Here is a 72,089-nt window from a genome sequence, read left to right as displayed (position 1 = left end):
CACATTGCTGGCTGGTTTTATAATTGGATTTAAGTAGCTTGCAGAACTGAGAAAAAAAATCCAGAAAATCAAAAAATTTTTGTAGTAATTCCAACCAAGAATTGCCAAACTGAGAGCAGAAAGATCTCGTGAAAAAATATTTCATGTCTGTGTGAAATCTGTGAGAATTCTCTGAAAGACTAGGAAACAAAAGCTGCCCTGGGATGGGAATGAAGTTTTACGCTGAACCCAACAAGTGGAGACACGCGTGTGCCTAGCCGCCAGCCAAACCTGAATGCTGCTGTACATCAAATGTTATTAGTTTGCACTTAGTGACATAGTACACCACACTATAGATTTTGAAAAAAATCCTTCCAGTTGAATTTCCAGCACAGGCTTGTGCATATTAGAACCATTGCAGTATGTATTTGTTGTAGTCACTCGTATTACAACATTTAAAGAACCGTAGATTAATTATGTTGTCTTTCAATTATGACTGAGAAGCCCATATTCTCTTTTAATATTGAGGCTCTTCTATGATGGAGGAGTGAGGCACTATTACTATAATTGGATGCTCTAAGATTTTAAGCATCTATTTTCACACCAATTTTAGAGGAGGAGAAAATCTATAATATTTCTGCTGCTGACGCAGGATTTCCAGTACTAGCAGGGACTGATGCTCTGTGAGCTGAGCTTGTGCTCAACAAAACAGCTCCACTCCCCAAGGTTCTCAAAATTCCTGTTATTCCTTTGCGAGATGCATGATGGCCTCCCATTTGTTCTTTTGCTGAAAAGAAATAGAAGGGAAAAGCACGTGCACAGATGAAAGGCTTCCTGTGGATCTCCACCAAATATCAGCATGCTGAGGAGCAGGGAGTATCATTCGCCACTTAGCCACGCTTAGTGCTTGAGCAAAGGACGAGGGACCACCATCACAAAGCTAAAATATCTCAGGACGAATGTGTCCTCCTCTCTCTAACCTCGACCTAACTAACTAACCTCTAACCTAACTTGGCTTGCTACAATTCAGTGTACCAGTTTACAAAATGGATATAATAAAACTTGCCCTTTTCACATAGGCTGTCAGCATACATTTCTGAAGTGCCTCTGGAGTCCTGTTTGGAAAGCACTGTGCAGTACAGTATAGTGTGTTGGGAAAGGAAACAGATGTATGTGGTATTGAGGAATGATTTGTCTATTAAATGAGATCATAATTGGTTAAATTATCTGGTAATTAAAGAATTTTTGCTCTTCATATTAGATAAACAGGCTTTTTATTGCAAGCAGTTCTCATGGTTCTAAATCAGTTCCAGGAAACCCTATAATGTCAGTCACTATTAGCAGTTGGAATAGCATTAAGAGATTTATATGAGCTCATATTAATCTGTCTAGGTTAACCTTTGTATCCAGATTGCCTCCGTTGCTGTATTTCAAAACTGCAGAATGTCAGGTCTTCTCGGTGGGCAGGAAAACGTCTAGCTCAGATTTAGCCCTGCTTTCTTCGGCATATGAAGTCATTTTGAACTAATTTGTGACCAAAAATTTTCTCTGGAGCAGTTTTATTCAATCTTATGAACTCAATTTCTTAACCAGTTGGAGCAAACTTTTAGCCTCTATCACTCCTAGAATTGGCTACGAAGAGCAGAAGATTGCAATGTAGATAATAGCATCAGGAATATTGCGTTTCATTTGGGCACTGACTCTCAGACTTTAGAAATCCCATGTAGTCATAGAAACCGTGTGGGAAGGGGCCTCAATTCCATCGGCAAGGGAAGCGCGTCCACCGCGTCCCTGGGTGCTTGTGCGACCCACACACCAGGACCTCCGGAGAAGGCAGATTCCCTATGTCCCTTAGGTAGCCTGGTCCAATGCTTAATTATGCTCATAATTGGAAATTTTTCTTAATATCTAACCTAAATCTTCTTTGTTGCAAATTAGGTTCAGCTGTCCTCAGCCTTCCCTCAGCGGACGTGGAGAATAATTGATTGTCATTGTTTTTATATCATCGTTCAAAATACTGTAAGACTGTTATCATCACGTCCTTCCCTTGGTCTTCTGTTTTCTGGATCAGAACCCAGTTCTTTCAAGGCTATCCTAGGAGGCATGTTTTCTAACATTTTCATTTTTCTATAATTATGTCTGCATTCTGTGTTCTAACCTCTTTCCGATTTGCACATGTATTTTTAAACAGGCAGTTCCCCTACTCATGTTACTTACTGAGGAAACCTTCCTGAGGAAAATAATCTAATGACTTCCTATACCATAGCTATAATATTCTTATTAATGTACTGCTGAATATGTTTTTTCGGTAAGAGCATACTATCATTTATTCATACAGAGTATATAGGGTTTCAGGCAAATTCTACATTTTTAAGCAGTACTGCTGTCCAGACAATTATTCCATTTGTGTGTGTGTGTGTTTGATTTTCCTCTATTTTACTCATCTTTCTTAAATTCCATACTTTTGACTTAGGGCTCTTCTAATTTATCAACAGCATTTTGAATTATCCTGGCCCCAAAGCATTGCTGTATCTCACAACTTGGTTTCAAAAGGGTATTTTATAAGCGAACCCTGCAGTCCCTGTGTCACTGAGGATGGCATGACATAGAGCTGGGTCCCAAAAGACCCCCTTGAAATGCCTTCAAGGTTGCCACTGAACCATTGATACCCAAAGCCATGTGGAGCACAGTTAAAGGACCAACGTGCCACTCGGGCAGGGATAAACACAGCTGTGTGGTCATAGCAGAAAGGCAGAAGTCAGAGAGTTTGATTTCTTCATTGATTTGGCACAGACTTCTAATGCATATGATGGAAAGTTATTTTATCTTCTCTTTTCATCTATATCCTCATCTGTGAAAGGGAGATGAAGACGCTATTGAAGTGCACGGCTCCTCGGGGGAAGATGCTATTGAAGTGCAAAATATTGTGTATTGGGTCCTATCATCGCTCATGCTGGTTTGAACAGGGAGTTCAGAAAGTGCCACTGAATTCAGCGGAGTCACCCTCAGATTTGAACCTGAGAGATCAGCCTCTGGAGCGCTGCCTGCTGCTTCCTCAGGACCCCTTGTTTCAATTTCCTTTCCAGCTTTCTGTACCAGGGAACATGGTGACTGTTTGAATGGCACCAGCACTGTGAGACACAGCTGGAAACAAAGTCTAATTGCAGCACTCTATGCGTATCTGACACAAGCTATTGCACCATTAAAACACAACATAGCCACAAGTGGAAATGGGATGAATCTTTGGTGATGGCTGTTGTGATGTTTTTGTAGATCAGACTAAAAAAAGTTGACTTTTTTCCTTTTGAACTTTGCACTTATAGAACAGTTATTTAAAGTGTGTGTGGGGGAGAAGAGCATAATAGAACAACAGCTTCAAAGTATGGCAAGATTTGGAATCACAAAAGTAATCAAAATTTGTTCCAAAAACAATAAGTGCTGCGGTGTCTGCTTGGTAGCGTGAACAGACCGTGGTAACAGTCTGCGATGCTGCTCAAGTCCAGCCCGGCAGCACGATGAGGGGAAATGTGCTTCTCTCCCAGGGGTTTATTCACGTTTTGGCCCTGATGGGCATCCCCGGCTCCGCTGCGGCCTTCCTGACCAGCAGCACCTGGGCTTCTCCCATCACAGCCACCTCTGCTGAGCAGCCCTCCAGACCCTGCCCGTCATCTCCCGCTTCGCCCCAGCGAGGGGCTGGTGCTGCTGGGCCTTGAGGAGAAGGGAAGAAGCACAGATTATCCTGGAAGGATGCTAAAAAATGTGGATGTTTAGGGCTGACTGCCTGCTTGCTGCTTAAACATGCAAGGAGACATCTGATAAATATTTTAAGTTGCACCAATTTATTTAGTGCTATACATGTTTAACAAGCTGAATACTAAAGAGGCTAAATAGATTAAGCCTCTGGGTAGCAAGCATATTTCCACCAGTGTAACTATATATTAATAAACTAATAAACCTCGTGCTGCGAACCCTTAATGAACATATCCTGCACTGAGGCAGCCACACCGAAGTAGGCAATGTTTTACACCTCCTCAATGCATCCATGGTGTTATCTGCACTGACCAAACATTTTCAGATCAGCCTGGGTGATCACCTAGAACACCTTCGTTCTCACCTTGAAAGACTGAATTTGCCTGAATGTTACTTGATATTGCCCTTGCACACGTGCACACTAGTCCCACCAAGCTCACGAGTACGTGGGTACGTGAGGAACGGGAGGACATAAGGAATTTGTCCTCTGTGTGTTTTGCATTGGTCACATGTGGTGGAAAGTAAGTCTGACTGCAGAAGATTAGCTGGAAGTACTTTGTATGACAGATAAAGCCTGGCTGATTCTCACTTGATTAGTTCTCCTGTCCTGACCCTAATACAGAGGTAAAAATATTTAATGGCCTATACTAAATTAAGTAACACCAGCCTGTGAATCAAGTATGCATGACTAAATCTAGTTTAGTGATTCTTAGGCTCAAAGTGTGTCACCAAGCTACCCCCAATAGAGAACAATAAATGCAGCACGAGATCACTCTGCAAGGAAAGCATCACTCTCGAATACTTGTTTGTGTTACTCACAAGGTATACTAAGCATGCAGGAGCCTGTGGTAGTGCTGAGCTTTTGTTTCAGATGGCAGAATTCACATTAGATATGAAATACAGCTTTGGTGTCACTGAGAGCTGTTTTTCTTTTGTCATATTTGCGAGGCGGCCTGTTTTTGCACGACGCTGTGCAGCTATCGTCGTCACATTAGGACAGAAGAATGCAAATATCAGTGTAGCTTCTCAGAATATTTCGCAGATGAAGTTGGTTGGACCTGGTGACACAGCCTCCCACTTCGACTGAAGGACAAGGGCAGAGATTATTGCTGCTGCTGGGAGAAACTCCCTCCTGCTCCTCCTCAACATGTCTTCACCACATGCGACCAAATCCCTCAGCAGTGGCAGCAATTCCAGTTCTTGTCAGCAAAGGCTGCCTCTTGCAAGGTTTTTTTGCTGTCCCTGTCAGGCTTCTGCCTTTAGCAACTGCCTGTTTTGCATCAAGCCACTAACAGCGTAGGAAGGAAATTTCAACATAGTCCAGTGAATCTTTTTTTGAGCAGAATTGGAGCTCTAAAAACCTTTAAAATGCTTTAGAATTTCTGCTATTATGTATGAGAAATGCAGCCTATGCATCCATATATAACAAGATTAAATACATATTAAATGCATTTATCCTCATTCTGTCACCCACACAAAGTTATTTTCACCATTAGAGTTATGTTTGACAACTTGCTTATCTGTTCTAAGCGTGCTGGACAAGAGCTACATTTCCATACCCAGAGCAAAACACACATCACCTCCAGACATGCATATAGCAGCATCTGAGAGGCGTGCTGGAGGATTTCATTAATTCCTTTATCAATTGTGTTAGACACCTTTCAAGAGAAAGTGTTCTGTGCTGTGGAAAGACGTTGCATAGATCTTATTCACCTTTTGTAAGAGTTCTTCCAACAAGAGCTTTGCAGGTGGAGATGGGTGCTATATACTTTTTACTGGCAGGAGAACAAAAAGCCTAACAGAACCATGGAGTCACAGTGCTGTTTTGATGATTTTCCTTTGGGAATGACTCGCTGTTTGGGAGAGCCTTAACAGGATGGCAGGACTTTGGCTGTCTTGAAAGCTGGAAACAGAAATAAGACCAGAACATTGTTTTCACCCAAAGAAAACTCAGATGTTCAGCTAAGTCCCCCGAGGTCATCTGTGGAAATCAAGGACAGGGCAGAGAGTAACCGAGTATTCTGTTACTGAAATAGCATGTAATTTCTCTAGTTTTGACAAGACTTGTTTACCTTCACTTAGCAAAATGTTGGGTCCGAAGAATGAGTCCCAAATATACCTGTCCTTTGCACAAATCGTGCACACTCCTGTATGGCATCAATCTTCTGTGCTGCTGCTGGGCAGGGTTAGATGGGGTTTCCTCTGTCTGCAAGACTGCTGGATTTACCAGAGTGGAAGGATGTCAGACAGGATACTGGCATAGGGAAAAAGTAGTTGCCTACTGCCTTCCTCAACTTAGAGTCATTTAGGCCCCCAGACAAATACTGTGTTCTATTGCAAAGAGCCATTTAGGAATATAGAAGTGGAGGAGGAGATTAGAGTACATTTGTGGTGGTTTTGGTTGTAGGTTTCAGTAGTGTACAAAAATACTTGCAGTTGCCTTGCTGTGAGCATCTCTCTTTCCTAGAACTGGAGTGAATCGCAATATGAGATATAGCCTTTAGAAAAACATTAATTAGCACTTTCAATCTACAGGGTCTTGCTTGAGCCAGATGTTCTTTTAGATTCATGCACAACACATGTCTGTCTCTCTGAGATTCTATAAACAAATTAGACTGTGTATGTGCTAGTTTTCATTAGCACACAAAGAGGGCACACACTTTATGGGAATTTACCCTTTGGCAAGTGAAGTTCAATATTTAAACAAGTCATACATCGGAAGCCCCCATCCATTTAGTCACACACACAAAAAGCACAATGACTGAGGACAGAAGTGGAGAAAGAATCATCAAAATTAAATTCCCAAGTTGGTCTGCCTTTTTAATGGGTTCTGGGAGATGTATATACCTTTGTGGCTTAGAGACATATTTTGAGCACTGTTGTCAGGCTCTTTCTGGTATAGTCTCCTCTCTTTTAGAAGCAATGGGTCAGTTATAAATATATGTGCATTATTTTCACCTCGGTTCTATGCAATTTCCATCATCTGCCTACAGAAAATACCCAAATTAATTGCAGACATCCCTATTCATTATGCGTAACTTCCCAAGTCTCATATACACACTTCAGGCCATGCATTCCTATAAAAAATTCTCTTTTTTCGTGCACTAATTTGTTTCTCCTTTGCCCTCCAAATATATATAATTAATTTTGAATTTTTTATCCAAAACAATACTTATGAGATTTGAATCTTGCTGATAGGGATTCAGGTTCCACCACTGATATTCACAAAAAACTTAGTCTCCATGTTTCAAAATAGATGCAATTCAGAGTGTGGTACGCCTTAAAGGCACAGAAATAACAGCTCTTAAAAGGGAAGAAAAAAAAAAAGAACAAGTGTCTTCCATGCAATTCACCAGGAATTCTCCCTCAGGAAGGCAAATTGCTTCCTACCTAGGAAGATGAAAACTGAACACTCTCCCATTACCTATTTGCAAGAGTGGGAGGAAAGGAAATGTGGTCCATCCTCAAGCTGCCTGCAGGACTGTGCTGCAACAGAGTGACTCCTGTCTTCAGTGCACATGGTGCTCATAGTTTGGTCTGTGGCCAACCTAAACAGGAAAGACGTATGTCCTCCTTCTTGTGTTTTGGAGCAGCATTCACTCTGAAGCCAGAAGTTTTCATTCCTTTTTGCACAAAAATAGAGATATTTTTGATGGGCCTGGAATGTGTTCTTAGTATTTCCTAGGAATACACAGATAAATTTTGCCATGAGAAAAACAAAACAAACAAACAAACAAAAGTGTTAGGGAAGCTTTAAACAATGTTGTTGTCTTTTTCCGTCTATCTGCACTTTGGTTAACTAGAAAAAGAATGATTTTATTTGCTCTTGTACCATGTTTCCGTTCTGCATGATGCCTACACCATGTTGCACACTTTATTGTCTATAGATGGTGGCTGATGCCCTTGTCATGCTCTTCCCTGTTCAGCAAGCATCCTCCTGCTTGCTGGCGCCTTTCTGGAGGTGAAAGACCAACCATGGTCTTGTGGTGTAACCCGGCCCCCTGTCCTCCTTCCCCAGAGATACCTGGCACCAAGCATCAGACTCACAGGAGCTACTAATAACACCACCAGGAATGGCAAGACTTTGCCTTGGGAAAAGATGCCTTGTCACTGACAGCAACTGATCTTCTCTGACACATTAGGTCTGTAACTAATAAATTCTCAGGAACTTGCGACTTGGAGGCAGCGTGGATTTGGCCTAGTTTACAGCTCTGCTCATTGACTCCTCAAAGGACTTCTTGGTGTCCCTTAGGATTGCTAACTAGAACTTTCTTTTAGGCTATATGCCATATTCGCCCTTCTCAGGTTGTTATTATTCATGGATCTCCTTTCTAGTGAGCATCATCTTGCTAAAGGAGAGGCAATCTCCAGATAATTTTTTTCCCATGGCTTGTTCAGATTTAGTTCAGGCTGGTGCAGTTTTACATACCTGTCTGGACAGCATAGCCAGGTTCTCTTAGGCAATCCATAACCACTTGCTTGTTCTGCCTCTGTTCCCTTCAGAAAAGCAAGCTCCATCTGCACCGTTTTGAGAGTTATGTCTCAGACACTACACCCAGACCATGCGCAGCCTTTCAGAGAACAAAATCAGAGTCCCCTCTACCTGAGGAAATCCAGGACTCCAGAACCTGAAGATTTCTACCTGAAGAAATCCAGGAATTGTGGCTGTGCAGAATCATGTTGCCTGGAGGGGAACGACTGCTTGAAAACAGAAAACAGCTGGTAGATAATCACACTTCCCAGATAAACAGTTTGGGGGAAGATTATATGTACCAAAAACATAGCCTTTGGGAATTAAGTGGTCTTCTTGTCAAAATAGCATGCATTCACTTTATTTTCTGGATCCTTTTCTTTTTTTCTTTTTTAATTAATACAAACTTCAGAGAAAACTAAAGATCAGCTAGCAACAAATCCCAGAGACTCCAAGTAATTTCTGGTCACAATAGCATTTACATTTTTGAGTTGCACATCAAAAAAACAACTGGATAAAGCAACACATTATCCCAGAAGTTTCCCCCCTGGATTTCTTCACAGGTCTCAGCTCAGCCTCTCGTTTCTTGCAAATCTGTGGGGATTACACGGGCTACCTCTTGCTTGCGCACACGAACATGTCCCCAGATGTTCCCAGGAGCTGGGGGCAATATGGTAGTGCGCAGGAGACAAGGATGGATGCGGAAGGACGCAGGGACACAGCCGCCCCTGGCAGACAGACCTGCAGGAGCGTCACGCTGTGACAGCTTGGGCCGCGCTGGCGCCTTCTCCCTGCAGAGTTCAAGTCTCCAGCACATGGTAGTCGTGAAAGGACTTGAGCAGCTCACACTAATTGCGTGAGGAAGAGAAAGCAATTAAAAAAATGAGCAGATCAAAGAGTGAGGCATTATTTGCATCAACACTAGGTGCTCTGGAAAAAAAAAAAGTGACTGGATATGGAAATTCTTAACAGTCCTGTGTGTACATGAGTTCACACCTGTGTGCATCTTCACTGTGGTCAGTGGAACAGGGTTTTCTCTGGAAATGCAGCTGCTATTTGCTCAGGCCCCCCACTTTTCTCTGATGATCACTATTCTCTGCGGTGGTTGGTGCTCACATAATCATAGACTGGGAACCACTGAGTTGAATGAGACATTGTTGGGTTAAACAGAACTATTCAGGTGTTAGTCAAAGAGCCTTGTAACAGGAAACTGAAATGAAAGGCTGGGTGCTAAGTGGAGGATTGCAGTTCAGGAAGGAAAGGGTGTGCTGAAAACCCAAGTGAAAGCCCTGAGCAAGCCTTGGAAATCTAATCTGAATTCTTTTCTTTCCATCAGCTACCAGAATTTACCCTGTTTGAATAATATTCAATAAAAGAGGATTGCACTGGTAAAGTTAGTGTGCTTTGAGAAGTGGCTTCTATTTGAAAAGGAAACTGTCTATGAATCTTAAAAAGGACAAGGTTAAGCCAGAAAGCTCACTTAAGTAGATGTGCTTATGAGCACGAGGGAAGTAAACAGCGCCCAGAGAGCACCAGGGGGAACGTCCCCTGCCCAGCTACAGAAGTCTGGGTAGCAGGACCCCAGAGGAAAGCAGCAAAGACAACACTTGGCACGAAGGGGCCAACCGTGAGGCTTCGGGGTGCTCGAAGGGAGACTGTCTTGCTGGTGAGCTGAGCAAGCCCCTAAGCTCACTTCAGGGTCTCTGGCAGCAGCAGGATCACACAAAATACGCATCCTACTTCACTTCCTTCCTGTTAAACTGTTTGAAAGACCTTTTCAAAATTTTTCTCTGTCTGTCTTTGTTCAGGCAGGTAACAATCCGCAACTGCAAACGTCAAATAACTCACATACAAAACTTGCAGACTGACCTTTCCTGTGCAAATACTCTAGGGCCTGTCATTGCATTAGCACCAACATGACAACGTGAAGATGAGTAGCACTGCACTCTCACCTCTCTGAACAGCGTTCTCCTGGTAGAAAGAAGTTATGGCAACATTTAGTGCATTTGATTTGAAGACTATTGTAGAAACAGCTTTTATTCCAAACAACATTGCCAAGCCTTTGATCAGTTCTCTATACTGCAACTATACAATAGTGTTATGTTTGGAGTTTGAAATAGAAGTGCCTTCTTTATATTTGTTGTTTTTTTCTTGAAAACAAATCATAACTACAGCTTATCCAGAGTTGATCGAAGAAAACTTGCCTATTAACGCCAACCTAAAACTGAGTTATATAGATTTAATTTAATAAGCAGATAAGAAGTGCTTCGTTCAGCATAAAATACATTTTTTTGGTGCTTTACTTTCATGTCTCCAGTCAATCCCTCCAGGTGAGCTCTGCTGGAAGCAGATGGATTCACCCATCCTTGCTAGTTTCCAGATCATCAAATATTATTCTCAACTGTTAAAGGCAATGATCGCCATTTCTGACGTGCATTTATAGCTCCCTCAGTACGATGTGACCTGCACTGTACCACAATAGTTGGCCTAAAGTCAGTATAGCTACGGTTATCAAATAATAAATACTCCTGCTAGCGAGGAAATGCATTCAGAGCACATCCTCAACACACGTGACCAGTGATGAATTTCATTACATTTTTAAGAAACATTTCTAGATTAGGACTGGACGAGAGACATAAGGATTGTTGCAATTTGGAGGACTTTGCTGTAATGAAATGATGGAGAAAGGCTGGTTTTGTGGTATTTTCCACTGGGGACAGAAGTGTCACCAGCCGGTGACATTTCTGCAAGATTAACTAGGGAGCTCCAGTAGAGAACTGCTGCCCCAGTCAGAGCTTAATTGCAGACAGGTTTAATGCACAGCTACTTTAGATCACCGAAGCAGTACCATCTTTTTTACTGTGCTGTGGTACATGAGATCTGGAGCAGACCTGCCTTTTCGTCTCTAACTGTGCCATTGGAGGAGACTGTAGAAATTATGAGATCTGGAGAGTAGCACATGAATTCCTTAATTAAATAAAGACTTAGATTTAAAACTTCCTGATATACACATTAAAGAAGGGAAGAGAATATTGTAACAAAAATATAAAGCAGAATAAAATATGACACTATTTAGAAGTGCTAAACCAAAGAAACTCCTGGAAGAATGGAATTTTAAAAAATACAAGGCATTCTGTCATTTTGGGGAAAGCTGCTATATCGAAATCCTAAATATCAGTAAAGCTCAGGCATGCAGGGACTTGGAAATGAAAAGCAACAGAAAAGCCATCTAAAAATGCGCCATTCATTAACAGTTATAAAGAGCAGCATATTGCTAAAAATTCAACAACTTGTGATAACTTTCCAATCGACATTGGTTCTCTAAGCCAAATATTAGAGGCAGAAAAGTTACCTTTACATAAAAGGGCCTATTTAAATTGCTGCCTTAAAACGCAGCTCAGTGCACAGCTGAGGCTACAATCTTCACTAGTGCGCGCCCAGCAGAGGTGGGAATTAAGAGCTGTTCAGCTCTTACCATGATTGCTCTTAATAAGACAATATAATTACATGGAAATGCTATGTGTAACTTCTTGTGTGGGTTCTCTGCAATAGAGGAGGATTTCACCCCAGGAAAAATATTGTGTTAAGGTGGCAAATCTTATTTTTCCGCTGCAGTCCTGTCAGTCTCATAATACTTGCGCTTGTTGTATTTCCTAAGGCTTGAGCTCCTGGGGTCTTCTGATTGTACGGCAAGCCGCAATTTATGCATTTATTTTAAAGAATAGGCCTCCAGCCCTCAGATTTCAGAGAAAAGCCTCAACCCCTCCCCACGCCTGCCAAAAAAAAAAAAAAGGGGGGGGGGTCACATCGTGCAAAAAACACAGTGCACCCCACACTGTTTTGTTTCTGAACTCGCAAGCCTTACACCAAGCAAGGGGGTTCAGAGAAGGGGAAAACCTGCTCAGGGACTCTGACCAGCGGAGACAGTTTGTGCTACCAACGCTATTCATGCCCAGGCATGAAATATCTTTCCATTTCCCCGTGATTCACTGAATAGCCCACAAAAAACATCAAGGTTTGACTGCAACACAGTGACACAAAAACCAGACCCTTGAAATTGCTGCACTGTATGAAGGACCAGCTCTGTGGTCCTTCCTGGCCTTGTTCCCTGCTATGAGATGATCCAAGAGTGATTTAGGGTCAGTGAGTTAAATTCCCTGCACTTTGTTTAGAGAATTTCTTACAGGCAGAGTCTTTTATGCCCCACTGTGGGATAAAGCAGTGCTGTGGAGCTTAATTGAGATTTTTTTTGAGATTACTAGCTGAAATGTGAAAGCATGGTATTCTATTTGCACAGGGATTTATTGCACATTTCAAAAAGCAGAAAGGATTGTGGCTTAAGTGAAAGCTATTATAGATTTTGGGGTATACTTTTTAAATGTGTATCACTTTCAAGCAGACACAAGCTTTTAAGTACTGCCAGTTACTTGCTAGAGGAATTGCTTAGGGGGAACTATAGTATATTTCCTAACTTATTGCTTTAGAATAGAGGTATTTTTGTATTTTACTGCATTGAAGGGCAAACTATATCAGTGCTTTCAGCTTGTAATGCAAGAATTACTAATTGAATTTGTTTTAATTAGGAAGAGCCAGCTAGAACCAAGGAGCTGTCCTACATCATTTTACAGATTCTTCTAAATTGCAATGCCCTGGAAATTGCTACAATTTGTCTTAAAAAGAAGAGTATTTTTTAGAAAATGCTCGTCTTTTTTCTTTTTTGAAAAGAATTTGGCGATGTAAAAAGCTACATTAGCGCTACATTAAGTACACAGGAAATCTGTCAGAGCAAAGTATGTTGCTTTGTGGTTTGCTGGTATTCTTGTAAGGCGACAGGTTCAGAGACTTAACTTCTTGCCTTAAGTATTTTATTTCAATATTCATCCAAAAATAAAACATCCAAATCTTTGACACCTCACTGGAAGTGTTAAGTGTAAAGATCGCTGAAGTGAGAAGCAGATAGAGCAAAGTTTGCACCTCTCATCTCTCCTTCACAGCGCTACCATGTAGGATTTCATGTCAAGACAGTGACAGTGTAAGTGGAGCTGGTATGGAATCATAATTGCCCGCTCCACGTTGCCAAAAGGATGAATTCTGAGTTATCTATAATCAAGGTCACAGGGTCTCGGGGCCACTAAGTGATATTTATGGCTCCTATGACCTTAATAAAGAAAACACAGAATGTGCAAAGACCGTTTTTCTAAGAATATTCAGGTGCCTAAATAAAATTCATTAGAGTGCCCCAACATGGAAAGGGTCCAAAGTTTATGTCTGCAGAGAGAACTTCATGGAAGATTTGCTCTGTCAACTCTGAGGTTGCTTTACAAGGAGCGCCGTCCGGAAGGGAAATTCCGCTGCAGCGAAGCCTCAGCGGGAGCGCGGCGCCTACTTTGTGCACGCGCTGACACTTCAAAGACACGGACTATTGGAGGAGAGAACATTAAGCTTCCTTAGTCTAGGAAAAAGATGACCAAGAAGAGCTGTGATAACAGCGCTCTGTTGAAAACATTGCTATAAGGAAAATGCTTCATTGGATGTTGCCTCTTGGGACTAGGAAACGGGAAATAGGCACATTGGGAGCTTCCTTTAGTTCTGCTCTTAACAGGTAGCCATCAGATTCGAGAGTGTAAACTGCTAGTCCAATATCCTGCTGGCAAGTGAGGATTTGGTCCAAGTTGCAGAAAAGGCCGTGTCACTCACTGAAAAACAGTTTCACAGTTGCCAGCCCTATAGCCTCTCCCATGGCAAACAGTGACCTTCAGCTGAGTGTGACAGAGATGTAGTCACCATCAGCACTCACAGCTGAAAGTTTCTGGACAGGTAGAAAGCCTAACTAGCCAAGTGACTCCAGGTGTTCAACTAGAAACTTTTAGGAAAGGCTTGAAGTGGATAGAAAGTGGTAATGAAGTTGCTCTAGAAGAATGCATTAAAGGTTTAGGGAATCCTAATCCTACTGCTCAAGGATCAGGTGGAGCCAAATGCATCCTGGAGACAAGCAGGTGAATGGTGGATCCAAGATCACTTCACCATCCTCAGCCATAGTGCAATGTTGTATGATCTATAGGGAAAAGTTTAGGTATTTGATAGGAAAGTTAAGAAGATATCGTTTTTCTGATCCTAAGCAACTAGGAAGGATGAGGTGAGAGTACAAGTTGACAAGCTATGCAAAGGCCCATATAAAATGATAGTGTTGGATATGAGGGAGGTATAACAGGAAAATAAATGCAAGGGATTGCAAGAAGGCAAGTATAACTGAATAGAGGTGCAGCAAAAGGAAGATCCCCAAAACGCTGGTGCAAGTGGGAAAAAACATGTTAGTCCTGAAACAGTAGTAAGGCACCATTGCATTTTAAAAGTAAAAAAAGGTACAGGAAGGACATCAAAGTGATCAAAGGAATCAAGTAGCTCCTGTAAGAAGGTGCCATCAGGACACTGAAGAAGAGTGAGGAATATGACTGAGAAAGTGAACCAGAAGCAACTGGTCGGTGCTTAAACTGATCAAGAACTGGGGACAGTCACATGCCATGATCAAACAGCATCCAGAACAAAGGAGTTTGCTTCTTTTCTTTTTTAAATACAGTATCCACAGCAACAGCCTAGAAATCGTTTGGCATTCTGTGAGGTTTCTCAGTGCATTCCTGCCCCTGCTCAAGATCCTTTGGTATTATTGTGACGGGATAGCACTTCCCTCCCCACTCTTATCCCTACAGCTGCTTGAAGGCACTCTAGTAAGACTTTGCAACATATTACGAGAGCTTTTTTCCTGATTTGTAACCACATTCTTTTTTTCAAGTGAACAGTACATGGGTGAGTGCGATGTCTTCACCCTGCTAACGTCTGATGAACTTCACCCTGGACACTAAAACAAAACCCCCTGAAAGGGGCTAATAGAGTCATTAGCAAGTTTTATTTTCTTTATTTTTTTTTTCTTCTGAGCTTCTGGCAAATTAGATTTACCAAAAAATTCAAAGGCAGTCCTTTAAAATAGGGGGAAGGAAAACAATAGATCTAATTAGAGAGTTCCAGAATTACTCCGGTTCTCCAGGCAGGCAGTCAATTCTATTTATTTTTTTTCAAGCATCAAAAGGTAACAGAAGGGCGGGAAAATGCCAACATAAATTTGTCAAGTTTCAAACTAATGCATTACCTATCAACACTGTAATATACCACAGGGTAAGAAACACCACATTGTCATGTATGTTGATTTTCAGGAAGCTTTTGATACTGTCTCACAGGATATTCTCAAACTAGGGAAACAGTCCAGATTAAAAATTGCTTAAAGCAGCCATGAAGCTTGTTGGGAAGCCATGGGATTATTTATCAATAGCTCATTCTCAAAACAGTAGAAATAAAATTCTGCAAAAAATTCTGTTTGTGGCCTGTTGCCATAGAGTATTTTTAACCAGTGATCCAAATGGTATGGTGTGCTGTTAAATTTGAGTGAAATTATGCCAGTAGCAGGGAAAGGTAAGAAAAACCTGTGAATACACTAGGGGACAAGAGTTCAAGACAAACTTGACAAGGCACAGAGACAGTAAAAAATTTAGCTGAATTTTACTTTCGATAGCACTAAACTACAGCACCAATCCAGGTATGGAGACAACTAAGCAGTTCTGTTGAAAGCATATAGATGCTGCAGTGCATTCAAACTCATATGGGTCAGAAGTGACACGGTGTTTAGGTCCCATATTGGGATACACGAACTAAAAGCTGAATAATGGAACCCTTTGGTTCAACCCAGCTCTGTAAGAAGAACTCAGTTTTGGAGTTTCGTGGCCAGTTTCCACCTCGGGAAGAACATGGACAGATAGAGCAGGTAAAGAGAAACTCATTTAGGCTGTTCAGAAAAGGAGTTTGAAGGGACACCTGAACCAGTCTCAGGTGCCAAGGATGTAAAGAAAAAGAAAGGAGGAAACAAAAAGAAATTTATTCTCCATGCTCACAGTGGACAAAAAGTAGAGGGATTAAGTTTCAGCAGGGAAGATCTGAATCAGATAGTCAGAAGGTTTCTGCATGTAATAAATAGCCTTTACAGAATATGGATTTTCTGTTTAGGAGATAGTGGAACCTCTGTTTAAAGATTTAGGAGGATATTCAGCAAACGTCTCCCAGAAACTACATGAATTTGATTCTACACTGGGCAGAACCTGAGCTGGAACAAGCAGTTCTGTCCAGCTTTGGATGCTGTGGAACAGGTTTGATTTACAGGGATTAAAGAGAAGGGGGGCGGAGGGGGAAGGTTCTGCAGAAAAACAAGTGAGTGCAGTGGTAAAGTCCTGGAATGAAACCTGCAGGAACAAGCCAGACAGCTCTGAAGGGACAAGTCTCAGCCTTTGATGGAGCCGCTCTCCACGGTTCTGCTGGCAGGGAATCCAGCCACCAGAGCTGGGCCGTGTAATGAACACAACACAAAAGAGCAAGGGGAAAAGACAGGATACGAAAATCAGAAAAAAGAACCAACTTATGGCACTAAATTCCCAAAATACAGGCAGCTGTTGTAGCATGTTACACAATATTCCCTGATTCCTTAAAAGCAGGGCCAAGCGTAGGAGCAGCTGCCCTCACCCCCAGGCCGGGCCCGCGGCCTTGGGACATGAAGAGAACTTCCTCTGAACTGATTCTCCGGAGGTAACCGTACCGCTTATTTACCACAACACCAGGTCAAGCAAACAGAAAACTTTTGTACCGTGATACAAAGGTGCGTTGTTTATGGTTTCAAAGGGCACTCGGACAAAGGCCTCCATTTTCTGCTCTGCTCTCCATACGCAGCCCACATCTAGGAGAGCTTGCCCCAGTTTACTTGGGCAGCAGGATGGCCCCAACAGCTGAGGGAAATCACACATGGCCTGTTTTTTCAGGGAAAATGCTGCTCCAAGGAGCCCTTTCCCCAAGTCCTGAGCATGGATCTTAAGAGGGCAGCTCTATACTTTGAAGACCACATGCCTAGCCCCATGAAGAGGAGCATTCAGAACTAATGTTAGAGCGAAATTTTGTTCAAGCACCGTTCTGTTGGTTTTAATGGCCTGGCTTACTTTCTCTCACATAGAGAGATAACAAAATATCTGCTCTATAAATGCGAGATCACAACGAAAATGTCTTGTCCCACTTCATCCCTACCACAAACACATATAAATGCATCTCTGGAAATGCGCATTGAAATGTTATTCATCCTCTTACATTTCACATTTACGGAGGTCATTTTTGAACACCTTTTTTTTTTTTTTTTCCTCCTCCAAATGGTCAGAGTTTTTTTTTTTTTTTTTTTTTTTTAAATCAGCCCTTTATTTGTTGTTTCCCTTCTTCATATACCTGCAAAAACACATTTTGATCATTAACAACTATAAAGCTGACACAGACTTTAGACATCTGCTTAGCATGATCCCAAGGAGGGATCCAAATCACTTGCCTATGATTTTATCTATGAAAAAACTCAGAGCAGTTTCTTTCAAGACAGTAGGAAAGACTTTCAAATCCTCTACAACATCCTAAACAAAATTACTAGGTTGCTTTCAGGCTCCAGCTTCTCATTAATTACGGAGTTGTGTTTAGAGTCTTTGACAAATTATATTTTGAATGTTCCCAGGTGTCCTCAAATTGTCCGGGAACAACATCTTAATGCTGATAACTGAGCACCCATCTAACTAATTCACTGCAGGCTACTGAAAGCTATTTGGGATTTCACGGCAAACCTAAAGACATCAATTACATTTGGAGGAAGAAAAGACAACTGATACAGAAATAAGAAAACTAGCAGTTTTCTTTTTGTAGATCAGGAGTCCTTCCCTTCTCCAGTTTGATTCCAGTGAGAGCACTTTCCACTGCAGAGTAGAGCCGCTACCACACAGCTCAAGCAAAATCATCTGTCCCTCACAAGACTGCAGCCAAAGCAGACGGCAGTTTTTGATCAATATAGTAGGAGGGTTCTTTCCCCTATCATACTGGTGACACTGTGCCAAATCAGTAGCAGGTACCAAGTCTCAATGCAGGATTCATCCTCAACACAGCTACGCCTTGCAGAAATCCAAAGTGTGCAGAGCATTGACTGAACCCCAAACAAGGTCCCTACCCTTAAGGTTAGGCACACACACGATGCTTCAAGAACTGCTTTCAACAGAGACGAGTTTAGCACAGCTCCGGATGCCTTAGCCACAGTAAAAAGTTGGCTGATGACTATATTGCTATGGTGCCTTTCACACCTTTACTAGTGCAACCAAGACCTTTTTAAGTCACAAAGCATCATCTCCTCTCCCTCTTGGATGCACAAGTTTCCAGATTTTAGGCTGTAAGATGGAAAGTGCCGTAAATAAAAGGTGAGACCTCTTCTTGATGGCATAATGATGGCATATAATGCTCCTACAAGGTAGCAGCGAATGGAAGAAATGACAGTGTGCACAGTCTAATACGGGCAAGCAGAGAGTAGGGCAATCCTTAGAATTGAGTTTATTCCATCACAAGCATGATAACAAATAGGATTTTGGGGAAAACTGAGCTAACAGTATTCAAAAAGTTGTCACTAGAATTGCAAACCCATTGCAAACATTCTGAAATGATAGATCAGGTCTTTCTGAGAACTTTCACAGTCTAAATATGTTCTACCACTGTAAGCAGAAAAACTTCCTTGAAAAATACAGTTCTGTTGTACAGCTTTCAGCAGTGTTTGTCACAGCTCTCTTTGGTGTGTAGTACTCGCATACGACCTTTTGCTTTTTTGGAGTCAGCAAAATAAACACAGCCAAATTGAAAGATAGAGCAATTATTCAGAAAAAAAAAAGTTTTTGAAATACATTGTTCAATAGCTGTGAAGAACACTTCCAAAGCCTGGGTTACACAAGGATAAGATAGGTGATAACTCTCAATTTCCTCACAGAGTAGTGGTCTAGTTTGCAAGACAAAAAAAAAATTGCAATGTTTCATCTGTTTCACAGTTTAACTCTTGTGCCACAGGTAAGAAGTGTCAATTGTTCTCTTGACTATTACCACCAAAAAGACTCAGAATTGGACCCCTACAGATCAGCATTTGAACACAGTTTTTACAACCACTGACCTTAAGATGTTGACTTATAAAAACAGGCTCCTAAATAAGCATTTAAAATTTCTCATAACAATAAAGTTAAAAAGCTCCAAACTCTAAATTGTGATCCATCCACCAGTGTCCTTGTGATTGAGAAACTACTTTGCTTAAGGGGAAATTCTGCTTTGCTAATGAACACCTGAAAGGCTTCAAAACCTTTCAAAGAACAATTAATAATCCTATGAAAAACATGCTTGTTGCTAATGCTCTCATAATCCACCTCATTAGGAATATATACTGAATTCAGTATGTACTTTTAGAATTAATGTGGGAACTGTGATTTCGCTGGAATATCATTTGCTTCCATCAGGATTGTCCAGATTTTATTTCTGAAGAGATTTATAAATTGAAGACATTTATTCACTATTTAACCTCTGATATTCTCCATAGTTATCTCACTGTGGAGACCAAAACCTTCAAGAAAATCTACAAAAAGCAAGACCTGTCTACAGACTGTAAGTTTGGTCTGGCTACCTGGCTTTTTTGTCCAAAAAACACCTCTGGAGTTCCCGGAGGCCGGCCCAGGGCTAGAGCTGTGACCTTTCATTAGCAATGCAGAGCTGCATGTCCAAGGAGTCCCTATCAAGTCATGAGCGACAACATGAGGACAATTTAAGAGCTTGGAGCAAGTGAAAAATGGTGAATTTCCAAGCCCACTAGAGCCTTTACCAAACTTCCAAAAAGCTTAAGGGATCTTGTTGTATGCAAGGCCATGCCTCAAACACAACCTGAAATTATTTTATCTATGAGTGAACAAAAATAAGGTTATGCCCACATAGCCAACAGCCATGCCCCAAAGCACAGGCAGACTATTTCGCATCTAGTTAGCACAACAAAACCAATAAAAGCAGCACATGAGCTAGGACACGAAGCGCCACGGCTAACCACCCTAACTACTGCAGCACCGTGCTGGATAGAGCTTTGGCTCATGCACTCGAGAGCCACATGGGGCTTTGCTGTCAAAGAGTAACTGCAGGAACCAATTACACACATTAGGCTATCCCAACAAATTTCATTCGCATTGGTTTTTGCCTTTAACCAATAAATCATTAGTAAGTTAGCATCAACAGTTTTTCGTTTTTTTGGCAATAGCCAATTGCCATAAAAACCAGAAACAAATCCAGTTCTAATGCACCTTCTTGTCCCACTTGCAAGTGCCTTAGCATATGGAAACTATAACTTTATAGAATAAATACATTGCATATTGGCCAACTACGAACAAAGAAATGCCAACACTCCACTTCTACTTTTTTTTTTAAACAAATATTACAAAATTGATTTATTAAGTTTCACACAGATGCACTTATAAAATTGATACAGACTGTCATTCAACAGAAAAAAAAAAAGAAAGCAATTTCAAGCTTCCTTTAGCAACTGCTAAATAATTCAAAAATAAGATACAGCAAATCGACAGATAATTTGAATTTCAATGTGTGGACTTCTCCAATTAGTATAAAATACATCAAAAATTAACGAATTTCATGATTTTTCCCCAGTGCAAGTCCTATTCCTTCTACTTTCATCCCAGCAGTACATCCATGGATTTTGGCCATTACACCAATATCTCTTTATGGGAGAGGAAAGGCTGAAAGATTGCAGCAAGAAAGTCCCACCAAAGCAGCCCCTGTTAACTTGTATGGCAAAGCAATCTCATTACTAAATCTGCTCACATACATTTATCCCCATTTGCTATATTAACCTAGTCCTGCAAATTTCAGGGATTACACTGAACTTTCACATTTTTATATTCATAAACTAAACCTCTGCCTTCCCACTCTGATAGATTATGAAATTAATGAAAAGTAACTTTTGCCATCATTCATTCTGCACTGAAGCACCTGAAAAATAAGTTTTCCTTGGAAAGTGAAACTGATGCATACTTCAATATCTGAAAGGCATCTGAAGATGCTGGCGCTGTGTTTTAATAGTATATGCAGAATTTATCATTACCTATAGAGTATCTTCTGATGCCAATCTCCAGCCTGGAGTTTTGAGCTGAAGTTTATTTCAGTTTTGGTTTAAGGTTTCCAGAACATCTTTCATGAATTCTCCCATTATTTATTGTGTGAGGAGAGCTTATGATGCAATGTAATGCTTTAAATGCACTTTATAAGTCTAGTCCATGTACTTAAGTTTCACTAAAACTCACCTATTAAAATGGATGATTCCAATGTAATTGTCCATTTGAGCTATCATATACATTCTCAGGCAAGTTAATAGAGATGTCATTCTTAAAGAGTTAAATCCAGAAGTGTAATGAATCATTTCTGTTGCATTAATGCCATACAGTTCCGATGCAACACTACTTTTGCTTGCTGCAATTAATACTGCCTTCCCTTAGTATATAAAAGTGCCCTTTTATTATTTTTTTTCCAGAGCAACAAGAAGTCTCCAGCTTTAAAAATTAATTTTAGAAATAGTGTACTTGGCAGGACATAACTGAACACAGGAAATGATTATGCTTCATATTTGCACAGTTAAGCAGAACCTTCACTATATTTTGTATTTATGATCTTTTCCCTTGATGTTTAGTATTTAGATAAAATACTATGCAGTATATCTTTCATTTAAAGACAATTTTATTCTCAGCAGTTCAGATACATCTTGAAAAGACTTTTCTGATGACAAGAATAACTGTCTTGACTTACTGCTTAATGAACGAGTGCTTTTTTTTTTAATGTATTCATTGATAACTACAAGTTTTGAACTCTGTCTGAAGATATTTAATAAAACAACGTAACTGGGAAGGCAAGCTTCCTGTAAAGTTGTCATACATTTCCAGGAATATCCTTACAGTGGAGGAACCTTCATGAAAAGTAGTATGTTCTGGAAGCATGGTCTCATAACGCAAAATGGGACTATTTTTTCCCAGTCTCTTTTCCAGAAAGGTGATACTGCAGCTCTGCCACCTGGCTAGAGACTCACGATCCACCACCTTTTCCGAGGAAAGTTAGAGACTGCTTATTGACCTGACACGAAGTCAAGTTACTTGTAGAAAGAAATTAATATTTTTCTGCCATTAATAATTTAAGTTTTTAAATAAATATTTATGTGCCTTTTTTGGCAACTGTCCATTCTGGTAGCATGTGCTGTCCCAACAGCTCAGTATCCTTAGCACATTGATTAAAAAAAAAAAATTAGTCAATCCTGTTTCCACAGATAGTAAACCTGTCTATCTCCAACAAATCTTTCTTTGAAGACCTGTGTTTTACTTCTGAACTGTCTTGGCTTATATCTTTTTCTTCTCCGTCAGGAGTTGTCAGAAATTGATCTGAATTGCTCGTTACAAGTAGAGATGGCAAATTCTCCTTCTGATGGACAGGCTGATTGGTAACTGATGTAGATCCATTCTCATCTGTGGAGATTCCTGTTGGGAAAGGAGACAGATAATTATAAAGATGACCATAAAATGACACAGGCAAAATGATGCATCACCCAATTTAAACTGATGGAACATCCATATTCATCCCAAGTTGTCCTGAAAGTGAAATGCAAGAAAGCAACAGAGGCAAGAGAAGGATCCTTTGTGGTAGCCAGGTCACTCTAACAACTTCCAAATCACTAGTCAATTTTTAACCACAAGGCAGATTTCTGGGTTAACCACTCTACTTGTCTAAACTGGTAGAAGGATAAAAATGAGTTATACAGAAGTTCAGAGAAGGAGCAAGAGCCTAAGATATATGAAAGGACACAGTAAAACAAGCAGGCAGAAGGTGCATTCTACCTTCTTCTGGCTTATGTACTTCTTTTTGGGTGGATGGTGGGGGTGGAAGTTTATGTGGAAAGATTTTCTATAGCCTTTATGTGAAAGTCATTTTCATCCAGAACATATAAAAGGAGTTTCTCTAAAAGGAACTAAGTGTGTCTGATCTTCTGTATATGTAGAATAAACCCAGGTGCTCCACAGACAGCTAAGAAATGTGCTACAGTTAAAACACTGAATTATAAAGCAATTCAAAGAATACGTCTATTTTTATTGCAAGATTCCTGCCTCTGTTAACTTAAGGTATACATGTAAAATCCATGTATTGTTTTTATGTTTCAGTAAAAAGCTTTAAAATACTTAAAATGCACAGGAAAGTGAGGAGATTGCATTTTATTACTGGCTTGCTTCTCTTAAAATCTGAAATACTGTTTCTAAAGGAACCCCTGAAAAAATCTCACTAATGGGTTTGTCTGCAGTACGTTCAACAAGAAAAAAACCTACTTGACAGGAATAGCAGCAACGGGAGCAGCTATTTTTAGAGATACACAGCACTATATAAAATACACTACTATAAAGAAACTTTCTTCTTCAGAGCATCACTTCATAATATACCAGCTACTCCTTTTAGGCAAATAGATTATTCTTAACACTTACACAAGTCAAAGGCATGATGCCTGCATTAAGGAGACAAATAGTGCAAACTGTAAAGCTTCATTGCAGAGAATTTTCTATCTGAGCAACTTCCTGAGAAATCACTGGTCAGCTACAAATGATTCCCAGTGACTAAAATTCCCATTCTTCCAGAAGTATGAAACTTTATCCTTTGAAATTTTAAATTTTCTGTGGAAAAGGTAGAAATTCAAGAAAATAAACTAACTCATGTGGTAAACTCCTGAGAAGTGGACTACAGATTAATTCCCTTGTGTTCACTGTAGCAAGAGTCATGCAGAGCTTGCACTGCACAAACCTGCTAAAGTGGGGCACAGGGATTAATCTGTGCTGCAGGACCCAGCAGAAACATAAATGCAGAAGCTGGGGAAGCTGACATCATTCTTTCACATAATTGAGGTTTCTAGTAAATAAAGACCTATTAAAAGGTATATATTACTAGGGAAACTGATGAAAGCTCAATTTTTAATACTCACAAAAGTTCAGAATAGCTGAAATAAAGTTAGCAAGTTATTGATTGCTGCTTTCTAATTAAATTTTTTTCCATTTGAGGGAATAAAAATCTCTGCTGACTGGCCTAGTAAGCTTGCTGCTGCTTCAGCTAAAAAGAGTTTGCAGGATTTATCTTCTGTGAGCAGTAGGCTTTTCAAGCATCAGTCTAAGTATGGCTTAAAAGTCCCATATATAAGTGTAATATTAACATGTTTAATTAAACATTATCATTATCAGAGTCCTCTACTGAAATGCAAACTACAATTAAACCAACACATATTAGATTCTTTCATGAAATTAAAGCAATTATATAATTTAAACTTTCAAAGAAGTATGCAACAAGTTTCGGCCTGATATAATTTGACTTAATTCAGATATAGACATTTACGACAGAAACACTAACAGATTCTTAACTCCAGTACTGCTAGCGAGACACTGTGACAACTAATAAGCACCTAAAATTTCAAGCTGTTCAGGTCTTTGGCATGCGACAGAGCGAACACAATAAAAGCCTTACTGTTATGTTCTCCAGGGCTCTCTCACAGAGATCTTCACACGGAAGATATACAACCCAACTCAGTTGATTGCAACAAGGAAGGTTTGTTTTCCTTCTCCAATGTGTCCCAGGAATATAATATAATGCCTCATTACATTATTAACACACAGTGCAACAGCACTTTCACAACTAACACTGAGGAGCCAAACAAGAAAAGCACACGACAGACTTGAAACTAGAAGGATGTTCTCAGAAATCATCTGAAATTCATAGTCGGATTTAGCAACGCTTTTCTTTCCTTCCATTCGTTAGTGTTTTAAATTATACCTATTAACATATTTTACATTCATTTCCATAGGAAAAAAAATGCATGGAACACTTCCTCAATCTGCTAGGTGGTGATACCTAAATTTTTATTTATTTACGTGGTGATATTTTCAAACAAAACATGCTACTGTACTGTTTCCATCCCCTCCATGTATCAGGATGGGCTCTTACAGAGAAGAAAGTCTACATGCAAAAGGAGAGACATCTATTATGCTCCATTGTGCTTAGAGACTTGTGCTCACTGCTGTTATATTGTACAATCAGGGTTCAGCAAGGGGCCTACTGTCATAAACACGTCACACACCTTTTTTGATATTAAGTCTAATCTGGAAGCAATGTGTTTCATTAGATTTGAAAACAAAATCAAACAGTTAAAGTTTACCTTGGGTAGATTTAAATTTGCTTTGTGGTTTACTGGCTGGCTTCCCTGGAGTGGCAGTCAGGACAGGATTGAACAATTTCTCCTCCATTTTTGCCTCTTTTACATACTGACATGACTTTCCCAGCAAAACGATACTATTAAGGACTTTTAGAGATATTAACCTGCAAAAAAAAGGATTTATTTATATATCTGCAATACCAAGTACCCGTAATAAAAATAATTGCACATGGTTACTTCTGTTTTGGAAGGATTATCTAATAAATTTCATAGCAAGATAAAAAAATCTACCTTCCTTTTCTCAACTATTTCTTTCAGACTGAATACATAAAGAAAAAAAGCCCTTTTATCCCAGAAGGCATTTAAATGAAAATGTCAAGTTTTATACTGTTTATCATTGTACAACAAAAATGACTAAAACGACAGTCCAGCAGCTATTTAGTATAGCAAATATTTTAACACAGAACTAGAAACAGACTGGGAAGGAGCAAGTCTACCATTAAATGTGCTTGGATTGAAACTGTAGTTTTCAGTGATGCCCAGCCAAGGATCACTAGTGGACTTAAATCACAAGAACTCAAACACCTAACTTAAAGTTGCAGGCTATGTTAAGTCCTTCATATTAAAAAAGACTGTTCATAAATTGAGCGAATCCTCAGAGGCAACACTGCATTGCCATCACAGCATAGCCACTTGACCCTTGTCAACAGCTTGCAGCAGGAAGTTCTGCAACCCACTCAAGATCCTTTGAAGCATCTTCTCATCTGAAGGACATGAAGATGCATCTACCACCCAGCACTTTCAGATTTACAGATCAAATGGGTTTTGTAAAATGTAAGTTCGATTAATGTTATTTTATATGCTATGCCTGTAGCAGACCACTGTCTACTCCGAATTAAGTATTAATAAGTATGGAAAGTTCACTACTGAATAACACTTGAACAGCTACTTATCCTCTGTGGGATAAATATTCTCTACACACAAATATTCTCTACATATCAACCTGTATAGCCAAAAAAGAAAAAACAAAAACCTAAATGCAGAGTCTAAATCCATCTAAATCCATTCTCCACTCCCTGAAAGTATTTTAGGCATCACTATAATAGACTAAAAAGATGACTTGAAGATAAATGAGCATCTGCAGATTAAAATCCATGGCGTGGGTGTAACTGTTTAATCACAAAGTGACCCAAGCAACTTCAGCAGCAAGTGCATTAATGCAGTCAGAAGATGTCAGACTGAAAAATGAAGTATCCAGCATTTCTAAGGGAATTTTATGCAACACACTCCCTTTCAGAAATAAGGCATTAGAGAAATGGAATAACAAACAACACAGACCACTTCCAGTGCTCAAAAGAAAAAAAAATGATTTTGGTATCCAAGCAACCACAAAGAAGATACCATTTCATACAAGTTTAAAGCCACAGGTCTCTACAATCTTATTAGATTATGAGGATAGATTTTGTCCTAGAGTTGAAAGGAGCCTTCCTCCATTTCTAAGAAGTTTAAGCAGTTTGTTTTTCCCGCCTCTGTCCCTTATAAAGGTAGGTGTTTAGAACATGATCCTATATTGATTTGAAGAGATAGGAAGTTGAACAGGCCACTTCTGCCTTTCCTTTAAATCATGGTAATAGCAAAGGAAGGAGAGAGTTGGCATGAGTTATCTAGTCACAAAAAATATGGAGCAATCCTATTCTGAGAAGGTACTGCAAAACAGACTTGTCCCTTCCCGTGAGCCTGCAGAAATTTCTGCTCACTACATCTTCTATATTAAAAACCCACATATAAAAAGCTTCATTTCAATTCAGATGTATACCAGGATGGCACCATACATTCTTGCCCACTATCTTAAAATGTGGGTATTTTGGCCTTTTCTTGGCCACAATACTTTTTTCTCCCTAGCCTTATCAACAAAAGTTCACACATATCTGATCAAATAATTGTAAGTACTTACCCACAATAGAACAGCACAACACAAGCATAAGCTAAGACTCCTTGAACTTTTATTGAGCTTGTTACAACTCGGATAAGCTGTTTTAAAGACAAAAGTTAAACCATTGCAATTATTTATTAATAGAATATTATAAGCAACTTCTCACAGGGGGTAAGCTCAAGACAAAATTAGAAACACTAACTGTAACTCTGTTTCCCTTGGTCATTCAAGATTTTGATTTGAATAGATATTATACTAGCATTTTCTACTAATTGACTTTGCAGATCAGTTGTGACTTTGTCAAAACTGCTCTATTTAATGTTTACTTCAGCATTTTGACTTTTATATAACACTACCCCCTCCCCCCTAAAAAACAAACAAAAACAAAACAGTGAAGTGTGAAACACATTTTAAAGTAATCTGAGTATAACACTGTTTTGTAGAGTTAGTACATAAATCCAAACCTGCAGCAGCACATCCTAAAAAAATCTCAGGTTTATTACAGTTATATTCCAGGCACATTCCCAATATCAAGACAACCTACTGCTTGTCTACATGTGTGTACAGAGAAAAATCACAGCAATGAGTTACAGAAAACACTCTGTGATACTTATTTCAGAACAGACAGCACATGGACCCCATTCTAGTAATGAAGTGATTCAGACAGTATTTCAAAATCATTTATGCTACCTTGGCGCAGAAGCTGAGCTTCCCCTTACAAAGGGGAGCTGAGCCATTGAACATAACATTGCAGGGACCTAGGAAATCCGCGCACTACTGCTAAGCTCCTGGCAGCCAGCTGCTTTGACTATTCTGAGTGAATGAACAGGATACTTGCCAAAAGGAATAAATGTTTAATAAGCACAGATGTAGTGCAATTTCACTGCAGCAATTCAACTGCTTATGAAATCTGTAATATTAATCTACATTCAGCCTTTAATGTCAGGCTGATAAACAGTAATACATTCATAACATCACAATCAGCATGTGATGTAGATTATATTGAAGTCATGCTCAACCTTGTAGCATTCCTTCAGCTATTTAAAAAGTAATTATTTCATCTTTACAAAGTGAACTAGCTATCTCAAAAGCATGTGTTCTCAACAAAATGAGATATTGTCAGAAAATGGCAGTAGGAAAGATGATGACTTACTAAAACAGCCAGCGGAAGAGGAATAAAACCCATTCTTCTGGAAACCGAATCACTATAATCTGTATATGCCTAAAAATGGGGGAAAAGAGAGGAAGAATAGTGAACTACTAATACAAAGGAGGGAGCTTATTTTAGCTTGGCACAGCCTCTAGATAAATATCAATCTCTGCTAATAAACACTACAGCATGAAGTATGCCCATTCAACTTTAAAATGTAAATGCAGATAACTGTACTTTCACACAGGCAAATAATATAATTATGACTGGTAAGATTAGCTACAGTGCTCTAAACCATGAGCAATTAGAGTATAATACAATCTCTAAATCAAGAGCAATTAGGACACTGTTTCCAAACACACTATTTCATCTATACCTTATAACTAGCTTATTTAAAAATGTTTTTGTATTAATTCTTTGATCCTCAGACACTAAACAGAAAAACCCACAACAGGGATAAAAATGCAATTATCCATCACAGTAGGGATTTTAAAAATCATTCTATAAGTATCTATAATTAGCCTCAAGATAACTGTCTTACAAATCATTTTAAAAGTATGTTTACACTTGCACTCAAAACACAGCTGCTTTGCACAACAGCTTTCATGCAGGACATCATGCTGGAATTAGGTAGCATTGTAAATGCTCCTTTTCCTCATTACCATTAGAAAAGGTATTATATTTTCAGAACTATCCAACTGTTTTTTTTTTTTTTTAAAACAAATTACTTAATTTGTATAGTAATTGAAGGTGTCAACCTTTTTATAAGATACAAGGTGCTGAATTCCTAGAAATAGCTATTGTACGTTCCCAAGGAAGCTACAGAAGTTATAAATAAAAAGTTCATTAAAAGTTAGGGCAATGCAAGATTCTCATTCAGAAAAGGTATATTTTAGTCTTCTAAATGCAAGTACAATAAGAACTAAGAAAATTCCAAACAAATACTGTGTTCTGTAAATGCCCATACTATAGGAATAGAGGCATAGTATTTTATCTTAAACATCCGCACAGGCTATGTGTGAAGAAATAGTATAAGCTCCTAATTATCACCGTGTTTTGATATAATGAGTTAAAAATAAAATGGAAAAAAGGTTGTTTAAAGTTTTCTCAAGAAAGTCTTCTTGAGCCTACTTAATTTCCACCCATTTCAAAAAAAAAAAAAAAAAAAAAAAAGATTACTCAACCCGACTGTGAGTGTATTTAGAAGTCTTCTGTCAAAAATAATTCAAGCAAAGCCTATTGCAAATGACCTGAACAAGACAAAAATGAGAATAGGAGAAAAAAGGCATTTTCCCATAACAATTATGCTGGTTAATAACAGATGCCTTTATTTTCAGGCTTACGTTTTTCTGTCGACTGCTAACAAGGTCAAACGCAAGACTGGCTCTGTACTCACTGTAGACCTGGAAAAAATCCAGTGCATCAGATGTGTGATTAATTTTTGTTATCACACTATACAGAAGCAACAGACTTTTATTAATGGCCTATTTGTGTAGTAGGAGTATTTTAAGTGTTTATGCAATAATCAAAGTACCTAGTTTTCAGGAGATGTAACTGCATGCTTCCCTCATAGATGAATCTATATTTCTATGATAAAATCACTTGGGTAATTTTTAGAATATACATACAAACAGACACATTTATAAACACCACTGCAAGGTCTTAGGATCCGAATGAAACTTCATGAAGTATTTCTTACCAATTTAGGCAGAATCAGTAACACTACAAAATGAGAGAAGTAATGTTCACCTTGTAATGCAATTCATTTGTCTTAAGCTACATAAAGACTTGGAATCAAATTAAACAAATCAAGAAAGTTACTAACCAAGGGACCCCATAAAAAAGGCACTACAACAGGGAGATGAAAGCAGTTTTTCTTATTTTTTAGTTAATAGCTTTGCACATTAAGACAACAAAGTACCTATTATAGGAATAACTGGCAGGGCAGCTTGTACTACAGGTGCTCAAAACTTCTGCAAAAATCAAGTGTAACAGCTATAAAACTTTAATATTTCATACTATAAAATAGAAGGTTTGTTAAATAAACCTTGCAAACAACTGCCGCCACCCCCCCCAAGCTGTTTCAGCACACTGAGGCATGCTATATTTTTGGCCAGCATGACTTCATTACTTCTCTTTTCTGCACTTTCTATATGAAAGTAGGGCATGCATAAATGCCTCTGGCATAAGGGAGCTTATTAAGTACATGTATTAAACTTGTTTCTACACCACATAATATAGTTCCTTGAGAGGTGCTGAAAATGATAGCACTTCCAAGTTCTGACCTCATTTACTGAAGAGTGGTTTTAACAGTGAAAAATACACTAATTCAACTCTTCACAAATTGGCCAAATTCATTTGAATTCACACATCAACATTCATGACAAATGGCCAACCTATCATGACACGTTACTCCACAGTAAGTCACCTCATCTACTACCTTAAAAGGAGGATGTCCTAAGAAATTGTACGAACAGGAAACAAACAGCTAACCTACTTTGTGTTACTGCTGCAAGGACAGAGGAGAAAGAATATTTTCCTTTCTCCACATTCCACCTCTCACCTACAGGCAAAATTCAGCAACCTCACAATAAAAAAAAAAAAAAAAAAAAGCCTGTATTTTAACCCATGATTGCTTTTGTTTAGAAAAAAAGGTACAAGCTCTGCAAATACAAAAAAGTAGAATCCTATAAATCTAACTAGCAACTGCTTCACAAAATAATCTGCTAGTTATAGGAACTGTGACTATTAGGTGAATTGTTACATGCCCATTTAAACTAATTTATGGATCTGGATATACTAGCTTAGAAGCAAAGGGCTTTGCTGCACATTAAGGACATCTTTACAAGAATACTGGTATCAGGAAATTACCAACTAGCCTTTCCACACAAAACAATCCTATAAAAGATAGTAACAAAACAGTTATATTTTCTGCCCGGGTTCAATCTTAACTTTTAAAAAACATTAGCGAAATAAAATAGCATTCAGCCTTCAAAAAGCAGGATACCTACATCTGCCGTGATGTCATTGAATTTTGTTATAAAGGCATGTTTCACAATGTCCACTGCAATTTCTGAAGCAACCACCATGCAAACATCTGGGAATAACACCCAAAGATGATCTGAAGATTGAGAAAAACAAGTTAGACCATTTAATTTGACACCAATACTCAAAATGCCAGTTGCAGTACCTGTGCTCAGCAGATGAAACCCCTCAGAGTCTGAGGCAACATGTGCAACTTTACAGCACCACTCAGCAGTTCCTGGGCAAACTCTCTCTACCCCATTAGTTGCTCTAGAAAGATCAGCACTGCGTAATTACGCCACAGCTAGGGCCAGATTCTACACCTTCTAAAATGTAAAACTTTGCTTTGACTAGAAAGACAATCTTTATGCATGTGAGATAGGAGGAATAGACAAAGCACCATCAGTTTTAGCCTCTTGGATGCTTCACATAAGATTTAGGTTAACTGGTAACATTCAATCAAAATACATCACACAGATATGGACTCAACCTTTTAAAACTAAAGTTTTAATACTCTCTGTTAAAGTAAAATATAATATTGACTCAATATTTAGTTGATACAGTATTAAAACCCAATAAATTACTAAATTACAAACACGGTTTTACAGAATCTTGCACATTTCCATCTCAAATAGCCTCACAAAATAAATTTGCCTAGGGAACCCTTCATCCTCAGCGCACTTTCAGGAAATGGAGGGGTGGGAGGAATTGTCAGAGAAAATTAAGCTTTAAAAATCAGAAGCCAAAATATCTGAGAAATCAAGAATCCTCATTTCAGAGCTATCTTTAGGCTCTGTCTTTCAGACTGCCACAATAATCAAGAAATATAGTTGCCTCAAGTTACCTATGGAATTGCTGTCATTAATTTTGTTTTTATACTGGTTTACTTACCCGGATTCCATGAGAACTGTTCCATATTTCTTAGACATACAATTAGCAGCAGCACATAATTGGTGAACCTCTCTTTTATATCTAGCAAAAAGAAAAAAAAGCTGTTACTCCAAGCACTCATTTATTTGCATACATGGATATATATGCATGCTTATTCTGTATCCCTTAATAAATCTTAGATTGAAGATGTTTCCCATAGATCATTTGATTAGATTTTGGAAACACCATACCTGTCTCATTTCACATAATTTGCACAGGTTCACTGTACCAGAGAGTGAGTTACAGTCTGTATTATAACACCTTTTCCATCAGCAAAGTCATATGAACCTATTAGGGCTGTTGTATAATTACACTCAGTACACATTCATTTCAAAGCCAGTAAGGTGCATATGACTATAAACGCAATAGGAAAAGCGGCAAGTAATAAGTTTTTGCCATTCCTTCCATGAAGTAAAGTCCAAAGCGGAAGGATTGGGCATTATATCCAGACCAGATTTTAAATATTTTCATTCTGCTTCCATCATCCCTCCTTCCATTTCAGTGGAATAGAAATCTGTGCCCATACTAATAATCCATTCAGACCTACTATAAATGCTCCAAGAAAATAAGAGAAACGTAATATGAGAGAGATTGATAGCAACAGAGACACCCAATTTAGGTGGCATTCAATCAATCAATCAGAAAATCACTAATAATAATAATAATAAAAAAAGTAAAAGACTTAAAAAGAAGAAGAGATGGGGGGATAAAAGCTGTTCCTAAAGCAGCACTGAATCCAGTGCAGACAAGTGGTATTAACTAGCCCAAATCCCAGTTGGCTACATACTGCAACTCAGTCATGAAGGAACCAAAGTCTAAAGAAAAGTACTTTCCAGCAATAACCAGAATGGCAGGGAAATCCAGAATAAGAGCAGAGTTTATGAAGTGGTGCTTCTACACACTTGCATAGAAAAGAGCCTTTAAAATACTCAGTTATTTCTTTCCACATTCCCTGATACATCACACTGGAATCCTGCATCAGGGATTGGAAGTTGACTTATAATGGGCAACTGGAGCACCAGTGAGCTAAGAAAGATCAAAGGCAGAACAAGGAATGAAATAGAGAGGCACCGGAGGCACCTTTAAACCTGCCCCTGCCCCAAAACCTTTATCCCTAAGCTGAAAAAAACATACTAGAAAATTAAACAGACGCATTAAAAAACAGTCTGAATTGCAGAGATTGAAAGTAAATTAAGACTTGAATGGTAAATGGAGGCATAAAACAAAGCAGAAATAACAGAAATAGGAAAAAAACATAAAAGAATTAAGATAAAAAAGGAAACAACAAGCAAAACTGAAGGAAATTACTAAATATGGAAAAGGAACAAACTGAAGTTCCAGAAACACTGTAAATTGTGTTAAGAAAGCTTTTAAGACACGAGATTTAAACTCATGGAATAATCTAGCTAATTAGTCAAATAAGGGAAATAATGTAATGTGTCACCTAAGTACTTTATCATAAGAGATACAACTGTGCTTTTAAAAAATACTTTGGAGCGCAGTGTGAAATTAAAATAAGGCTGATTTAAAAGCATAAAAGGCAGCAGCACGCTGGGCTTTCAAGAACAATTAAAGAGATTCTCTCTGTAATTACGGTCTCCTCATTCACTAAATCCTGAAACTCTACAGAAACGCAGCTTGCAGGTATTTATTTCAAATAAAAGACTATACAATCAAGATTTAGTGGTTTTTTTTTCTTGCTAAAGCAAAAACTAAATATGAAGTCTCTCCCTGTGGCGACAGTGCTCAGTGTGCCGGGGCGCGTGCAAGTCTGCTCACGGGTCAGGGTGCCGCTGCTGAAGCGGTTCTGCTGCCGCCGACAAGCCCGAGCTGCAGAGAGTTGAAATCAGATTCTCTAGCTGTTGTCTCGAACAACTACCCTGTCACAAATCTGTGTCAACTTTCAGCACCAAAAATAATTTTTGCATTTATTAGATAACTACGTAACCAAGCTGCATCTTACAATTTGTTCAATTATTTCTTTATGGACATTTTTTTATGGATTCCTTTTTGAAGGAATTCTTTTAGTTCTTAAATTCTATTTGAATTAGAAGACAAAGAAGAATTTTAAATAGCATCAGAACACATATAGTATGCCAATACAAGATGCACAACTGTTTCTGGTGCAAGCAGTAAAACATTGAAAGGATACAAAATTCCCACAAAAAAATGAACAGATTTACTGCATCAGATCTTTAGCAAGAACCGATCAATATTACTTTAATTTCAAAAGATATGAAACACTTTCCAAAAAAACCTGTCTAAATGTTTTATTTATTAAGAGAGAGAAAACAAACACCCCAAAACCACCATTTGTGATCATTATAAGAAGTGTTCTTGGAAAAAACAGTTATCAATTCATAGGGAATGAAATAGCTTGTTCTGTGCACTCTTGTATCTACTTCCATATCCACCTGGCATTATGAATGCCATCACTTTTTCCACTGAGCGATAATCAGAGACCCAATATCACTATTATGGATCTTCAATAATAGAGCTTAGCAATAGAATATTGATAAAACGTATCTTCTAGTATGCTATCACCGGTGCCTTTTTATGGAGGAAATTATCAAGCCTATCTACTAGCAGTCGAACCAAAGAGATTCATCTGTGCAATAGGAGAGCTCAGTGCATCGTCTCGTTGATGAGAGAACTGCTATTATCTTACTAATATGTCAGTTTAAATCCATCTCAGGAATCAGGCATTCTTTTTATTTTATACTCTTCTTCACTAGCCAGATATTTCATTTTACCTCATTACACTTTTTTTTTTTGGATTTGATTTCAAGAAGCATCCTCAAAATTGCCCAACAGTATGTATTCTGGGGCCACGACAAACATAGCACCCTACAAGTCAACTTTACAAAGAGACGAAGCTCTTCAGAATGCCTATGCTCTGAATAGGCATAGATAACGTAACGTATTTGAAATACTATTTAATAAATAAATTGAGCATGGAGCTGAAAAGTTGTCTTAATGCCTTAAAAAAGTAGCTATTTCACCTGTATTCTTAGAATTAGAATCCTTTTTTTTTTTTTTTTTTTTTTTTTTGCTACTGAACAAGTAGAGAAGTTCTAGAATTCAATTCAGAATGTTTATTCACATAAAGTAAAATTATTATAAAAACAAACAAAAACCAATTTCTTATTTCAGTTTCCTCTGATTAGCAGAACTATACATACCACTGTTCGACATTTGAAAAAGATTGTTCTTCTCAAACTTCTTGAAAACACTTCCTTTTATTTCAACAAACTGCAATTTTTAAGAACAGTTAGTTAGTTCTTATTGATAAAAAACAATATCAATATCAGGTAAAGACTACAAAAATATGCAATATGATACACTAAGATGAAGAATGTTGAAAAAAAATAGAGTGACTACAATATACAGTTTCTCCATACGCTATTCCAATCCGTCCCACAGAACAAAGTGAGGTGGAAGCAATGGTCTTTCAACTCTTCCATCTATTTATGTAGTAGAATAGTACTCAGAGCTGTTAAACTCATGCCATACTTACATTATTTGACATCATGATGGTAAGCAATGACTTATTGTGGGAGTTGAAGGCCACGTTAAGAGTTGTTGCTTGAACCATTATAAGAATGGCATGCAGGACTGTAGATAACTATGTTAAGGAAATATACGTGGAAATGACTTTTCTGCATAATAGTATCAGGCAAACAGCATCAAATCCCAGATTTCCTATTTTGTTTTTGAAGTTCCTAATAGGAAGAAAGTTTCTCTATCTTCCTATCAACCTAGGTTTGCAGCAAGACACTACCTAAATTCTTGAGCAAATGTCTGCACAACTTCAACGTAATTGGAGACCTCATTCAGTAGATGGTATAAAACTAGCTCAACACGAGGGCACTTCTGCTGTAACATCCATCCATGCTGTGTTTCTTCCAGCTCTGCAGCATGCATAGCCTACCCAGAGTGCTTTATAGCATGTAATCACTGTGTTAAGTTTTCCTGTTCCAAAAGAGTTCAGTGACACCAGAAAGGAGAAATAGCAATACATAATGAAGAATTTTTGGAGATAAAGGAATAACGTATGGTTTTCACAGAAAACAGGGGAAGGCACAGGAATTCTAGATTTATCACAGCATCTATCAGACTATGTTTTTCTTTATGGGCCTCTTTATCAGTTCACCTTAGGTTACTTCACTGCAAATTAAGCGTTTGTCCCCTTACGCATTTCACTGCAGTAAACATATATACTAGCTGCTGAACCCTGGGCCTTTCTCAGGAGCCTGTATTTGGTCTTCACACACCTACTCTCACCTACCACCTTAAATGAGTTAGATGACCTGTTAATTTCACAGTTGTCTATAATTACCATCATGAAGTGGTTCTGAATACAAAAAGGTCACATTCCTTGCACAGAAAACAGAACCAAAAAATGTCCTCCAACCATTAAGTCTATGAGACTGACTTCAGGTTTGGATGAGTTTGAAGAAACTTCTGCTTCCTGAACAAACATATACGAGGAAGACATTAAGGTCTGAGCATTAACTTCTCTCTCTCAATTCATTTTATTTTATTAGCATGACTTATTAATGTGGAAACAGCCCAAGTAAGCACGTTAATGGAACAAATCATGGCAATATCAAATTAATTTCTCACTTGCTTTTCCTTAAGGACTCCATATTATCTCTACAGGCAAAATTTTAGCTAACCTGACCACTGAATTCTGGCAGGGGCTCTTTACAAAGTCCTGACTCCAAATGCTTCAGGATCAAACTGGGTATATTTTACCATGTTTGCTGGTTTGCTGCAAACAGCCATACAGACAGTTAGCCCAATCCCTGGAACATAGGCCATCAGAGCAGCGAGGAAGCTGCCATTTGTATTATCACAAGAAAGTAGTCACTGTTCTGTGCACCTAGCAAGTAAACAAGCTGCTGCTAAGATTTTCTGGAGATATCAAAGCACTATTTCACTACTTGCACTGTTTTATTGCTTGATCCAATGCATAATTAGGAGTAATGAACTCCCCTTGCCTGCTGGTTTAATGCGTGTTGCCTTGGTTGTGGACTGACCCATGGTCACCTGGTGTCACACAACTCGGGCTGGCTGCAGTCAGTGCCAAGTGCTGGCAAGCTTGAGCACTGCAGGATGGTCCTTCAAGGACCTCATAACTTGTTCTCATTTGCAAATGCTCCAATCTAGCCCTGCAACCATCATTGCTTTAGCAATTAAGGATGAAAACAAGACTGACCTGTATTTACACCAAATAAGAGGCCAATTAGTTCCCTTTTTGCTGAGAGAATGGAAGTATCCAAGCTATTAAAAGGTCTACAAATACTTCCTACTCCTCACCATGGAAAGAACAGTTCTGTCTTCACACCAAAAATTAGGCAATTCTGCATTCTACTACAACTACTTTAGATAAAATAGAAGCTAACAAGAAAAAAGCATGCAAGCATTAAAGTTACCACACTTTCAAGAAAACATTTACAAGCTAAATTGTTATAATATTCCACTAAATAACAAACCTGCTGTTTTCATCACTTCCTGTGACCTCAAAAATATTTAGTATAAAACAGAATTACATTTCTAAAAACATCCAGATACTGTCTTCTATTTACTACAGTTTAGGTATTAGTAAAGTTGTCTAGTACTATAGTAGAAAGTTTTTTTTTTTTTTTTTTAAGGTTTAAAGACTAAAATTTAAGTAGTTAAATTTAGCCACAAAACAATTACTGCATTTTTTTAATCTGGAAAGTTTAGCCATTCATTGGAAGAAAAAAGGATACAGACATAAAGCACTGCCATGAAGAAGTGAGGAATCACACCTATATGAGCTCTTTTTCTCTCCTTAGGTTCTGTAGCTGTCCAATACAGGGCATCCAAAATATCTTGTCCAAATGAAGAAAACAGACGATCAGCCACCTAAACAAGAAGATTTTTGGTTTTACTTCCTAAAAACATTTTTAAAAGACATTTAAATATTCCAACATACTACACTCCTACTTAAAAGTTGATAAAATTTTACATTCTTTTCATTTCTTGTTGCCAAAAGGAAAAATTAGTTTGGGAAAACTACAGGCACCCAAAGTGTAATCCAAAGAATGTATTCAGCAAGTAGGAGAAAACCTAGGCAGTGGTAATGCTAAAGACAGGAAAAACATGGACAGCAAGCCAAGTTGGTAATTCTGTAACACGGCAGGAAAGGTCAGAGGGAATTCCACCAGTTCTTAACACTGCACAACTATTACTCGTGTAAATCTGAAGATCATTAAGAGGAAAGGCTGTGTGAAATACCTCTCTCCATTTTTTTTTCCTCTCTCTCTCTCTCTGCCTACATGTTCAAGTTTGGTAATTTTAAATAAAAACTGCAGAAGATGAGGAGAAAAAAAACAATACACTAAAAATTAACTCTGTATGACAAAGCACACGTCCAACAAGCGTGAGCCATCTACATGTGCTTACAAAACTAATCAGACTAAAGTAAGTATGACAAACTGTTCATTTCTACTTAATAAACACAAATAAGTGATGTTTCTTCTTACTGCCTTTTCTACAAGAAAAAGGTTGTTTTAGACACATTAAAACAAGCAGCAATATAGAACCGAGTATAATATGTATCTGCAAAAATTGAACCATACCATATCATCTAGAAGACAAGACCATTGGATAACATAAGTAAACGTAGATTTAGTTCCCTGACTTTGCTAATTAGAAGTTTAAAATGTAATGATACTGAAGAGAGAAATCATGTGCTTTAACAAGCCAAAATTCACTGAGATTTCCTAAGATATGAAAAGACTGAATAAAATTTTATTGAATGCCTCAATCTGTACTACAACCTGCTATTCTAAACACACTCGGAGCATTAAGATGAACTAAGCCATGAGCTGATTAATTACCATAAATCTGAAGGTCAAAAAAGTTAGTTCAGGTGATATTTACAATGGCACAGTTTTCGGCTTTCACATTTTGCCAGTTAAGGCAGTCTCCGTTCTTTGGTTCCTGCTCATTGTGATTTGCCACCAAGTAACCACAGCTGGTGCAGTAAAACCCACAGAGTTGGAGAGTTTGGTAAGCTTTTGTCCACAATATTGTGAGGGTTTTAATACGTAAAAATGATCTCTTTGTTGTAACAATCCCGTTTCTCATCCAACGGGACAGAAAATATTAAAACCCATTACACAATATTGCTGTTTGCTTTTCCAAATACGACTTACCTAACCCCTACATGCCGGCTCCAGGCTCCAGCAGAATTCCAAGGCGAGTGCTGTCACCAGCATAACGCACGCTGGGGCTTCACAAGGAGCAGGAGCCGGTGGGTCTGAATCTAAAAAAAGAGAAGTGCCATTTAAGCCAATTGTGCTGAATGCTCCCTTTAATATGGCTATCTGGAGCATTCAGCACATAATTTGAAGATTTTGCATTCCTTTAAATCCGTCCAGGACGATAGTCTCTGGACCTATCAACAGCCGAAAACATTACGACATTGTAAACACCTCAGTCAGTTATTTAACTAAAAAATAATAATAATAAAAATCCTATTTTGACAATTTGTGAAAGTGTAGTGCTTATTATTTTAAGAATTTGCATATTTAACATTTGAAAAAAAAAAGCATGTTGCTCACATTAGTAGCAAATATATAACTCTCAACAAGACAGTGTTCAAACTGTTGAAAGCAGACACCATGCTACTTGCTGCCAATATTGTAGCTGTAACCTATCCTTTCAAGAGGGCCTCAAAAAACAAAACAAAACAAAAAATAAACAAGAAAAAAAAACCCCAACACTCACAAACAAACAACAAGCCCCTAGTTTGGTATGTAGGACTTCATAACAGACCAATGAAATTAAGAATCGTTTAAGAAGTGTTTCCAGCTTTCAACTCTGAAGTCTAATGTAAATCTAATAACTATAACTCTGAGTAGCAAGAGACTTCTTTCCCACTCCTGAGCTAAGAAAAGAAACTTGGGTAGTACTTCAGTTAAGAAACACCTCTGGTTTTGCTCAATGTAACAATCAAATTCACCCTCATTCAGAAGCAGTGAGTTGTCCTCCAATTCACTGCAAAGACTGCAGGCTCTCTTCAAATCGTGCAGCATATAGTGCTGTATTTCCCTGGCATTAACAGGGCCATACTTGCTTGGCATTAAAAGAAGTAGCTTGAAATCGTCTTGAAATAAACAGAAATGACCATTTTGAGCACTTGAATTTATTTACCAAGTGACAATCTGATAGATAAAAGGAAGAGTGTGTATGAGGGTGTGCAAAGGTTCCTTGCAGAACTACAATCCACACAATAACTCAACATTTTGCCAATATATTAAATTATATATAATTTAAATTATATGCTTTTATTATTTAATATTTTTGCTGAAAAATACAAAAATACAAAAAAAAAGTGTGATTAAAAATTGAGGTGGCTTTATGACATTTGCTTCACTTAGAGTATGAAGCCAGTTCTTTATTCAACATTCTCATTTCTCATAAGGAAAAAAACATTGTTAGACCAAATTTTCAGATTATGCACAAAGTGTAGCTCAGTTTTAGTAGTCTTCAAGCAAAGGTACACTGGATGCTCAAAGATCAATTAATATATTACTCAGAGATCCTCTGTACATAGTCAGGACTGAATCCTTTAAAGAGATTATACCATTAATATGTTTTTTGTTTGCAGGTCTGAGATAAGACTATAGATATAAAAAGCCAACCAAAAAATGTTAATTACTTTATGAATTACTGATCATAAGAGTGGAATTAATCTAATCTATTACATTAATAACAAGCTAAAAGTATTTTATTATTATTTTATTCCCAGGATTTCTTTATCTTACCTCTCAAACCACACATTTCTTTGTACTGTTTCTTTACATTTAGCTAACTTATCACCTATGAATTCAGGCTTCTACCTGCCAGTCAGGATTGAGAGCAGTCAAGCAGTAATTTGTGTTTTCTTGTTTATAAGGAAAAGTATAATTCCATATTGAAGGATTTAAAGAACACAAATTCCATGTCTTCGATCATCTTACTTCTCTGTTCTCTCTCAGCACTTTTTCACCACCTCAAATCAATAGTTTATCTCAATGAGTTTTTCAACTCAGAAATTCTCTTTCTTACACTTCAGTTTAAGATATCTTTTCTTCCCAGTTTTCTTCATCTGAATTGATTAATGAACTACAGAAAATATGCAATATGAAACAGGATGTTCAAAATTTTTTTTTTCATTAACTTAGTACATATACATTTACATAGTACATTTACATTTAATATAATGGGGATGTATGTGCATTTGTGAGAATGAGAGATGGGTTAGATTTTAAATATAAATACTCTAGCACCATAATATTTTAGATACCCTGAAAAAAGCATGCTTGACACTGATGCCAACATTCTTACCTCAAGCATATTATAGATGATGTAGAGCTTTATGACAGACTGTCCTCTTATCAGATGATACATCATAGAGTAGTCAACATAGTGCATCATGAAGTAGCAGATGACCAGTATGACTCCTTTGAGAATGTCACATACCTGAGCAGGTTGCAGCAAACGTCTATCACTGAAATACAAAGTGCAGAAAGTGCCACTAAATGTCACATACTCACAAAACAGGAGTGCCATCAAGCCAATGTGAATTTACAGAAGCTGTTAATTAAGAATATCTATGCAGGTTACAACTGCTTCTTCCCCTTCCCCTCACTTCCCAGAACATATGGAACACCCTACACAGTGAGATCACACTTGTGAAAGGGATCATCTTCTGCCAACTGCCAAAGCCACATCTATTTATTAATATTTTGTATTTGCTGGGTAAGAATGGCCACTAGGTAAAAACCTCCTGCATGAAGGCCCTTTGGCTTTTAAATGACCTCCCTTGCAGGTAATTCTGCCTATCAATTTCACTTCCTCGGGTACAGAAATGTCTGCCTTCACCAGAAGAAAAGAAAACGAAGAAGCCATCTTCAAATTCATTATATTTAATCAGATGCTGAGGAATAGGTTATGAACAGTGCTATTTCCTCTCTCTTTTCAGCCTCCAGCAGCCTCAACACACACACAAATCACCTGAACTGAATCATCGCTCAATTTTATCATGTAAATTAAAACTATGGAAAGCATAGGACTTTACCTCAGCTGCCACAATACTGGCCATCACATCAGGCATAATGGAACTATAAGCACTGCTTGTCAGGGCTCACTCTTAGTTATTTAGTATTAGTAGCATGCTAAGCATTTTATTAACTCAAAGTGTTATTTAAGAAATAAGTATCAAAATAGAAAAATAATTTCTATTACATATATTTTAATATACTCTAAGGCTTTTGCTGAAGTCTTATCTCACTGAAATTGAAACTAATTAGACAAATATAAACTAAGAACTCTTATTTTTTGCATGTTTAAGCACAGAGATGACAGAATATTCCCCAAGACTGATAATGTGTCTGGAGAAAAAGTTTAGAAGGGCTTCCAGAAGTCAAGACATTTTAGAGACCTAGAGACCTTGTGCACTAACATCCCAGCTCCCTGATCCACAGCCTATTTAAGTACTGAATCATTTGCCCCACCAAGAAAATTGTACTTTTGGTTTCTTTGGTACCTTCCATTCAAAAGGAGGAAATTTCAGAGTACACAAGTGAATTTTATTTCACATCACAGTATCCAGTGAAGTTTAATTGAGCTGAGTTTAATTATAATGGCCAGGTACAGTATATCCATTCTAGAAGCACGAGAGTAAGAAATGCTCCAGGACTCCCAATCTACAGTTATATACTTTGATCAGAGTGTAATCTCTCCATTTAACACACATGTTCTGTATAATCTCTGTATTAGAACTAAGGTAAAGGTAAGCTGGAAAAAACATATTTTTTCTCCATAACAGTAATGCCAGAGCTCTGAAACATATAGAAAAATAACTCAATTGTGGAGGCTTGTTCAAAGACAATAGTACCTTGTTAGCAGATAGTTAACCACAAGGGTGTCAGTCTTTGCAGCAGATGGGGGACAGAGCCGAGAAAGACGAGGACTGAGGAACACCTCCCCCTGCCTTGTGTGCGACGTGTCTTGCCAGAAGAAAAGAAACAAAGCCAGACAACCGCGCAGGTGGCCAGATGCTGATTGGTTGTGCGCTTTGCAACACTTGTGTTAAGAAAGTATAAAAAGAAGTCGGTTTGGAAATAAAGTTGTCTCACTCTGCACCCCAGACTGAGTCCGTTTCTTCACAAGGTGCAACAAATGGCGCCCAACGTGGGGCACGAAGACTAGCTGTCTCTCCGGTTGCACCGCCCAGCTGAACTCCCGGGAATCACGCTGAAAGGAAGCGTAAGGATCAAGCTGAAAGGAAGCTTACTTTGTGTGCACACTAAAAGCCTCTTGAAAGGAAAGAGGTAAGCGGCTGGGAACTATGGGTTCATACCTAATGAAGGAACAAAAGGACGATTTAGAAGCTTCTCCTAAAAACTTGAAACCGCAAAGAAAAAAATTAGGTGAAGAAGAGCTGCAAAAGGTTCTTGCATGGGCTTCTAAAGACGATCCTTCGGTGAATAGTAAGAATGTTTTTAATCTGGAAAGATGGGACCAAATTGGGGTCCGACTGTGGGATAGTGCCACGCGCGGTGATAAGGCTGCTGCTAACCTGTTGCCACAATGGCGAGTTGTACTCGAAATATTGAAATCTCATAGTGGGTTGCAGTCGAACATAAATGACGGGATCGGGGCCCCTGCCATCCCCTCCGCGCCTCCTTTACCTCAATCGTGTCCTGATGAGAATCAGAAAAGAAAACGTGCTGCAAAAGCCTTTGCGGTACTGCCACCTGATGAACAGGACGATGATCCTTTTGGTCCGGGTCCTATTGACCCTGGAAAGGAGCCAGACCTATACCCCCCGGATCCTCACGATAAATGGGCCTCAGTAAAACGAGGAGCAAAACAGGCGGGGGATGTGGGCATGCTGAAAGCCTTTCCCGTTATCTGTGCACCAGACCAGAATCCGCGTTGGGAAGGTTTGTCGTATAATCTTATTAAGGACGTGCGACGTACGGTGACAGATCATGGCCTTGGCGCACCATATACCACCCACCTTATACAATCTCTTTGTGATTCTTCGGTTTTTACTCCCCATGATTTTAAAACTTTGTTTCGCCTCATTATGACTGATATGCAATACACGATGTGGGAATCGAAAATGAGAGAGCTTGCTCGAGCTCAGGGGGAGGAAAACCAGCGGCTGTCGAAAAAAGGTCCTTTACGGGCTGTTACTGTGGACGTGCTAATGGGGGAGGGCGATCACAGTGCTACAACAGCACAAGCAGAAATCCCCCCTGAGGGCTTGCAACAAGTTAAGGCACTTGCTCTCCGCGCCCTTAAGGCCGTTCCGGAGAGTGGTAAACAAAGACAACCTTTTGTTAGCATAAGACAAGATGCGAATGAGCCATATATGAAGTTTTTGGATCGGCTTAATGAGGCTCTGGAGAAACAAATTGATAATGAACAAGCACGAAGCTACATTTTTAAGCAACTAGCAGTTGAGAATGCTAACCCTGATTGCCAGAGAGTTTTGCGGCCACTAAAGGATCCTACTATTGATGACATGCTAAAGGCATGTATTAATGTCGGTACCAAACAGTATGAATATTCACTGATGGCCGAAACATTTGCAACAATGTCTATGAAAAGGCCATGTTTTGCTTGTGGCCAATTTGGGCATATTCGTAAATACTGTCCGAAAACACAAGCAAACAAAGGAGCGCCTGGACTATGTCCGCGCTGCCACAAAGGACAACACTATGCTAATCAGTGTCGATCAAAATTTGATAAGGAAGGTCGACCGCTAGCCCCTTCGGGAAACTTCAAGCGGAGCGCGGCGGGGGGTCGCGCCATGACAGCAAATCACCCCTCAGAGCGGCCTCACCGGGAAGCAGCCGCCGCTTGTGCGCCAGCACAGGCGGCAGCGCCGGGGTGGACCTGGCCACCACAATAGAAGTGCTAATTACTGATACATCAGTTGTGCTAATTCCAACTGGTGTCCACGGCCCCCTGGGGCGAGGAATGGCAGCACTATTGATTGGGCGATTTTCAACAACGAGACAAGGGCTGTTTGTGTTACCTGCAGTTATCAACGCAGATTTCAAAGGAGAAATTAAGATAATGGTATGGACTCCGATACCACCCTGTACTGTGCCAGCAGGAAGCCAAATAGCACAATTAGTATACTTTTTACCACAGACACCAAACGCTGCAAACATTAACCATGGCACAGGCTCTTTTGGGTCCACAGGGCATGAAATTTTCTGGACTCAACAGATAACTATGAATCGCCCGCAGATATCCTGTACGCTACAAGCAGGACTGATAAAATTTAATGTACAAGGAATTTTAGATAGTGGAGCAGATGTTACAGTCATCGCTGCCTCACAATGGCCAAACAGTTTACCCCTAGTTAAGGCACATACATCGCTTTCAGGAATTGGTGGGCAGAGTACTCCAATGCAAAGCAAAAGATTGATAAATATTATTGGCCCAGAAGGAAGAACTGCAAACATTAGGCCATTTATATTGCCTGGATCCATCACCTTGTGGGGGAGAGACTGTTTGAGTCAATGGGGCATGCAGTTAAGCACGGATTTTTCTTAGGGGTCACTATCCAGCAGCAGGTCCCACCCATGATTTGGAAAACGGACAAGCCAGTGTGGGTAGATCAGTGGCCCCTTCCACAAAATAAACTGCTGCAATTACACAAGTTAGTAGATGAACAATTGCAAGCTGGTCATATAGTTCCTACTACAAGCCCCTGGAACACGCCAGTTTTTGTAATTCAAAAGAAAAATAATTCCTGGAGGCTGTTACATGACCTTAGAAAAATCAATGAAGTCATCGAAGATATGGGAGCCTTACAGCCTGGACTCCCTTCTCCAGCAATGTTACCTCAAACATGGACTTTGATAGTAATCGATTTGAAAGACTGTTTCTTTACCATTCCACTTGCACCGCAAGATGCACCTCGGTTTGCATTTTCTGTACCTTCCATCAATGCTATGGAACCGCATAGCAGATACCATTGGAGAGTTCTGCCACAAGGCATGAAAAATAGTCCTACATTATGTCAACAATTTGTGGCAGCAGTTTTAAGCCCAATACGCAAATATTTTGATAATGTCCTCATCTATCACTATATGGACGATATATTGATTGCTGCAGAGCAAAAGGAAACAGCAGAAGAGGCTCTGCATCAGATTACGCGAGCAGCATCAGCTGCAGGATTAAGAATTGCGGAAGATAAAGTACAGGAAAGTCCGCCTTGGCGATATTTAGGATGGAGAATTTCTGATCATCAAATTCGACCACAATCATTGACCTTAAAGACAGACATAAGGACTTTGAATGATCTTCAAAAACTTTTGGGAACTATTAATTGGATCCGTCCCTCCTTAGGAATTTCCACAGAAGAATTACATCCTCTATTTAAGCTCTTAGAAGGAGACACGAGTTTGACATCCTCAAGAAAGCTCACCCCTCCCGCGCGAGCTGCGCTTGGTAAAGTTGTGGACAAATTAACCACTCAGACTGTTCACAGACGAAAGCAGAATTATCCTGTCAGTCTTTTTGTTTTTTATTCTAGCTTCCAACCTTATGGCCTATTAGCACAATGGATACCACAGGACGCATGTCCATTAATAATCTTAGAGTGGGTGTTTCTGCCTCATAATTTTGGCAAAACTGTCACCACCGCTATTGATATGATTGCAATGGTTATTCAAAAAGGAAGAGAGCGTTTGATGTTTCTAGATGGCACAGAGCCTAATATTATTTATTTACCACTTGATACAAAACAATTAACCTTTTTGACTCACCAGTCTTTTGTTTTTCAGTGTGCCTTGGCAGATTATCCAGGACAGATAAGTATTCACTTTCCAGGACATAAAATCATACAGTCTTTCAACTCTCTTTCTCTATTACCTCTTTGCCATTTGAGCCTTACGCCAATACCTGATGCTCTTACAGTATTTACTGACGGCTCGGGTAGGACAGGTCGTGCAGTTGTAGTCTGGAGAAATGATGAAGGGCATTGGGAGAGCGACATACATGTTGTCACAGGTTCACCGCAAATAGTGGAATTATCTGCAGTCGTCCGCGTCTTTACGCGATGGCCCTCTGCAGTTAACATTATAACAGACTCTGCCTATGTTGCAGGATTAGTCTCTAGGTTAGAACATTCGTTTTTAAAAGAGGTTTCAAACGAGACCCTCTTTGCGCTTCTTTGGAAGCTTAGATGGCTATTAAACAGAAGGATTTATCCGTACTTTATCCAACATGTACGCTCGCACACCTCACTGCCTGGACCTATTAGCGAAGGTAATGCTCAAGCAGACAGCCTTGCAGGAGCTGTAGTTCTGCCAGATCGCTTTGCACAAGCACGTTTGTCGCATGACTTTTATCACCAAAATGCAAAAGCGTTACGGAGGTCGTTCCAGTTGACTCAGGAACAAGCTAGACAAATCATACAGTCATGCCCAGACTGCCAGCGCATTTTACCAGTACCATCCATCGGTGTAAACCCTCGCGGTCTTTCTGTGCTTGAAATTTGGCAATCAGATGTAACGCATATCCCTGAATTTGGCAGATTTAAATATGTACATGTTTCTGTTGATACCTTCTCATCCTGTATCTATGCTTCTGTACATACAGGTGAGAAGGCCAAGGACGTATGTCGACACTTTATTATGGCCTTTGCAATATTGGGAGTGCCAAAAACTATAAAAACTGACAATGGTCCAGCCTATATAGCGCAAAAAACACAAATATTCTTTCAACAATGGGGAATCCAACACATCACAGGTATCCCCCATTCACCCACAGGCCAAGCTATTATCGAGCGCACACATGGCACCCTTAAAAATATGTTACAAAAACAAAAAAGGGGGAGTGTAGGCTTATCCCCACAGGAACGCATAGCGAAAGCTTGCTATGTGTTGAATTTTTTAAATCGCTGGACAGAAGAGGGCCCCCCTATATACCAACATTTTGATTCACAGAGACAACACAAAGTTCAGGATAAAGCCCAGGTTATCATCAAAAACCCACAGACAAATCAGTGGGAAGGGCCTTTTTCTTTAATAACCTGGGGTAGAGGATATGCTTGTGTTTCTACAGGCTCAGGGCCAAGATGGGTACCTGCTCGATGGATTAAGCCTTTTTTAACACAGTCATCACCATCATCCACACCACCGTGACATCATCCACACAGCAGTGGATGCTGTCCCAAGCTAAAACCTACATATGGGTAATTCTGGCCAATCAAATTTGACAGGACATGTTATACTATCTAGTCCAGTAAATCCGTTTGTAACCTGTCTAGTAGGACAGCCTGTTGATGTTTGGCATATTTCGTTTATTGTTAGTGTGCCTGCTTTGTTTCTTGTTATGTGTTTAAGGATAGATCATTTAATTAAGTCATGGCTGTTCAAACAAAAACAAATAAAGAAGGGTGAGATGTGGAGGCTTGTTCAAAGACAATAGTACCTTGTTAGCAGATAGTTAACCACAAGGGTGTCAGTCTTTGCAGCAGATGGGGGACAGAGCCGAGAAAGACGAGGACTGAGGAACACCTCCCCCTGCCTTGTGTGCGACGTGTCTTGCCAGAAGAAAAGAAACAAAGCCAGACAACCGCGCAGGTGGCCAGATGCTGATTGGTTGTGCGCTTTGCAACACTTGTGTTAAGAAAGTATAAAAAGAAGTCGGTTTGGAAATAAAGTTGTCTCACTCTGCACCCCAGACTGAGTCCGTTTCTTCACAAGGTGCAACACTCAATCTGAAATTGTTGTTCAGGAACTCGGCATCTTCACTCTTCCAGTTAACACCCTATCACTAAGAAAAGAAGGATTTACTGTAGGGACATGTATCAGGTGAGACACCTTCATGCAAAAATTCTTTGGTAAAGTGATAGAACATAATGAACGAAACTAGGCAACACACAGAAACAAACTTCTCTTACAAAGCTTAAATAGTTACCTTGGTAAGCAAATCTCTCCATTTATGTTCCTGAAGCAACAGGTATGGGATTTAAATAGAAGCAAATACTTTTACTAGATTAAGAAATGTATATGGTTGCCACTGCTGCACAATGCTGCAGTTAATGAAATTTCTCTACTGCCCACCGCAGCCAAACCACAAAATCTTGACTGTTCTCATATGTCCACAGCACAACTATTAGCCTAGATAACCAATAACTGTAATCAGGTTTCACCAATAAATTGTATAACCTAATAAATATTTCATAAATACCTGTTTGACTAGAAGAAAGTTTTCTGTTTTCAAGAATGCAGCCTTTAACACAACATATACACTGTTTAAGAGATTAGCAGCATCATTTATACTGCAAAAGTTAAGAACAGTTTCCCTGAGTTCAGGAAGAGGTACACCTAGCCCAGTCTCCTACCATGCCATAAGGGAAGAGTTTGAAGAACAACTCAGGCAAGCATATTTCCTAATTAAGGTTAATAATTGCTTATTGTTAACGTTATTTAAGATGCAACACAAATATATGACAAGTCTCCCATCCTGTCACTGTAGTTTAAGAACCGATCCAATTCTAGTCTATTAAAAAGGATTCTAAAGTTGCAATTAAAAACACATACATACACACACAGCTGCCACTAGAAGACTGGAGCAATCATATATGCCAACATTCCTGAATATTGTCTTTCTTGTAGCTGCTAGCGGCTGGTGTCCTCTACCGCCTTCTCTGAAGGCCTACAGTCACAAACTCAGTATGAGTCTTCTAAAGGCCACCACAAAAAAGGGACTAAGATTACATTCTACTATTAATGCAAGAAAGAAAATGGAGAAAAGCCTGGAAACTCAAATAATACTCAGCTAGTTCCTGTTTTTTAAAGTATGGCAAGGTATTGATTTTTATGATAAAATGGCACCTTACTGATATGCAGTGGTAAGCACAGCATCCTCACAACTTTCTGCAGCAGTCTCCTAGGAGTCTCTTCAGAGGAAAAATGCTGTGAGGTTCACAAATCAATACAGACCGAAATCCTGTTTGCAAACTAGAATGCCTTTAACATGATAATGTTTTAAAGATGTGAAAAAGCCCGACCACAAACTCAATAAACAAGAAAAACAAAAAGTTCTTCCACAGCAAGGGTTTCTTTTTCATGCGACACCCCTCACTTGGGATATTAAGCAACCACAGTTGCTCTCCAAAGGCCTCTCACATGGCTACTGCCACCATTCAACATATGGAAATCTTGTTTTTGAGTCAGGATTTTATATTTGAGCTAGCTGGCTTAAGCAGGCTCAAGTCCACAGTGCAGCACGGACATAGACCTTCCGTGCTGTTAACCCTGCCACTCTCTTCTGCTTCCATAGATTTGCTGCAGAACAACTCCTCTCTCTCGAGTAAAATACAGGAGAAGTTGATATTGAAGTAAATCATCACCACAGCTTAAGATAAACTCTAAAAGTGTAAAGTCACAGACAACTTTCCACATGCTGCAAAGACAAAGGTATTTTGAAAATATGTTGCGTACAGAATAAGCTGAATAACTATCATCATGGTTCAAGTCAAAGGCTACCCAAAAGGGTCAAAACAACTGCATGTGACTGCCATGTCTTGCAGAAATCAAGATTGAGTACTTTCCAATAATGCATTTAGTGAATTTTACTCTTCAGATTTCAAAGGTATTGATTTAGTTTCCTTGAGTCTGCAACAAAACTTAAGAAACATTCCACTGATTGTCTTCAAAGTTTTAAGTTAAAAAAAAAATAATTTTCTATTCATGTTTGTGTAGTAGGTCATCCACGCAAGAAGTGGAACCAACAGTAATGCTGTGACAACTTTCAAAACACATTTTTAAATAACTCACGACAATGTCCTTACACTTTCAATATCCGCAGTTTAATGACAGAAAAGCCTCAACTCTCAGTATCTCTAATGGAAAGTTGGCATAAGAGACTAGAATCCAGGGCAGACTACAGGAAACTGCCTTCCTGAAAGTGAAACAAGATCCTCTTGGTATTTTAAAATATATTTTACCATTCTTTTGCTAAACACACTTAAGAAAATCCTTCAGATTGACTAGATAAGTAAACTGGACTCTACAGCTAGCACACTTCCAATTAAGAGATACTTAACTCTGACTACTTCATAAATCTGTAAAAGCATTTCTTGCTCCATTTCATTGCAGATCCTTTTCTGCTTTGGTTAATAACATTTACAAAAGGATTTTGAGGTGTGACTCTGAATATAATACAGGATAGGGATAACTGTTTCCCACAGAGACAAGGAAATCAAGTAAATGGATTAAATCTAAGAGATTTGTCACTTTTTGGCAAACATGCAGAATACCTGCAAGGCCTGCAGTTACGAACTGATGCAGTCACTGCTCAGTGACACTGAGCATTGCTGTTTTAGCACACCATCAGGCTCCACATACCTACTGCTTCAACCTGTATTTGTCACAGATAGGTCTCACCCTTCCCATGAAACTATTTAATACAGTTACAAACACACGAGGGGATGTGTTGCCATGCCTAATGGTCAAAACCTCTTAGCAATCTCATTTTTGCATAGCATTTTCTGCATCCACTTTTCCTCAATTCACATTTCCATGAAGTGTCATCAGCAACTCAATAACTATATTCTGAAAATATTTCCAGAAGAATCTTGAACACTAATCATTTCTTAATATTACACACAGTTTGGTAATGCTGTATTTACCATCAGTGAGTCATAGAAAATCTTTAAAAAAGCAGAAAGTCAATACTGTCCAAAGCTATGAAAATTATACAAAGATCCAGACATGCAAAAAAAGAGATAACCTGTGTTCTGATGTTACTTTGAAAATCTTGCTTGAAAGAAGGAAATGAAAAGGTAAAAAATGACAATACTGAATTACTGCAGAAGTCCAGAAAACACTGAATGGATATGAGAAGTTGAAACAGCTTAAATAAGCTTATTTTTTTAAAAAGTTGGCTATTTTATGCATGTATAAAATTACATATATTATATATACACATACAAAATTGTGCATGAAGGATGACAGAATATAGAAGGGAAGCTTTCACATGAAAATTAAGTTATGCTTTTTTCTTGTGAGCAAAAAATGAGGACAAGAAATAAAGAACGTCATGACAACCATTTAATTTTTAATTGAATTGTTCCTGTTATAAAAAATAAACTATAATCTGTAATAATCAGTGGGTCTTTTCCTTCAAAGCTATCTCAGTCATACAGTTAGATAACCAAAGCAAGCTAAACATGTATGTTTTAGCACCATTTAGGTCTTGAATTATTATATCCAGAGGGCTCATTATCCAAGACAGAATATTTTATTATCTTACTGGATTCTATACATGATTTATGCAAACTGTTTCACAACTCGGCTTCTTATTTAGCTAAGTATCTTTCCAATCATAACTCCCACATATCATAAGTTCGTTACTAAGATCCAAGATTTCTATCTTATCACCTACTTATTTTCCTCCCATTATTTCATTTTACTTCTAACATTTTTGTTCTTTGTCATTCTAAGGCACTTAAATAAAAAGTTACAATGGATTTAATTATGCTAAGCCTCAAATTCTGAAGTTTAGCTGTACTACACTACCAAGGAATGAAATTTAATTAAACTTCTTCAAACAAAGTCTCTTTGTAGAAAAGCAAACAAGATTAATCTATTCTTTATATTAACTACCATACAAAAATGTTATCTTGCTTTATTACCTCCACTAAATATACCAAGCTGTTTAAACACAAGATAATCCTTCAATATGCATAAATTCAAACTGAAAATCCAAGCATCCCCCAGGAAGAAGCCTACAGGTAAACTTTCTGATTCTACTAATACTGGTTAGGTCTCCAAACAGTAATTATACGACTTCATGCTTGGGGAACATACAAACCCAATATTAAATTTTAATACAAGGAAGTAAGGAACATGGTTTCCTGTTATAGCTCCCTGTTATACCCTGCTGTTTCAGCCCGGCCAGTTGGAAGATGAGGATGGTCCTGTCCGATGCCTTCCATGCTGTGCCCGAGGCAGCTGACTGCAGGGACCTGCATGGCAAACTCCTGCATTGCACTCACTGGCATCCACCAAGAACCAAAATTCTACTCTACCGAAAGGGATTTTTCCAAACACTATTCAAGATTTAATATTCACTCTTTTACCAAACTTCCCAGTTTATGGTCTTGCTACCTTAAAATACATTTTGAAAATGCACACTTCTAACTTTTCCTCCAACTTATAAATCCCTGCAATCTGTAATAAATTACCTTTAATAAGAATTTGTTATGTGAGAAAAGAGTAATTTCCCATATAAAAAATATTTAGGGAAAGTCTTTTTGTCATTCTACAGACAGCCTCAGTATATCCTTACCATCAAAATACCAGATTTTTTTTTTTTTGCTACCCACATTTGTTCCATACATTTTTATGAAAAATAAAATTTTAGCACAACTTTGAGACGTTCATAAGAAAATTCACTCTAAGTCTCACAAAATTACCAGCTGAGCTTACCTCATGAGATTATGTTGGTATATACTGAACATCTACCCAGTGAAGCAACTTTGCTGCAAGAAGTGTTTGCCATGAGCAATCTCCACACACAAGAGAGAGCTTAAGGAAGCAGTTACTCAGCTGTCATTCTCAAGGTATGCCTGCTCAATACCATACTCCACTGCAAGAGTTCTGTCTCCATCTACTGGTTGGATGAAGTTCGGTTTAAACGTTCATAAGGGACACGATCATACCAATGGGGCTATGAAGACAGTTATAGATACCTAATGTTTGTGTTTCAAACAAAGAGAATATTGGCTGCACAATACACTGCCTCTGTTGCCAATAAAGCAGCAAAACAGTCCAAGGCTTTCAGTTTGGCATTTGCCCCCAGACCTTTTTCTCTTCTGATAGCAATATGATTAGAGTTGCTTAGCATTCAGTACAGTGCTTTAGTAACAGCTCTACATCTAAGAAGTATTCAAGTTACAAATCACAAGTAATTCTAAGGTGAGAGTTTGATAATCAACTGGCTTCAAAAAAATACACAAAAATCCTTAAGATAAGGTGTTAACTGCTTAACATCTAAAGTGATTTAAACTTTTAAATTCAATAAGCATGACTTCGATAAGTTGTTTGCTAAGTGGTTATACAATCTGGAACATAAGACATACTCCAGGCCATACTTGGAGTTCTTGTTCTACAGAGCCTCATAACAAACTAGAAAATAATAATAATAAAAATCTTATCACAGTTGTCTACAGTATCTGTTTATCAGCAACCATTTCAGTGAACTGGGTGTTTTGGCAGCTTTGACTACAGTGATTGAATACTTGTCTACTTAAGCAACTGATGCATAAGTAGTCTGTATACACTGGGTTACTCTTAACTCTGCACATGCTATCAGTTTGTTTTTTCAGGCCTTCTGACACTCCTCAGTTCTTTGCCATTCTGATTACATACAGTTTTCCTGCTACTATGTAGAACAAATTCAATATATTTTGTCTAATTTTAGAGCTTTAAAATGTCACAAGGATGTTTTCATTTTCAACTGGTGCCTTTAATATAGCCATATCTAAATTTAGTTTACTCTAAATGATTACTCCTTCAGAGTTAGTATAAATAAAATTTCCAATTCTAATATCACAGACGGGAGTTTATACATCTGAATAAACCATAATTGTGATATACACAGTGACTTAGCTATTTTAATAAAAAAGAGAATTTAACCACCTTTTCACAAAAAATCCTCTAAATAGACTTGTCTAACTACTAATGCCTATTTTCCTCAAATTTGAGCAATTATTTTAGTGCAAATATTTTAAATCATATTCTACATCCAATCATAGATAAAAAGGACACATTAAACAGCTATATTTAGACGCTTGATTCTTCATTAAGTGATAATTAAATTGAAATAAAAAATTATCTGTGATTTTTTTTAAAAAACATTACAGTCATTCCAGATCAACGTCTTAATCCTTTGATGTATGCCTTCATTATTCAACCATGGTATCACAAGTTTCTAATCTTATATGAGGCATTAAGAAGAATGAGCAGATTAACACATAAGAAGAGGATATTATTTTTCAGTTAGTATTATCAAGTAGAGATGCCAGGGAAATCAAAACTGTAGCAAGTCCAGCAAGGAAAGGCAAGAAATGGAGCGCTAAATTTGCCAGTATTAAATTGCATTTCATTCACTAAACAATCAAGAACCTCTACATGCACGCGACACAGCACAAGACCATGCTAAGAATGAAACAAAAAAACCAACCTTGCTGTTAGGCCCCCATGAGAGCTGTCTCAAAACAAATAAAAAAATGAGGTTTCAAATAAGTGACAACTAGAATTAGCTTTCATTAAGTATTTATTTATTTTCTAATAAAGAAGAATCAACTACAACTGAAGACAGAAAAGAATATAGGATAAAGTGCTGTATTTATTATGCAGAAAATCAATTTAAAGACATCTGTCAAAGAACTTCTAGCAAACTCCTCCAAATTGGCCAAATTAAGCATTATAAAAATGTTTAAAAATGAAATGTATACAAAATAAATATAGCTATAAAGTTGACCAAAGTATTAATAGTATAAATTAGTATAAATACAAAAAAAGAAAGAAAGAAAAAAAAAACAAGTCTAACAGGACACTATAAACCATTTACAGCAGGGGCCACAATTTTTCCAAGATTTTCTGTTTTTAATTGGGATGAACTGGTATACAGGTAGTCTATGTAAACACTTCAGATCCATTTGTTTTAAAAGATCACAATGTACTTCCACAGTGAAACTAAGCCATATAAGAAAGGATGGCAATCTCATATTGCCTTGTAAAGTGCTAAGAACATCCAGGATGTCAGATCTTAAGCGTTGGTTTCTCTTTTGACGTGAATTGGCTAATTCGGCTGTGTTATTCATCTATAACTAGTCTGCTTACTGAAACATGCAGATGTGATTTGGGCTAATTGTCTAGAAGAGAAGGGGGAAAAAGGCAGGATTTACTCACCAAGGAGGAATCCCTGTGACATCACATTCCATCCTGTAAAGCAAGTGAAAGTGCTCTTCCCTTGGGGCTGATTTACAGGAAAGAAAGAGAGAGAAGGCTGTAACGTTGCTATGCTGTGCACTGATATGGGGAGGGAAGAGGAGCACCTGACCGGAGAGCGCTACAGAACGGACTGAAGGCCCCTGCTGCCTTCTGCTTGCTGGAAGGCCGCACATTTTGGTGAACAACTGCATCACTGAACCTGACCAGGCAATATGAAGAGTTATGTCTTTAACTGACAGAAACAATCCCTGGCAAAAAAATAAGCCTTGGGTGTGCAGCACAGGGTTCACATTTATTTAATCTGATAATATAATGTCCATAAGATTGGCAATATTTTTCTCCTCAAGAGGCTTTTCTCACTACAGTTGCCTTTTTGAAGTTATTTTTTCCTGAAAAGGATGAATCTATAGCTTCACAGCAGGCCAATGGAAAATTTAAGGAATGTATACATACAACTAAGAGTTACTAAGTTACTGTTGACAGGACCTGAACGCATTTATTTTGGGGGGAAGAAAGAGTAACAGACAACACAAAACACAAGTATGAATGTGTATATATACATGTGTGTATATATGTGTATATATACACACACAAAAATCTCCACAGAAAAGGAAGGATCTTGTGAATCATTCTAAGAATGTTTCTTCACATAGAAGTAGATTATCAACCTTATTCTGTGTTACGTTGAAAAAGTTAGAATCTTTTTTTATCAAAAAAACCCTCACTTTCCAAACATAAGTCTTTAGTCATTTTATGGACAAGCTGTGAAATGTCTACAAATTTGATCAAATTGGAAATCCTTTTAGTCTCATGGTGATTGCCTTTTTTTTAAAATACAGAAACTTCTCTATATTCCTATTTAGAAAGAAGCCACTAGGTGGCTAAGGAAACCCGGAAACCTCTCAGCATGGAACAAATCGGAAGAGAACTCTGGCAGGTCCACATCTTTTCACCTCTGATTTTCTTTTTCCTCCTTCTCCTCCAGAGTACATACTTCAAGTTGTCAAAGAATATTTTAACATAATGAGCATTAATTTGATAAGATTTGCAGAGGAAAATCAAATTTAGGAGATTCCATTACGTATGAGAAGGAAGAGCAGAGCTATTTAATTTTTGTTGTTGATAATTTGAAATATTACTTTCCTGAAGTCATTTAATTTTCTGGATTTTTTTTAATTTAAGTGAATATCCTACTACCTACGGAGCATGGCAGTAATGCCATTGCACTGGCCAAATCAGCAGAGCAAAACGATCCAGCCACTAAGTCCTGCTGGTCCGACCACAACAATTTGACCAGCAGGACATAGTTTCCTTCATGACACATTCCTGGAATCCTTATGTTGAAGTTCAGTTGTTTTAAGCCTATGTAAAAGAGCTGTGTTAATACCAGTAAAGCTCCAACAAGTATGTGGAACTAAATTTGTCACTGAAGCACTTAGATACATTACTCTGTGTCAGAGAGCTCTGTGAGACGAAACATTAAAATACAGGTCACAGAGGTTATTCATTGCCAACCTGCATTTAAGCGCTGCACACAATACCATTAGCAGGGATTAGTCCCATTGATATAGAATGTGTCTTTATTCTTTTCCAGAAACCAAGGGTAATGTAATCTTCCTCTAGCTTGAAAAGACCAGAAAAGAGGAAAAAAACAACTAATGAGCAAAGTGGAAGGGAGATGGAACCCTGTGCAATTGCTTCCTTGAGATGCTGAGAAAAAAGGCAGAGTAGGATGAAGGGAGGAGCACTTTTATTTACCACACAGAATGGAATATGATGTGACAGGCCTGAAGAACAACCAGCCATCTCTCTCACTTGACATTGGTGAAGGCCAAGGTCAGAGATAATCAGCCACCTGCATTTGTCAGTCCTTTTCATAACTACAGATGTTTTATCTGTTGAACTGTATTTAGTTACAAATACATAAAAGGATTTCCTGAACAAATAAGAAGCCCTTTTATTTTTGCAAAAAGAAAATAAATAAATAAATACATACAAGTAGGGAGAAAAAAAATAAAGCAAAGTGCAGATTCAGTGTTTGGAAAAAAGAATCATTACCTCTGAAAAAAAACTCCTTTACATACAAGAAACATGAATTGAAAACATTTTATACCACCAGCTCTAAAACATTAATAAATCAGACAAAGCCCCAAGGAGTGAATAAGTAAAGAGATTCTAGGTAGAAAGACTTCATAAGTGTTGGAGAGAACTGCAAAATATGAATTTATGTCAAGAATTGTTACCAAAACAAAACTTTCTTCACTCAAGAAGGTCTTAGTTTCTTTGACTCTTATCTGCAATATCTGGCACAGCCAAGGTGGATAAATTAAACAGAAGTCTATGTTGCCTTGCAAACTCAGAAACAACATTGTGTGAGGGTGTGTATGTGTACATAGATACTTAGATATACACATCTCCCATTAACATAATAAATATTTACCATCTTTTCAGTGTTACTCTCTTCAGTATAACCAACAGTACCCCTAACCAGGGATCACAATTAAGAATCTGAGGAATCAATATGAGAAGAGCAAAATATTTTCAAAAGCAAAGCTGAACCTATATCTGATGAGGAAGAGCACAATTTTCAGATAATCTAAAAAAAAATAAATAAATAAAATCCCAAATTATATTTTAAAATCCAGTTTCACTGAATTTTAATATTCCAGCAATAGCATTCATGTAGATATGTGCAATTAGACACATAATTTGGCTAGTCATGTTAGAAGTGAACAGCCAAATTGTTCTATACTAATTGTTACAGTAAGGAAATCTCTTTACATATTGAAAACCTTGTAAATTGAGCTAAAAAATAACAGCATAATAAAATGTTGGAGACTGCCATCTAGTGTCTATTTTAAGCAACACCCATGTACAAACAGTTCAACTTAAAACAGTATTTTAGAAATACCATTTCACATATAAAAAATACTTATTCAGAAAACACATTCTAAACTATGCATTAAAAATCACATAAGAAAGACTGTATTTATAATGAAAATGCAAGTGCTCAAAAAAAAAAAAAACACATACAAAACAAAACCACTTATTATGTAAAAGTCAATGGGAATCCAAAAGGAAAACCCCCAAAGTTCTTATTTATTCAAGGAAAAGTTACACCATTACAAGACTGCAGTTTTTTCCAGTTACCCCAAAATTTGCATAAACAAGTTTCATTTGAAGACCTGGGGGAATTAATTTACTCTTTCATTCCTGTGCCATAAAGCTAAGACAGGCTTTGAATCAGCAACTTTCTTAGCATCATGAGCTAATAAGCCAGGAGTTAAGACTTCTAAAAATCTGTTAAAACTATCTTAATTCCTAAATTCCATCATACTTCTTTCCTAAGCTTCCTTGCAGTAAAAACAAGTAAATTAAAAATATGTGCTTGATATCATCATCCTTTGGGAAAAGGTTACTAGGGAATAAGAAAAAAATGTTTGGGAAAGGAAACAAATTGACTTCTGTTTTAACATTTTGAGTCAAAGTGTCTTTCAAAAGAATTGAAACAAGTTACCAACTTGAAAACCTAAGAAAACCTAAAATAATGTTCAAATAGAGGTTACTTAAAAGTATAAGGTGACAGGGTGAGATTACATCTGTGTCCTAACCTGAACGTACCTAAAGGCTGCTGTCATTAAGCTGGTGCCTGTGAAGGAAAGTGTGATTGCAGGCAGAGACCAGCAGCAAAGTGTAAGGGTGCCACCTCCACCACCTTTGCTTTGGCCAAATTAAAATTTCTGGTTTACAGTGGTCGGACTCATCAGTTTGAACACTACTGAATGGGATAAAATTAAGCTTGCAGATAACAAATAGAGAAAAGTTATTTAAGGATATAAACACTCTCCTCTTAAATTAACTTACCGTAAGCCATAGCAAGGTAGAGTAATGAACCGGAACATGGCCAGAAAAACTCTCAAAGGAAGCAGGGTGAACACATACAGAAAAGCATCCAGGCACAGAAAGATTCCAAAAAACATCAACTAGATTATAAAAATAAAACAGAAGACGTTAGTAGTTTATAAAGAGCTTTTCATAAAGCAATACATTTACATAGGAATTAACCAAATAAGCACAATTCTCTCTCACTTATACAGTCAGCTGAACTTTAAAGAGACTTTGAAGACAACTCAGCAAGAATTCTGGACCATTGGGTCCAAACAGCAGAAGCTTTTGCAGATTTATAGATCTAAGAGTAAGCCTGTTTGGTAGATTAACTGCCCTGAGTGCATTTTCTAATTCAGATGCAGACTTACTCTTTGCATCAGTACAACGACCATTTCTTCACATTCTACAAGCTAATGTTAATATCTGAAGTTTTCACTCACATCCCCCTTTCCCTAAGGGCAATAGCCCGTGGCTGGCACACACAAATTGCATCTGCCTGGTAGAATACTTGCAGTGTTGAATAGTCCACTCATTTCTGTAAACTATACTGAATAGCTAACAAACTTCTACACTCTATATTTCATATCACCATAACATATTTTAGCAAAAGAACAACAAAAGACTCTTTTTTTCAAAATCAGATGTCCAAGGTTTCCATAAGACAGCAGAGAGGAAACAGCTTTTCGTTTAGTGTAGACAGCCTGTCACAACAAAGAGCTTCCACTACAGACACAGAAAAAGCTGCAGTGCTGGTATTGTTTACATTGCAACATGTCTAGCTTCTCTACATAAAAAGGGATGAAGAACACAAAAACACAAAGAGAAACAGTACCCTCTTTACCATCAACGCCTGGCACATGCTCACAAGGAAGGCGTTCATAATCCCTTGTTGTTCAACACCAGATCAAAAGTTACCTGTACACTTTATTCTAAAGTCTTTATGTCTTTCTGGGGAGAGGTAAATAGTAAATTTGAATAGTAAAATAGTAAATTTGAAGGACAAGGCTAAGACCGATTTACAAAACATTTTTTAATAGAAGAACTTTAACTCATTTTTTTAAAGGTGTATTAACATCTTTAAGAAACTCAAGTTCCTGTCTCAATTAGAACTAGCAGTCTTACCTTTGTGTCCTCTGAATATGAGAACTAGCAGTCTTATCTTTGTGTCCTCTGAATAATTTTCATTTAGACATATCAGGATTAAGATAAACACTACAGGCTTTTTCTTTTAGAATTTTCAGTTTAAAACACTCCCATTAAAGGTAATCAGCAAAACAGAAAAGCCAGAAACATGGTTAAATCTCCAATCCAGTATATTTCTGCAGAGCACTACACTGCTATGTATACACAGACACAGTTCAGAAAAAGTAACAGCATCTAATGCTTCCTGCACTGCTCACCAACACCAGGGAAGCAATAACTTAAACCAAGCTTGCACCACTGGTTAATTTGATTGGAGACAAACCCACAACTCAATGTAACTAATTTGTTCTGTGCTAAGTCTTTTTTTTTTTTTTTTTAATAATTCTAACAGGTCTCTGGTTAAGACATCCACAAGTTGCCATGGAACTCAGAACAGTGATAATCAATTTAAAGCTATCAAGGAGAATAGATAAATACATAAATGAATAACAAAACAAAATAGACACACAGAACATTTACTGAACTATTTTCTTTGGGAAATATGCCAAATATATGATCAGCTCACAGAGCACCACAGCACCAATGCCAAATTTAATGATTAAGATTGAAGCACCGTGTTTTAATTCCAACTTTAAGTAGAGCTCAATGTATTTGTAGCAAATCTATATTTAATCTATTGCCAGCATATCCCAAATAACGACTTGTTCAAAAAACAGATTATTTCAAAGTTGTATAGAACTAGTAATGAGTCATATGCATATATCTCATCAAGCACTGAATGCTTTCAAACCGTACAGCATCTGTAGCTTGTTTGGCCAGGGAACAATGGGAGATGAAGGGGTGGGGAGGACAGAGGGGCTTGTTTTTAAGGTGACTGTTCATTAAAACAAGATTAAATATGAGTATGGGAGGAAACTGGAGGTTTTGCAGCAAATTCAGTATAATTTTAGTTGTTTGAATGTATGTCGATACATGGGATATATGCTCAAGTGATGAGAAATACAGGAAAAGAAAATCCATCTAAAAAGTAGAATGATTCAGATAGAAATCTAAGTTCTAACCACTAAGGTTAGAACTGTCACTTCTATTTCTACCTTTCAATTTCATCCATAACAAAATGTCTTTTCCATCTGTAGTTTTCTGCTACTACTTTATAAGGCCTCTTCCCCTCACCCGCATATGTGGAAGAAGCTTCAGGCTAAGATCTAAAACAATCCTTCTACATTACAGCACTGATACTGGCTCAATGCAAGTTCAGAATTACACTTACAAATTACATAAAGGAGATAGCAGAAATGCCTCACAGAATGGGGGTAGTGTGGGGAGAAGGAACAGAGAGAGGGAAGGAAAGAAGGGTGGAGCAAACTGTGGCAGGAAGCAAAGTATGAGGCTACAAAACTCAAGTTAGAAACCTCACAGACAGAAATGCATCCACCACCTTATTCATGACGAACTGAAATCTTCAATTTTAACTTCGTAGTTTGGAAATGGCCTCAAAACCTTTTTTTTGTTGTTGTTGCTGTTAATGTCAAATTGCATTTTAAAGTAAAATGTTTTCCTTGGATCATTCCTTACAGGGTCAGTTATGAACAACAGAGGAAGAGTGCTGTTTTCATTTGAATTTATTTATAACGCTCTGGGCTTGAGAGCTAGTAATGCCGGTCTCTACTGATATCAACAAATGTCCATTCATTTTCAGTAGCAAAAAGCCAACATAAGTAAAAACCAAGAATGGAAAAAAAAATAAGAGCATTTAAGTTACTAACACTGAAGAATAATTACCATGATGCTCAAAGACAGGTTTGTAATAAATGCATTTGAAAGTAACTACTCCTTTAACTCTCTATACTAGCTTTAATCTGCAAGTTAAGGCAAAGAGTGCTTCACCTTTTCCAGTTCCCCTGGTATTCGCATGCACGTGTACACCCTCTCCCTCCGCTCCATGTATTTGGCTTCATTGTGTTCAAGGAAGTAGCCTCTCGTTAGCTCAGCACTGATGAACCTCAGCAGTGAGAGATCTGCATTTGGGAACATAAACAGACAGAAGGCATTTCAGGCATTAATCCCAAGGAGAAGACTGCTGTGCTTTGGCTACCTGCTGCGTGTTTCAGTTCTGTCACACCTACCCCAAAAGGTTTTTGCTGTTAACTGACATGGCACATAACTTGGTACACACATATAGCTATATGAGAATCAAGTCTTGTTCTCTCCACCTCCCAAAAAGCAAATTAAGCTAATTCTGTCAGCCAATCGTTTTCATCAGACAACTTATTACTCCAAGACATTAGCCAAAAAAGCTATACTGAATGCTGACTGGTTCTAGGTCTTAAGTTGAGAGTTACTGAGCTCTTATTTTTAACTTCTTAGAATCCATTTTTTCTCAATAATATTAGAAATTTGTTCATTATTAATAATAAAATCTGTAAGATTATAATGTTCATGTCTACTCAATTTTAAGTCACTCAATGTGTAAACAGTAGAAGTATTCTGAGTGATGAAAACAAGGCCTTTCAATACTTGAAAGGCCTTATCAAGCATGTTTAGATCTGCATTTTCCTCACAAGGCCTTGCAGAAACTCAAAATATCTTCAATTTACATAGCTTACAGAAATGACACTTTCAAAGTACTTCCTTTCCAATTAGGATTATTCATTATAAAGTACACACACTCCAAGACAATGATTAGCAGCTGCCAGACAGTTAAAACAATCCCTAAACTTGAAAGTTATTCCAATTTTCTGACCAACTGAATATCTAGAAAGTTACTCAACTGACCTTGCTGCGAGGAATTTATTATATAAATTCCTTAGAGAAGGTAAATGCTTTTCAGAAGCTTTAATTTCACTACGGCTACCTGCAGACTGTACTCAAGTCTTTTTGAGTTTTAAGATACCAAGTAGACTCACCTAAGAAAACTGGAGCAGCTTATTGTGGCCCAGCAAGTCCACTAGCATATTTGTTATGTGTTCATGCTCACTCGAGTCGGCTCCAGCTCTCAGCTGGCCAATGCTCAATCCCTTTCTTGCACATACTCGTATCCCTGTCAGTGGTTAAGGGTGCTCTCAAACTTTTTGAGCTCAAACATTTTGAGACTACAGGCCGAGGTGCCAATTTTACTCAGTCTCTTTACAGTGAGGGAATGTTAAATCACCCAAGCAATTACAGTTTTACAAAACAACTTCTCAATGTCTAGGAAAATGGGAAAAGTTACAGTTCTTCCATAAAAATCAATAAAAGAGAATAACATTTATTTCAGAATAATGAAAGGTTCCCTAGCATCCCAGTGAGATACACCGGAGCACTACCTCCAGGACTGTCATAAAATCCAACATAGCCACCCAGCCACAGCAAAAACGTAGTATCATAACAAGAAACAAATTTTTTTCTTTTCCAATGATGTCTAACAACTGGGGGGTAGGGGGAAAAGGGAGGGCAACACACAACACCTGAACACAGCACCTCAGATATCCAAAGTCACGCACCTATTTCATCTACTTTTCAGAAGCAACTATCTCTAGTCTCTCCCTATCACCACAGAAAAACATGGCTACTTGCATTTTAATGGCTGCAGGTGAATAATCTGAAAGCTGACCTAACTTTTAAATCAACCCATATAGCTGCTTAAAACAAACAAACAAAAACTTAAAATAAGTTAAAAATCATAAGCGATGAAGATTCAGCACAAGGAGGCTGCCCTTAAGGCTTTATACTTGATGACAAGGTCTGACATCACCATTGTCTCCTAACCATAGTATTGTCACTTCTAAAGTGTTATAACAACGTTTATCATTTCTGGTTACTACTAGCATTTTAAAATAGAAACTGTTGATATTCACACAACAGCCGAAAGATGAAAATCATTTGCCGGGACAGAGAGGTGCATTTATCATGGAACGAACCATGCCCATCAGTAATTACTATATGAAGGCTGAAAAATTGTAAATTTGAATTTTGTCAAAGCTTTAATGATTTTTTTGGGTGGAAAACAACAGCTTTTAAGATAGAAAGGCAAATGTAGATGTATGTACAGAGTACCTGAAACTGTCTGAGATGGCAGCTGGCCCTACTTGACCACCTTGGAGAGAAAAATGACCATGAGCTGATGAAACAGTAACCAGGAAACTCTTAAGAGTTTTGAAGCAAAAAAGGAGCCAGCTTCAAAAGCAGTAAAACAGCAGCAGAACAGGCAGGGTGTGCCTGTAAGCCTGGGGTGGAAGGCAGTGTGATCAGAAGTCCTGGGGATTACAGAACGGCATTCAGAAATTTTTAGTTGTTCATCACAACTCTGAGCTACTGACATTGCGGTTGGTTTGTTCTTCTGCCGATACTGACCACACACGTAACTCCCTAACCACTGGTTAAATATGCATCATTAATATGTCCCACCATGATTTGTTTTAAACTGTGTGAACTGGGCAGTTTTCCCAAGATAATTTGCTTGGGTACAGATTTCTGCAATTTATTATCACTTCAACTTCTACTAGGCTAAGGCTACTGTAAGTCTTAAAGGTACTTAAAAGCAAGAAGAGACATGCAGTTTAGTGAGTAGTAAAACAATAACCAATATTGACATTTACAGCTTCAATCAAAGTTCATTCCAATGAAATACAGATCATATCACTAAACCATTTTTCAAAACCTTTGCACATTTACTTTCTGAAGTCTTCCTTTATAACATTCTCACTTAGAACTTGTTTTTCCTGTACCCTTTCTTGTTAAGGAAACAAAACAAACCAAACTACCATGAGATAAACTTAGACTCTGTGGGACTCTGCCCAGGAGCATTTTCTTACAGGACTGGTAAACCACCCTCGCTAACTTAAAGAGAATGCAGCTCGAACTACTTATTTCTACTGCAGAGCAAACATGTGAAAAAAAGAAAACCATCCAGGGGTAACTAATCAGTTATTTGTTCCTACTCCATCTTACCTCACGCAAACTCATTTATGTGCCTACTCTTAATAATAATAAAAAAAATCTTTAAGTGTCTTCCACTTGACTTTCATCTTTTTACATTTAACCTCTACCTTTTTTTTTTTTTTTCTTCACACCCCAGACATAGGAGCTTGAAAAAGTCTGTCCTTATTACTGAGGTTGATCAATACACGAGCTCCAGATTGCAACGGCAAACAACTGCTTCAGTCATGGCAGAAGAGTTGGAATGCTTAGTCCCTTGGTCACCTTCTGCTTGAGCCACTTATTCCCACTCAACACCAGCCCTAGCGCTATGCCAGCACGGCTCTCTGTGAAGCAAATCAAGTACTGATCCCCTAAGGAAAAAAAAAAAAAAAAAGGTACAGGAATGAAAAAGGAACAGGATGAAAGCAAGTGGAAGGGAGAACAGAGACATAAATTGTCTGAAAAGCACTACTTAATTCAACTGTCAAAGCATTTTTTTAAATAATAAAACACTGTAATTCCAATTCAATTCCTCTACAGTCAGAAAGTTTTAGGTGCTGGCCCGTGAGAGTGCTGTCTGAACATTTAATCTAGGTATTTTCACCCATCTCCCTACTTGGAACCAAAAAAAGCACAAGCTTCTTGAAAAAACAAGTAATTTCTTAAATTACCTCTTGATAATGATTTACCTAAGTTATACTTCAACGCATATATAACCATTAACCAGAAAGTTGATCAAATGTAAAATCCACTGTGAATCAATTTATTACTGTAACTTTATTATACTAATCCTAAACGCTACAGTCCCGGGCCCTCCTTCCACCTCTACCAACCCTAAATAAGCATTGCCACAAACAACCAAGTTAATACAATAGTACAACACTAACACACACACACAAACACACACACAGTGCTTATTTTCTCCTCCAAGCAACTTGCCTAAACAAGTCTTGCTTATGCCATCTTGAAAAAAAGAACCCCAAACTATTTTATGCAGTATAATGCATAAAATAACAACTGAGATAGTTCATTACAACCATGAGAACTGCAGCAGTTTCATCAACACCACAGAAGCTCAAACAACGATGTCCTAAGCCTGTGACACATCTGTGAAAGCCAAGGCTGGCACAGCACCTGCCCAGATTAACAGGAAAACCTTCAGCTGTGCCACACAGTTTAAGCTAAACCCCATCTTCTGTCTTTTATTATTATTTTACCTGGTAAACCTGTGGTGCTCCATTCAAGGCAACACGCAGGCAGAAACAAAGCCTAGAAATCTGAGCATCTCTTTGGGCACTTTCCATATATTCCACAAACGACTTTGACAAATGTAGTTGAATCAGCACCACACTAAACTACAGTTTCTACTTTTTATGAAAAAAGTAGGAGTAATTTTTAAAAAATACACTGCAGATACTAAGAATAATCATTTCAAGCATAAGTCTATAGAGAACTTTGACAGAACGGGCCACTACATTTTGTCTTCTTGCTTTTTCCCCCTTCCCTATAAAAGCCTTAGTTAATAAACTACACTTAGACAGGAAGACTCCCATTATCCTGCTTAACTTCCAGGCTCCAGCAGCACTTTGTGCAGCCGAGACGAGAACCAGTGCATTTACAGTTAGGTGTGTTTAACAACAACAAACAACAACCCGCGAGTGTTCCCTCTACTTCAGCAAGAGCAAAAGTCTTCAGCAGCGGAGTCAGGAAAACTCACAGCCTATTTCAGTGGGAGTTAAGAAAACACACAGCCTGCCTAGGGCTGGACTGCCGTGCTTTTATACCGGGTAAAGCACAACGAAGCACAGCACGGGGCAGCAGCCAAGGCCGGTGCCCGGGGCAGCGGCAGCCCCGGCTCCGCGCTTCTGTCACCCCCTTCGCGGCCACCGGGGTGGCACGAGCAGCGTCCCCGGAGCCGGGCAGGGGCGCGGGGAGCCGCCTCGCAGCGCTCACGCACCCGAGAGGCTCCGCTTCTTCTTCCGGCCGCGGTCGCTCTCGTAGAAACCCAACGTCTCGGTTCGCTGCTGCGGCGACGGCTGCCCCGCGCCGCCCGGGGCCGGCCGCGACTCGCTGCTGGCCCACAGCGGCTTCGGCTCGCCCCGGCCCTCCTGCTGCTGCTGCTCGGGGGCGCCGCGCCGCCCGTCGCCGCCGCTGCCCGGGCCGGCGGCAGCGGCGTCGGCCACGCCGGCCATGTTCGCCGCCAGCCGCGCGGCCCGCAGCGCGCCCGCCGCCCCCGCGCCGCGCCCCGCGCGCTGACTCATCACGGCGCGACCGCGGCGGCAGCGGCGGCGGTGGCTGAGCGCGGGGGGCGGGCGCGCGGCGCCATCTTGGCGCGCGCCGGCGCCGCCGTTAACCCGTGCCGGGCCCGCCGCTCCCGCCTCTACCGGTGCCGGTGCGAGGGCGCCCGCATGGCGGTGGTCACGCCGGGAGACAGTGCTAGTGGCTCCGCTGCTGTTCTGGCGCAGGAAGCGCTGCAGAGCTGTCACGGGCAGGGGCAGGGAGCAGGGGAAGGGGGAACATGAGCTCAAACCAGCTGAAATGCGGGGTTGATCAGCACGCCGCCACGGAAATAGAAAAGTGGTTTGAAAAGAGAGAGTGGAAGGTGAATGAATTATTAACCATAAAAGCAACAGGATGGCGGTGTGGTGTAATGCACGCCAGGCCACGGCATGCCCCGCAGGTCACAGAGTTGCCCTCCCTCTGTTTGGGTAGCGGGGACTCCCAAGGGCACCTGGCGAGGGCTGCGTGTGAGGAGAGGCGCCTCAAAGCCATGGGGCACCCGGCGCCAGGGTGCACGGGGAGCCCACAGCCTTCCGCAGCCCCAGCTGCCCGAAGAGCACCCTTAGACCTCCCAAAATATGGGGATTTATGAGCTGCTGAGGCTGCCAATATCCTTAATTACTTACTGCAGGTTACTAGCACTAGGAGGGGTAATCAGAAGTCTTGCTCATGGGGCTTGCTCTAGCCCAAAAATGTTCATGATTTTTAAGGTGAGGTAACATGAGCTTGAGAATCAGGGATCTCAAGGTAATGGCAAAGTTGATTACAAAGGGAATTCACAGGGGTGTTGGAGCAAAATACTGGCCTGAATTTCAAGTACAGGAGGTCCTTTACATTCACTTGTCATAGTTTTATCACAGATTCAGAGGCCACATTCTTTTAGCTTGACATATAGGCACTCATCCTGAGAAGAGTACTTTAGTCTTCATCTGTAAGATTATACATATTGTCTTCCTTTATAACTCAATCTCTTAGTTGGACAAGGACATATCTCAAAGAGTTTTCCAGATCTTGGATAGATTTAAGGTGTCCCTTTCCACTGCTCTTGAATGCCTAAAACCTGGTAGGATTAATCCTTGGGATTTTCAGTGAATGGGATGCTTTTAATCAGGCATTCACGATGTGTAATAAGACTACCACAAAGGGAGCCAACAGAGATAGCTGCTACAGTGGCCATTACCAGCATTGGCTTTCTCTTCCCTTCTTTTCCCCTAACATCATATGTAAAAAGCAGATGAAAAATAGGATGTAGGACAAGGACCCCAAGAAAGAGCTGAAGAATCCCTCTCAGTGAAAATGTAGTTACAGTCCATGCAAAGTTACATGTCACCCTGGGAAATACACTGCTTCTTTTCTCCCAGCTGTATATATTAGCTGTATACACCCATAAGATGAATTATGTGATCTTCAAGGACAATCAGTTGTCACAAACTTGCTATCAGTCTTATACAAATGAAAGTATTTATAGCATCAAGGGTCATCTAAAAATTTTCGTTTGGTTGGTTGGTTGCTTTTGTTGTTTTGGTTTTGTGTTTTGTTTCCTTGAGGTTCCATGGAGAAGCGCTCTCAGAGCTGCTTGCACCCGTTGTGACAGCACCCATGTTTACTATTCAGGGGCTGACCCTGGATAACCCTGCTTAGTTTACAAGTTATTCCAGTTTCCCACTTGCAGAAGCTCAGCTGAAGCCTTCATAACAGTGAGTGAAGTGTGGTTCAGCTAGCAATTCACTCACATTTTTCACAAGGCAAAGCTTACCAAGCAGCTGGCTTCATTTTACTACCCGTGGTGGTAGTACACAATGGTCCTGTGTATGTTTGTATTAATACCCAAGAGGCAACTGATGGCTAGCTGGAATTTTAATGTGTTTGTTTTCATGTACAAAAATATGTGTATTTCAACTATTACAGGTGATACTTGGTCCTGTTGGATATTTCAAGAAGGTCAACCCAACTGCTTCAACATTAATTTTCAAGATATTTGAGTCCTTGAAGAAAAAAGGTTAAAATATTCCGAAGGGAAAAGTTTTCTAATGAAAAATTGTAGTAGTGTTTACATAGGAAGTAGTGTTTCGCTGCGATATCTGCTGTTGGGAGTTATCTGGGGTCATGCGTTGCTTGGGCATAAGAGGCTGCGTTTTGGTGCTTTCCATAGCTTATCTGGTACGGGACACGCTACTGAGTGACTCTGCAAAGGGGCAGAATACAGTTTGCAGTTTCATAGCCATTCACCAATCTTTCTCCTGAAGCAGTTTTCTTAGAACCAGACACTGTCCCATATACCTTTCCAAAAGTGCACTTCCCCCTTCTTTTCCAGGAGAGAATTAGCAGGTGAGGGAAGAAAAAGGCAAATAAGTCAAATCGAATGACTCACTCCACGGTCAGTTTTATTCGTATAATAGCAAAGAGCATTAAGATAGTAATGGAGTGGCTACAGGACAAGGAATTAAGAGTTACTTGGATTTTATCAGAAATGTAAACTCTGCCAATTTTGGAGGCTTTGTGTAAACTACTTCATTTTTTGCCTAAGATTGCCCATACATGTAGTTGAGCTATAATTACCTACCTACCCATCTCCACATTTTCATTCACTGATGTTTATAAGGTTTCTTACACATAATCATCATGGAGGCATTTTTGCAAATTTGATGTTAGGAAAATTTCTTCTGACACTCTCATGTACTAAATCAGCACACTTTATCTTATTAAAACAGCACAGTTGTATTCATTGCTGCAAGTATACTGTCTCCTAGTGAGAATAGTTTGTTTCTAACATTCATTCTGATATGATCTAAAACTCCTCCTTTCTTGGTAGTGGAAATTTTTTTCTACAAGGCTATTAAGAAGACTCAGAAGATTAATAATAATTCTCTGCAGTGCTTTTTGCTGGCAGATATTTGTTGTCTCTCCAGCCTTTGGCATCTATGTCATTCAGGCCTATCAACACAGATATCTTTCTTAGTGAAACTTAAAGAAAATAGATCTGAAAAGACCTGTCATTATTATTAAGAGTTTGTGCACATACACACTCAAATGCACAGAAATATAAGAACAAATCTATCAGTGAAGTGTGCTAACAAAAACTAAGCTCGTTTTTAGAGAGTAATACAAGCTATCAGCAAGGAAAAATAAATTATGGACATAAATGTAAAGAGTAAGAAATATGAGAAAAATCTTGGGAAACGTACGGAAAGTCAGTGCAAGGTACACTTGGAGAACAAGGGTAAATGAAACTTGAGAATATGCTAATTTAGCCATAAAGACTGTTAAAATGATGATAGTAGCAATGTGATACTCATGACTATGTATAAAAACATCTGGTGCCCATCTTTCACTGTTAGCTTTTTGTCACTGAACCTATGTAGATTTCACAATACTGTTCAAAAAAAACCTACATACTAAAAATAATTGTAGTTTAATGGTTTAATTTCTTGATTGTCTTAAAATAATTTATATTAAGATATTGTATTCTTCAGCGGGATTTT

At 38.7% G+C, this 72,089-nt stretch overlaps 1 protein-coding gene across 2 annotated transcripts; it reads right to left on the bottom strand.

Moving 5' to 3' along the window:
• Nucleotides 1-20,518: 20,518 nt before the first annotated feature.
• Nucleotides 20,519-68,588, bottom strand: TAPT1 (transmembrane anterior posterior transformation 1). Of its 2 annotated transcripts, XM_088539972.1 has the most exons (15): nt 68,285-68,588; nt 63,316-63,446; nt 60,262-60,380; nt 55,625-55,648; nt 41,741-41,903; nt 38,134-38,269; nt 35,892-35,989; nt 35,557-35,626; nt 32,336-32,416; nt 31,432-31,541; nt 29,764-29,823; nt 28,424-28,492; nt 27,292-27,368; nt 25,341-25,501; nt 20,519-22,635 (listed from the first exon to the last, which is right to left on the bottom strand). In XM_088539972.1, the coding sequence occupies exons 1-15, from the start codon at nt 68,586-68,588 to the stop codon at nt 22,406-22,408; spliced, it is 1,833 nt and encodes a 610-aa protein (XP_088396098.1). In that variant the 3' UTR covers nt 20,519-22,405. The 2 variants fall into 2 exon arrangements, with proteins under 2 accessions (XP_088396098.1, XP_088396099.1); XM_088539973.1 differs by lacking the exon at nt 55,625-55,648 and having other exon boundaries at nt 68,285-68,519.
• Nucleotides 68,589-72,089: the final 3,501 nt, after the last annotated feature.

This window comes from Tinamus guttatus, unplaced genomic scaffold, assembly GCF_059628265.1.
Source record: "Tinamus guttatus ecotype Peru unplaced genomic scaffold, ASM5962826v1 Tinamus_guttatus_pri_ptg000052l, whole genome shotgun sequence".
Classification (NCBI taxonomy): domain Eukaryota; kingdom Metazoa; phylum Chordata; class Aves; order Tinamiformes; family Tinamidae; genus Tinamus; species Tinamus guttatus.
This window is presented reverse-complemented; position numbering and strand designations above follow the sequence as displayed.

Excerpts from the sequence above, each read along its gene's own strand:
- TAPT1 (XM_088539972.1), bottom strand. The coding sequence starts at position 68,588 with ATGAGTCAGCGCGCGGGGCGCGGCGCGGGGGCGGCGGGCGCGCTGCGG. Across the intron at positions 60,381-63,315 it reads TACCAGGGGAACTGGAAAAG|TTGATGTTTTTTGGAATCTT; the intron begins GTGAAGCACTCT and ends TTTATAATCTAG. Across the intron at positions 22,636-25,340 it reads CAAATTTAAATCTACCCAAG|GAATCTCCACAGATGAGAAT; the intron begins GTAAACTTTAAC and ends CTTTCCCAACAG.